Source organism: Magnolia sinica, chromosome 3 (assembly GCF_029962835.1).
Source record: "Magnolia sinica isolate HGM2019 chromosome 3, MsV1, whole genome shotgun sequence".
NCBI lineage: Eukaryota > Viridiplantae > Streptophyta > Magnoliopsida > Magnoliales > Magnoliaceae > Magnolia > Magnolia sinica.
The window spans coordinates 6,594,901-6,666,989 of NC_080575.1; the positions used below are offsets into that span (position 1 = coordinate 6,594,901).

Below are 72,089 nucleotides of genomic sequence, written 5' to 3' on the forward strand. Positions count from 1 at the left end.
TCGTGCACAAAACATCTCCTAGATTTTAACATTAGATAGCCTTATTAGGCTCGGATTATATTATATGGATGGATGATCGTTATACAAAATTCTCCATCCTATTGACGTGTCACCTGTTGAGTGGTCCATAGATAAATGTAGCACTACTCAATTAATCCAATGCTTCTAGATGGTTGGCCTGAAATCATGCTTCACGATCCTCTGGAAAATGGTTTGGTGATCAGACGATCAGGATCATTTGAACAATGTATGTTACGTGGTCATGGCCGGCCCATTAAATGGACAGTCTAACTTTACTAGGATGGCCGTTGAGTAAACGAGCTACACCTGGATTGAACTAATTGGCCCAGCTCATTTTTCACCCAACGTCCATCTCCACATATCACTACTAGGAAGAGAGACCAATGTGGCCATGAGGGGCCCACGAGACTTAACTGCTCTTTAATTACATACGTGCGCGAGGGGGAGAGTGCGTTTTTACATTAATCCATTTTCCATGTTTTATTAAATCTGCAACGTATATGCATTTGATGGAAAAGGCCCTTAGTGAGGTGTGGATGTTAGTGATAGGTATTATTATTACCTTTATTGTAGGCTCTGATTTAGTTTCTTTGGGATAGTGTATATATGGTTAGACTATATTTAAGATATCAGACCGTATTTTTAGACTATATTTAGATATCTAATCGTATATTTCATTTTTGGATTTTGCTATTCCTGGCATTGTATTATGTATAAAAGAGTAATTACTCTTAATAAAAATTCAGTCTTTGTCAAATGTTATTGATCACTTGTCACACAAGTGTGCTTACTGTAGCACGTGTATGAAATCTAAATCATATTTCAGAGTTGCCATCACAAATAAAGCCCCACCCAAACAACCTTTTTAAAAGTTTGTTCTTTGGCATACGGTGGAAGCAAATTGACTACTTCTAGGCATATTTTAGCTTTACAAGAAGTCTCACTTGCGCAACCATACCAGCTCTCAGTCTAAAAGTAACTTGCACATTTTGTGTTTTTGGGACTCCAATGTATAACACCTAGCACCTAGGAGAGTAGCTAGCATATAATCGTCACTACTCAAGTGAGAACTGGTAATAACTTTTTGAAAACTCATATAACGTGATATGAACCCAAAATCTGAACTGTTCATGTGATGTGGCATCTTATGAAACTTTAAAGCCAAACTTTTATCCTGATCCAAAACTTTGGTAGGCCACGACAAAAGGAAACAATTTCCTCCCTTGAATTTGAGTCTCTTTGCTATGACCCACTAGAGTTTTGAATCAGGGTGAAAGTTGAATCATAGGGGTTTCATGGGGTGCCGCATCACATGAACCATTCGGATTTTGGGCCCACGACATATGTGCAAAGGTGCACTGGTAAACATACCTCGTCATATAATTCTTGCCTTGTTGCACAATAATATCATTCCTAGATAGGTAGGTGATCTTATGGATGAAGTTGTATATATAAAGTGAGATGACAAATGCTTAAAGTAACGTTTCATAATAGAGTTTTAATCTTGTATGGAATATGATGACCTTCACACCACTGTTAAGAAAAGTCAGCCGACTTCAATTTGTCATTGAGTGGGCCTCCATCATGTCTGAAGTTGTTAGAGGGGTGAATTACTTTACCGTTCTCTTATAAAATGAATACATCAGGAATTTATCAGGGTCATCAATGAAAGGCTAACATGATATGTCGTCTAGCTTGAATTCACTTCCACTAAGTTGGTGTTCACCCAATACGCCTCTGTTGACATCAAACTTTTATATCACATACAAAGGATCTATTTATGACAAATTTAATAGGTCCTTTCAAAGCTTTAGTAGAATATCATGCTATGCTACAATATCTCAAGGTGGATAGTTTCCGGCATTGAATTTCATGCTTAGTTTGCATTATTCATGTTTTTATTATGTAGTTATAGTCTTGTAGTCATGCTTCATTTTTATCATGACTTTGAATTTTGGGTTTGAAATATGAGCCATTAAATACTCATTTTCATGGACAATCAGTCATTCCATGTTTCTTCCTATAGCTTGGTAGCATATAATTCAGTATATAGACAGTTCAAATCATCAATTTAAATTGCACTCAAGAGGTGCACAAAGGCCCGTGCCCCATCAAAAAATGTTTTTCACCAAGTAACTCCGACAATATACTCTCCAATTATGTATGATCCAATTGGATGTCTGACCATGATCTGATGTTACCACTTATACATTATACATGAGAGTATGCAACAATATTATGGCATGCAATTACATGTGTATCTTTTAGGGCTTGTTTTGATTTACGGTCACGATTGTTTTCCACTGTCTTAATTGTTAAATAAGTGCATTCAACCCGTTTGAATTGGAATTGAAATTCGACATCTGTCATTCCCTCGAGTGCATCAATGAAAAAATTAAAAAATTCAATGTGTCATTATACTCGATGAGAAAAGCTTTGAGCAGTGCAAAGCTCTCATTGCATTGTATTGGAAAAAGACTACAATTTTCGTTTTGTTTCTATAGTTAAAGTTCTGGTCATACTCTCGCACTGCTCCATTTCCTCAAGTCCTCCCTCATTTCCCTACTGTAAGATAGAAATCTTTGCATTCTAACCCTCATTATCGGCAATGAAACTTCTAATCCGGAGGAGGAACAATCAGTTCCCCATTTCCCATATCGTCATCTGTTAGCTCATCCACTGCAATCGTTGTCTATTGTCTTCACCTCCATCAATGTTTTGGCCTTGGGGATAAAGATCCATTTACCCAATAGAGAGATGCATGTAGAGTCCATCACTGCAAAAAAATCCCTGCGACATCATGAATAGGACATATCTTCCAGGGGAGATGATCGCAGCAATATATCGAAAGTATATCTTCCAGGCGGGTGGATCTTATGTTATTTAAGATAAGCCGCCTAAGCCTTAAGTAGGTAATCTTGATTTATACTTATTAAATTAAAGTGATTAAGTAATTACTTTAAATAAAAAAGTTACTTATAATTGATCATAAACCAAACCTACTCATCTCAAATAATTTACTTATCTACCGCTGTAAGTAGAAAATTTAACTTATTTGGTAGTATCCAAACGAGCTCCAAGAGGCGTTTGGATCATAAGGTACTTAAGATAAGCTACTTATGCCTCAAATTACTTATCTTAGTTTCTATTTATTAAGCAAAAGTGATTAAGTAACTTTTAAGTAAAAAAGTTACTTATAAAATTGATCTTAAACCAATCTTATCTCAAATAAGTTACTTATCCAAAAGTGAGTAGAAAAAGTAATTTTCTACTAAGGGGCTCAAGTGGTAGACCGGGTGAAAGATACCTCGTTTCAACACTAAGGTCTTGGTATCTATCCTTACTGGGGGTGGCTAACAGTGAAGTGTCAACTGACAGTGGGGTGCACTAACAAGCTAACCAAAAGCAAAAAGAGAGTAGAAAAAGTAATTTGTTTGATACTATCCAAATGGACCCTAAATTTAGTCGAAGCATATTCATGCACACATGACCTTATGAGACAAAAGATAAGAGGCTAACACTAGATATTAAAATGCATCTTAACTTTATAGATCTAGTCAATATATACATATGTGACTTTACATTGACTGTCCTACCTTCCAAATTGCCCAATCGGGAAGTTCCTATGGTGGAAGCTATGTGGGGGCCTATTCATGTGGTGTGACCCACTTAGATTTTGATCTGCTTGATTTTTGAACTCCTATCCTATTATAAACTTGAGAAATTGATGGACAGAGTGGATTTGTAAAGGGCATTTCTGTGGGCCTCACATAGCTTCCAACTACAGCAACTTCCAACAAAATAAGTATAAACAATAAACAAAGTTTTAATCAATAAAAAGACATAATTCACTGAGAAAAGAAAGGTATATTTTCTAACAATTTCGGTGGGGTGGGAGACAATTGGACATTTGCCCAAGCAGTTGGTATGCTTTCAAAATGCACTGATACCATTGCCAACGCCTGTCGGGAGAATAACGGACGCGGATTTCCTGCCAAAGCCTTTGGCAAGAAGCTCCTGCGCTGGGAACCCAGGTGGGGCCCACTGTGATGTTTCTGAGAAATCCACCCCGTCCATCCGTTTTGTGAGTTCATTTTAGGATAAAAGACCAAATATGAGAAGAATCCAAGACCCAAGTGGGCCGAAAAAGTGTGAATTGAACGTCCACAATTGAAATATTCGTGGGGCCACAGGAGTTTTGAATTATTCTAATATTTGTGTTTTCAAGTAATCCCAGTACGAATGACGTTATTAACAGTATGGATGGCATGTAAGTATCACTGTCGATCCTAGGGAGGTTTCAACGCTAGCAATTTTCATAATCACCTTTTCCTTTAGTACGGCCCACTTGAGTCTTGGATCCTGCTCACATTTGGTCTCACGTCCTAAGATGAGCTCACGAAATGGATGGACGGAGTGGATTTCTCAAAAACATGACGGTGGGCCCCACTTCCGTTCCGCGTCCGAGAATAACTGTTAAATTGCATTGTTAGGGGCATCAAACACGCTCCTTCTAGTCTGCGGACTACTTAGAGGCTAGAGGTGGGGCCCACTGAAAGAGTGGCCCACCATAGAGAAGAGAGAGGTTTAAAAATACTGCCTGATACCGATACGGGTGTATGAGCTCGATATGGGCCCTAACCGCAGCCATGTAGGTTACTGTTTCCTGTTGTGTGGCCCACTGAAATTTATATCTGCTTCATTTTTTGAGACCATGCGCTCAAATAATCTAGAAAAGCAGATGAACGGCATGGATGTATGATGCATATATGGAGTGGGCCCTACGGTCGGGTTTCCATCCACATCGCTGGTTGGGATCGCAGCCATACAACCCCGTATCGGTGGTGAATGAAGCAGATTTTTAGGAGCGCGCTTTCAGTGGATACCGGATCCACCGCGGTGGGTGGTATCCCTGACTGTGGGCCCCACCTTGAAGCATGTTACTTACACCCACGCCGTCCATTCGTTTTAACAGATAATTTTAGGACATGATTCCTAAAATGAAGCAGTACAAATCTAAAGTGGACCACACCAGTGGAAACAATGGTTATTAAATACCCACTATTAAAAACTTCTTGAGAGCCGCTCAAATGTTTATTTTCCATCCAACCTGTTGATAACATCACAAAGATCTGGATGAATGGGCCGTACAAATAACGGCTTTATCTAAAACTTTCGTTTCCCACAATAAGTTTTTAATGGTCACTCACCACTATTTCCTCTGGTATGGTCCACCTGAGATCAAGGTGGGTACATACATCAAAATGGATTAACGGCATGGATGTAAGGTACATACATCAAGGTGGGTCCCACAGTCAGGGATCAACCCACCTCGCTGGATCCAGGGATCCACCGAAGCCGCGCCTGATTTTTAGACCAGAGAGAGAGAGAGAGAGAGAGAGAGAGAGAGAGAGAGAGAGAGAGACTACTCATGAGAGTGGGAGATGATTCCTACACAAACTGCCAGGTGGGCCCCACGAATGCCTCATTGTAGAGCCCAAATGAAACATTGTGGTGGGCCTCTATATCAGCTTTTAACCATCAGAATCCCAACACCATTGGAACTTTGATGCTTTTGGCTGCATAGAAATTTCTAGCCAGTCAAAATAGCCATCATCACACAAGTGGGCCAGGACTAGGAATTCCACTCATGTGAACCACCCAACCCACTAACTGCTGACGCATGCTCGCTCACCTACGTCCACACATTCATGACCACGTTCTTGCACACGTAAGCATGATCACATGGGGCCCCACATTTTTTCTCGTTCAATCGTAGCCACATACTCCATTGGATCCCTTTTCCTAAACGTAGGGCTAGCCCGTCGGGTCGGGCTTGCCCTGTGGGTTGGACCCGGGCCTAAACTTTAAGCCCGTTCACAACTCGGGTCCTACTAAGGTGCGAGATTCCATAAATAAAGGACCTACAGTTTGGTAATCCCAACCGTTGATCTGATGGGCCCCAGTATGGATAGGGGATGTCTTAAAATTCATCCAGACCCAAAAGATGTATTACTTAGATCAACGGCATATAAATAGACGGGTAAGGAGCATATGAAAAAACCCTCTGTGTTCAAAGAAAACTACCCGGTACGGTGGGGTCACCATATCAACGGTTTGGAACTGACGTAGCATGGGCTGCACATGAAGGGAGTTGGAGAGGAATAGAAGCACATCATCATACAAATGGGCCCACATGAGGGCTTTTAGCATCACAAGCAATTTTTTACTCAGCACACGTGCAGCCAAGCAAATGCGGTAGGTGCATAAGGTGGACCCCACCACGATGGTGTGATCAATGACCATACACAAGAAATAAGGTGGGCCACCCCTATTCGACAAGATGGAAAGCTTAGACAACTTTTTCACATGCCTTTGTCTTTTTGTTGTCTTAGGGAAACATGAGAAGGGAGAAATGGGGTTTTCGCCGTTTCTTGATTGGCAAATCCAGACCACACAAAAACTATGTATTTTGCACGTGCATATCACGTGAGAGTGTGTTTATGGGCCGAGTATGGGCCCTCGCTGGCCTGGACTACAGTGTCTCAAGGCCCAAGCTTCTAAAATTGGTTGCGCCTGGAAATTAATTTTTACTTAGAGCTGTACATGAGTCGAGCCTGGCACAGCTCGACTCAGCTTTGGCCGTAGCTGACCCCAGCTTGAACTTGGCTCGGGTCGGTCCTCCAGCTTGACTGGCCAGTTTGACTTGGTTTGGTTAGCAGCTTGGGCCAATTCAAGCATGTGTGACATTTTCTCAAATACATAAAGTGCACCTTCAATTTCTCACGGTATGCAAAATGATAACATCAGTTTACATGTATTTCATCAAACACTTAATAGGCAACATCAAAATCAAAATATAAGTGTAATTTTATCACGTAAAGCTTTTTGTTATAGTGATTTGTTTCGTATCCATGCATCTCTCACCATCTGCCAATCCCAAGTAGAATGTATGCACCTGAAACAACACTTCGTTGAGTCATCTCATCAAACACTTGGTGAGCAACGTCAATATCAAAATAATCGAGTCACCGAATTGATTCAATCCAAGTAAAAGTTTGATCCGAGTTGATTTGAGCTCAGACAAGTTCTAACTCGGCTTGAAATTTATTTCAGCTCCAAAAATCAGCTTGAACTCAGTTTCGAACGGAGTCAAATTAAGCTTTTTTAAGTCGAGTTGAGTGAGTTAACTAAGCTAACTTGGTTCGTGTACAGCTCTAATCTGTAGCGGCCTGAAAATTCATCGAATACCATTTGCAAATGTGAATTTCTTAATCTATCGGTTGATCAAGTGGGCCCACCATCCATGAAGAAATATACATTTAGAAAAATGAAAAACAAAGGTGTATATGCAAGATGCGTGCGTTGCCTAACTGATGAATAGAACGGGTATATATAGGAAAGAACACATGAACATATCAAATGGGGATAAGTGGGCCACGCATTTAATGCCCAAGCCCACCCCAAAATCAATTGGACCATACATATCATAAGCAGACCCATGAGCTATGGAGCTTTTGAATGGCCCAGATTAGTCGGGCATGGACCACAATACAAAGGCCACATTCACAAATGGTAATAAGTCAAGATGGTCTGGGTTTGGGCCCACTTATTTAGGCCGTTGTCCAACCAATGGGCCCAAACTAGCACACCTGGTATTGCAAATCATCTACCAACCACGTGGCAGTAAAGCACTCCAATCCGGACCATCCTAGTCGTAGGCTACATTAAAAAATCACTTATATAGGATGATCCCAACCATCAACTGATGACCATCATATGTTCGGCCGGAAAGAAAATGGTCAGCAATGTAAAATTCAACGGCCCAAATCAGACAGTTATGATCCTCCACAGTGGGGCACATGATCAGAACCGTCCGGATCCATGTTCACGTGTCCCTAGGCCATTGGCACACCCAATCTAATGTTTACTTGGGATGCAACATGTCACGTCGTGACCACTTGCACGTGTGTAGGATATCCGAGCCGTGCAAAAGGTGGGCCATGCCATGATATCAGTTGGATCCTTTGATTACGTGGGTTTATTACGGATGAAAGTTGATCATTGATGAACTCGTTTCTGACCGTTGAATGCAATCTTAAAACTAATCCAATCAGCGGCTATGGTTACCCTGCCCATGTGGTTTTTAGTGTAGACCCTCCATGGTGGGCCCACCGTTGAATCCATATCTCGTACATGTGTGCCGCATATAGTCCATAATCACAATTCAGTAATGATCCAAACCTTTGATTTTTCGAGTTGAAAACGATCCATTGAAAATTATCTTTCCATTGTTCTAAATTCACCTACAAATAGTGATGGTAAGATTAATCCATTCAGTGTAACTTTCTTTCAGTAGCATCTAAAATATGGAATCCAAAACGTGGACGGTTCTGATAATTAGACAACGGAGAATGTAGGACGCAACGGGCAGCGACATACGTTTTTTTCTTAGTCGCGACGGAGGCAAAGTGATCTCCTTTTTAAATGCGGAGCCATTTAATACACTGGCTACGTTTCACTCTTGATACACGAGCAGTTAGAAAATTTTAAACATTAACATATTAACTCAAACTAAACCGAATAAGTTGTGATCCTACCGTCTCTAATTTGAGCCTTAAAAATAGGACGCGCTTTGGCTGGTAACTCGAACACCAGCCAGTTAGCCGGTGTCGGAGGTCTGTGGGCCCCACCATGATGTATATGTTTTATCCACGTGGTCCATACATTTTTCCATCGTATTTTAGGGATGAGCCAAAAAACGTAGCAGATTCAAATCTCGGGTGGATCACGCCACAGGAAAATAGTTTTGATTGAACGTCCACAGTTAAAAACTTCCTAGTGCCCACTGTAATTTTTATTCCCCATACAACTTGTTGATAAGGTCACGTAGACCTGGATGAAGGGAAAAACAAATATCGGTTTGATCCAAAACTTCCGTGGGCCCTAAGATATTTTCAACTGTGTGCCTTTGAACCCATTGTTTCCTGTGGTACGGTCATTTGAAATTTTGATCTACCTCATTTTTGTGTTCAAGCCCAGATACCATATGAAAAAAATGAATGGACGGCATGGATAAAAGACATACATCATGATGGGACCGACAGCCTTGCTATCAGCTAGCTGGCTGATGTCGGGGTCCCTACGCAAAACGCGCCCTTAAAAATAATTGGTTGAACAATGCTAACATCCTATTCGTGGACACACGTTTTCCCAAATAATGCCATGGGATATTTTTAATTTCAAACGTCCAATAAATGTCAATCAATTTAATACCTTGATAATTAAATAAGAGTATTTTTTCGGTTCATGCTGCATCAAAACTAGTATTCATAATTTGAACGGCTTATTCTTAATTCTTTGATACTCTAGTACAGTGTGACAGATAATACTCAGGCAATTAAAAATTACAGAAAATTGCAGAAGTGGGATACAAGTAACTCAAAACATACCGTCCAAATCACGTTAACCCGTCTATGTGGGACGCGACTTAGCTGTAATCGAGATCTAATGATGTAGGTGGGACCTTGACCGTGGACCCCACCTCCATGTATATCAGTTTTTCCATCTCATTTTAGTGCATGAGCCAAAAATAAATAGATATATATATATATATATATATATATATATATATAAAAGATGAAGTACACCACAAGAAATAGCAGTTGTTTAACTCCTACTGTTAACCTAAGGTCCAAAGTGCATCAAACCGTTAATAAGGTCACAAATATCTAGAGAAATGGAAAACACAAATATCTTTTGTAGCACCCAAAAAGTTTTTGTCAGCCAGTTTCTTATGGTGTGGTCCATCTAAGATTTAAATTTGCTTCATTTTTGGGACTATGCAATAAAATAATCAGGTACAATTAGATGCACAGTGCATTCATCGAGGTGAGCCCGATGGTCAGGTCCCACCCACATCGCTAGTTCAAATCGTCCAAGCCAAGTTGCATCGGTATATATGTATCATAAATAAAAAAAATTGCCCTTATTTATTTATCTAAATATTAGATTAGTGGACATTTATTGGACAATTAAAACAATGAAAATATTTAATATTTGTATTTAAAAATTAAAAAACAAGTGTCCACGAATTAGAGGGTGGAATTGTTCAGCCTGTCTGATTTTTTTACTGTGGCTTAGAAAGAGTGGCTTCCTCAATTTAGTCGGCTTAATTGAATTAATACAATACCATCTGTACCATTTCTAAGTGCCTGCGTATCAAGTGTCACATGCAGCTAGAGTATCAATAACTCCCCCATAAAAAGAGAAACTCTGGCACAGTGTAATGGATGATAAGCAGGCACTTAGCAATTGCATATTCAACCCATAATTATTCACAATAGACTGTCCAAATTAAAATGAAAACTCTAGATATATCAAGAAGAAAAAAATTACGATTACCTAATTATCCAACCGTTGTATTGATGTCGAAAAATGGACGGTTAAAATGGAAAAAAAAAAAACATCCATTGGTCATATTCCCACAAACAAGTGTCACTAATCAAAGGTTAGAATTGCTCGGAGACAGTAGGATGCAGAATCAACTCGGTCTTTTTTTACTTAATATATTCCATGCCACGTGTACAATTTCTGAGTGCCAGTGTATAAGCGTCATAACTAAACCGAGTGTCATATAACTCCTCATTTTTAAAATACTATCCGTCCATCGTTCCCGCGTAAAACGGGTCAAAGTCAAAGATTAAAAAACGACAAGAGAAATAAACCATCCATCTCTCTCTCAAACACACACAAACAACGACCATTTCAACTCTATCATGACAAATCCTCCAATATTCCCGCTCCAGCCTTTCCAATCTCATCTCCTTTCATTTCCTTCTTCTTCTTCTTCCTCTCCTTTTCTTCCTCTTCTTTCAAGAGAGAGAACAAATGGAGAATATTTCTTCCTCACAAAGCAAGCAGTTCCAACCCAACCGATCAACGGTTAGCATCGATGGCCAAATAAAAACAACACAGATTTACAGCTGTGATAATGAAGAGAAAGAAGAAGAAAAAGAAGGAAAGGCCAAAGGCAACTGTTTCATTTCAAATTACCATAAATTCTATGAAGAAATCGACCAGTTTCTACAAACCATCTCAACCATCAAAAACAACCAAAACCCAGATCAAACCCCACCTGAAATCCCTGATTCGGTTGGAATATTCGTGAAACTCTTCCAAGAAGAGATCGCTAAGTGCGACTGCAGTCAGGATCATGGAAAGTGGTGCGATGATTCTGATGAAGGATCGTCGGTTCTTGAAGCAGTCGGTAAAATCTCAAATCTGACACAGGCGCTTGGAAGCTTCTCATCAGATCCGAATTACGCAACGTTGCTCGCTCGCACTAATGAGGCTTTGCAACGTACAATGGCATTCTTCGAAGAGGAATTCCGGTGGCTTCTAGAAGATTCTCAGAAGACAGATCCTGATCGGCGTTCGTTCCACGAATCCGAAGTCGATGCAGATTCCGATTTTCCTGGATTTCCACCAGAAACCGTTTCTCAGCTCTCTATGATTGCAAAAGCGATGATCGAAGCAGGATTTGAAACTGAATGCTGTCAGGTTTTCAGCATCGCACGACGGAATTCTTTCGAGGAAAGACTCGTTAAGATCGGGTTTGGCAAAATCAGCGCTGAAGATATTCAGAAAATGCCGTGGGGATCGATGGAAGTTGAGATTGCCACGTGGATCCAGGCCTGCCGTGGCTGCATCAAGGTATTTTTCTCTGGTGAGCGGAGTTTCTGCGAGGCGGTCTTTGCTGACCACACATCCATCTCTGGCTATCTCTTCGGCAATCTTGCCCGTTGTATTGTAATCCAGCTTCTCAATTTCTCAGAAACAGTAGCAATGACAGAACGAACTGCAGAAAAGCTCTTCAAATTCTTCGACATGTATGAAGTTCTCCGCGATCTGGCCCCTGTGATGAACGACTTACCTGAGCTGAAATCTGAGATCTCATCCTCTCGTGGTCGGATCGCAGAAGCTGCGATCGCTATGTTCTCAGATCTTGAGAATTCAATCAAGAACGACCATGGAAGGACGCCTGTCCCAGCTGGTGCAGTTCACCCACTAACCCGTTACGTGATGAATTATCTAAAATACGCCTGTGAGTATAACGACACGGTAGGGCAATTATTCCAAGAAGGTCAAGAACCAGTAATATCCGAACAAAATACAGAATCCGATAATGATGAAAAATCAAATCACTCGCCGTTCTCCGTTCAACTCATGACGGTAATGGAGCTCTTAGACGCTAATCTGGTATCGAAATCGAAGTTATATAAAGATCCATCGCTTGGATATATATTTCTGATGAATAATGGTCAGTATATCATGAGAAAGATCAAAGGCTCGGCGGAGATTCATGATCTGTTGGGAGATAACTGGCGACGGAAACGGTCATCGGAATTCCGGCAATGCCATAAGAACTACCAGCGGGAGACGTGGAGCAAGATCTTGGGGTGTTTTAAGGAGGAAGGGTTGCAGCAAGGGAGGGGGAATGTAGTGAAATCGGCGGTGAAAGAGCGATTCAAGACCTTTAATGCAATGTTTGAAGAGATACATAAGACTCAGAGCTCATGGGTGGTGAGCGATGAGCAGATGCAGTCAGAGCTGCGGGTGTCGATAGGAGCGGTGGTGATTCCGGCATATCGCTCGTTCTTGGGACGATACCGGCAGTACCTGGAAGGTAATCGGCAATGGGAGAAGTATATAAAGTATGGGCCGGAGGATCTGGAGACGTTCATTGATGATCTTTTTGATGGGACACCGTCATCAATGGTGAGGAGGAGAACATGAGAGAGAGAGAGTAAATGAGTGAGAGAGAGAGAGAGAGATTGAAAATCTTTAACTGCACGTTTTTGGTGTGTGTTGTGGTATTATTATTTTTAGCATTTTATGGGAAAAAAGATGTAATTGTGTAATGTAATATAACAATGATTTTTTGCTAATATATATGTATGAAGGAACTAGGTTACAATGCAATTAATTGCATTTGAAGAAATCAGCAATTTTATTATTGATCTGGATGGTTCATTTGGTCTAGAACATTAATCATAGTTCAAGTAACAAAAATTGCATCCATCAGATATTCTAATCATTTGGAACAATAACTTGAAAAGTGGGTGGCCCAAATATCTTTTTTAAAGGAAAGAATGGCCTCGATTCGACAATGTTATCCGTCCAATATCTTTAGTAGGGTTGTACACGGGTTGAGTTATCTCAGTCAGCTCGCTCAATTCGGCTCAAAAAAGCTCCACTCGCCTCGACTCAAAGTTGGATTCGGACTGAGTTGAGCTCGTTTTTGGAGCTCGAAAAAATTTCTTCGAGCTGAGTTCAAGATTGCTTGACTTGACTTGGATCGAATCAGATTGATGAGTTGATTATTTTCATAAGGATATTGCTCGCCGAGTGTTTGATGAAATTACTTAATGAAGTGTTGGTGAGGAAAGAATGGATATGCTGACTGTTTGATTTTAATGTTGCTTGCTAGGTATTTGATTTTGATGTTGTTCGCTGAGTATTTAATTTTGTTTGATTTTGATGCTGCATGCCGAGTGTTAGATTTTGTTTGATTTTTGATGTTGTATGTTGGGTGTTTGATTAAATACTTGTAAATTATCATTACTGTTCTGCGTTCTATAAAAAGTTTAAGATGCAGTTCAAGTATTTGATAAAATGCCTCATGGGGTTGAACTGCTGACCGAAGCGAGTTGAGTTGGCCAAACAGGCTTGAGATCCGAGCCAAGCTGAGCCTAGCCAAGTTCAACTTGGGGTTGGAAGATGTGCCAAGCTCGACTGGATATTCGTTTACCCGTTTATCCGGACCCCAACTGAGCGGGTCTTAACCGTACCCGACCCATTTCCATGTGATTGGTCCTGCAGTAGATCTGTATTGTGAAACCATTCCATTTCCTTCCCCTAAGACCGTACACGTGGCTTTATGATCCATGAAACCAGACCATCCAACTGGGAATCCTTATATAATTGATAGCTATGGTACGAAAACCATCCTGATTCAATAATTCGAGCAACTTGATTGATACACTTTTATTTTTGAATCTCAACCGTTTAAATTCTTTCAGTGTTTCTGTCCACTTGAAGGCACAAATTGATAGATATTATTGTAAGTCGATTTTTTTTTTTTTACCTTTTTAAATTTATTTTTTTTTCTAATTTCAACGCCAATCAGATCATTCGGATGGACGGTGGAGGTTAACCAACAGTAAATAGATGGGCACGGCTTCAATGGATTCCTGACACCATCAAAGTTAGTGGATTTTTCACTGTGGGGCTCACCGTGATGCAGATGCATTACATTCATGTCATCAATAGGGAGCGGTCCTAGGATATTTAGGTCATTCAATATTTGTACCCGCTCATCAGGGCTATCAACAGGCCCGATTTAAATAGTATGGTTGTTCAAAATTCTACATTTCTAGGCCGAGGTCTTGCCCATTTCATTGCATGGTCCCAAAATGAGCTGGAAAAACTAATGGACGGTGTGGATTTACAATGCATACGTACGTCAAGGTGGGCCCCACAGTCAGGGCGCGGAACACCTAATCTGCTCGGGGAGTGGACAACAGCCATCTGATAAGTCGAGTGTAAATGAATGGTTAAGATCATCGGCCACATTGAATGGGTAAAACTCGCGGTACAACCTTACTTGACAGTGGCCCACCAGAAGAACGGTCCTGATTACCAGACAATTTTCGACGTGCATCGAGAGAAGAACAAGAAAATTAATTCGTGTCCTTGATTATCATCATGTGTCGATTTGGCGAGTCGCCATCAAACCGCACCAAGCCATTTGTATCACCTATCTGAGCCTGAGTCCGACGGGAGCGGATTATCTGTCACCTTGATGTATTTTTTGTATATCCACACCGTTCATCTGTTTTTTAATCTCATTTTAGTTTGAGATACCAAACCTGAAGAAAATCTAAATCTCATGTGGACCATACCACCAGAAACAGGGTTGAATGACCATTAAATACTTTTTGTGGGCCACAGAGTTTTAGATATAGCTGATCTTTGCATTTTTCCCCTTCATCCAGATTCTCTTTACATTATCAACAGGTTGGATGGAAAATAAACATTACGAAAACCTTAAGATGGGCCCTTTATAATTTTTAACGGTGAGGCACTCAATCACCAATGTTTCCTGTCGTGTGGTCCACATGAGATTTTGGATATACTTAATTTTTGGGATCCAGTCTTAAAATGGGCTGGAGAAATGGATGGACGGTGCGTACATCACATTATCAAAGTGGGCCCCACGGTAAGAGTAACACCTAATCCGCTCCCGAGTTGCAGTGAAGTGGCACATGTGCGAGATCAGGGCATGTGCCACGTGGGGCCTATGGGAACCATGAAGTCATATGCGACCTGATGCCTGCCTGACTGAAATGAATCACGCCCCAACTCTGCTGAGTCATGATCCGACTCAGGATTGAATGACTCAGTCCGAGTCACCGAGTTTTAATGGCCTGTTTCACAGCCTCTGCTTGTCCACTAATGTGATGACGACACGTGTACCTTTGATATAGGCAAATGGCGATTTTTATTTCTAACCGTCCACTGTCGGTCATACGGCTGTTCTAAATATGATGGCGTGATCGCTCTAGTCATGGGCGAGGGAATATTGGGCTTGGGCCCACTTAATGATAGGCCTGGATCTTACACACGTGCACCAAGTCGGGACATGTTAGAGTTGTTTGGCTTACATAGTCTCCGCCACAAAACTGCTTGCATGCTGTGACTCACTTTCCATGCACGTATTACACGTGAGGGCCAATCCAGACCATTGGATTTGGGCTGGAGATCTATTGCACCCTATCCGTACGTTTGGTGGTAATCAAATCGATGGCTAGAATTGTGCGATTAACGTGATTTCCTACTCTCTGCTGAGTGGGTCCTGTTGATTCAATAAGCCAGAGAACTTTAAAGAACTAACCTGTGGTTAGATCTTTAAAGTTCTCGGTAGCTTCGTGAACTTGGAACATCACCTAAATTTTTTAATTATGGTACGATTGAATTCTAATAATTATTTTTGTTGGACGGATAATATTAGAGAATTCGGTGTCAATGGTCCATGTTCGAGACAGAGACAGCTGTCATTACACCATTTGTGAATGAAGGTGCTTAAACGAAAATTCAACAGTGTCTGCTTTAAATGAAATTTCTATTTCAGGGAAGGACGTTGTACCTATAGTTTTTGAGATTCACAATCAATTGATATTTGTTTGTATTAGAATAATTTGATAGCAGACTCTGATGATAGAAAAACATTCCATCAGTCATCCCCACTTTCTTGAGTTGAGTGAGTAGATGGCTTCATATATTGTAGGCTAGATTAGAATGAAATTTGAAGAATGATACTAGATACAATTCTGTGGCCCTGCCTAATAATTATAAGGCCCACCATGATGCATGTGTTTTATCTATGTTATCCATCCATTTTCTCGTATCATTTTAGGGCATGAACCCAAAAATGAGATAAATGTAAGGCTTAGGTGGACCACACGAAGAAGTAGGGGTAATAATGATGTCCATTGTTGAAACCTTTCTAATGTTTACATTTACGTTTATTTGCCATCCAACTTGTTCATAAAGTCACATAAAATTAGATAATGTAAAACACAAAAATATATAAGCTTAATTGAAACTTTAATGGTAATGTTCAATCCCCATTGTGTATTCATCTTGAGTGATGGATGTTACCTCATTTTTTGGACTGATACTCTAAATTGATCAAGAAAAATGGAACGACAGAAGATAAATCATATACATAAAAATGGGCCCCATAGAAGCCCCGCCGCTAGGGAGTCTATCCGGGCAGCCATATGCCTAATGCTCTAGGCTTTATAGAGCCCAACATGATGCATGGGTTTTATCAACATGGTTCATCCATTTTTCCATATCATTTTAAGGTATTAGCTAAAAATAAAGTAATTCCAGGGCTCCAGTAGACCACACAACACCATGAGAGGGTATGAGATAAATATGAGGTGTTTATTTACAATCCAACGTATTTATAAGGTTATATAGACATGAATGAAGGCAAAACACAAACATCAATGTGATTGAAACTTCGGCAGCTCTGAAGAAGTTTTTAACAGCCCATACTATCCCTCGATGTGGTCCACTTGGGCCTTTGATCTGCCTCATTTTTGAGTTCATATCATTTCAAAATGATCGAGGAAATGGATGGGGTTCATCCAACCAAATGATATGACAAAATGGATGGACGGCATTGATGAAAACCATATATATCACGGTGGGTCCAACAGAGCCCCTCCATCGTGGAGGGGCAGGATGCAATCCACTTCCCTAACTGGCCCGCCCCCAGCTGGGGAAATGATGCGACACCCACATCCAAAAAATCTTATCGCTTGCCTCGTTTGGATGGTAAAGTGATAGAAAGTGGGCCCCACTTCATCCAATCAGTGTCAATGCAGGTGGGACCCACAATACGGCTATCGTTGATCTTCATTGGACCGTTCACCCGTGGCGAATATCGCCCGTAGGGATTGGTATTAAAGGACTAAACGACAACGCAACCCTTTTTACTTCCATAGGGAATTGATAACTTAGAATCGGGAGAACCGAAGTTTGGTAGAGCCATCTCTCCACTGTATACGTTTCGTGCCAGATGCCAATCTGGACCGTCCAATTGGTGGGACTCATCTTTTGTACTTTACGCCAGTGAACAACGGAAACGGCTTGGATGATAAACCCAACACCAGGCGGCTAGGTGGTGTTGGGCGTTGTGGGGCCACCTTAACGTATGTGTTTTATATCCACGCCGTCTATCCGTTTTGCTAGCTCATTTAAAAATATGTCTCCAAAAATAAAGCATATTTGAAGCTCAAGTGGACCACACCGTAGGAAACACTGGGGATGGTGACACCCACAGCTGAAACCTTCGTAGGTTACATCGTTAATGTTTATTTAACATCCAAACTTATGGATAAGGTGACACAGACCTAGATGAAGGGGGAAATCAAATATTAGCTTGATTTAAAACTTTTCCGGTCCCAAAAAGTTTTGAATGGTGGGATTTAAGTCACCATGGCTTCCTATGGCTCTAATCCACTAGATCCATTGGTCTGCTTCATTTTCAGGCTTATGCCCTAAAATGAGTTGGTGAAAGGATGGACAGTGTCGATACAACACATACATCACCATATATTGTAGGTGACGGTGTTGGTACCGGTATATAGAAGATATTGATTTACTTTTTCTTGACGACCGCAAGATGGCTCCACTGCATTGCTTTAGATCATAGCATGGCCCCAAATGCACCAGATATAGTTAGAGCTGCACCCGAGTTGAGTTAGATCGGTCAACTCACCCAACTTGACTTGGAAAAGCTCAACTCACCTTGGCTCAAAATTGAATTTTGACTGAGTTAAGTTAGTCTTTGGAGTTCGAAAAATTTCGAGCTAAGTTTGAGCTTGCCCAAGCTCTATTCAACTTGGGTCCTTACTCTTGCTCCGGTGGTAGACTCTCAGGAGTTTCAACTCCCGGTCAAGGGTTTGAGTACCCATAGGTAATGAAATTCCCCTAGCATGAGTGTGTGGGGTGTGTGTGCGTGTGCAATAAAAAAAAAAAAAAAAGAAGCTCTTCTCAACTCGAATAGACTAAGATTGAATTGACTCAATGACTTCGTTATTTTGATATATATTGATGCTACTTGCTAAGTATTTGATTAAATGACTTATCGAAGTATTATTTTAAGTGCATACATTCTTCGTAGGATCAGTTAGTGACAAGGAAGGAACGGATACAAAACAAATTACTACAAAAAATAAAAAATTTACATTATAAAACTATCCTCATATATTGATTTTGATGTTGTTAGCCGAGTATTTATTGAAATACCCATAAACTGCAGTTGCTGTTTTACATTATATGAAAAATTAAAAATGTTCTCTATTAGTTTAAGAAATATAGTACTTACTCGAACTTAGTTTGAATTGAGGTGAACTACTGATTGAATCACGCCAAGCTGGCTACTCTGACTCAAGGATCGAGCTAAGCTGCACTGAGTTCAAAATGAAGTTAGCCACCAGGGGAGCCGAGTTAAGCCTTGCCAGGCTCGACAGGGCTTGACTCATATCAATGGATAAAGACGTATTTTAACAAACCGCTTCTGAAAACAGAATAACTTAAATACTCAGGCATTGACAGATTATGTGCAGGCACTTAGAAGTGGTTTGAAATTGCGTGCATTAAACCCAATCCATTCAAAGTTATCCTGTCTAAATTATCGGTTAGTCGAGATGTATCAGGAACCAAATTTACGCTTGTCGGTTAATCCACGACCGGGAGTGGTAGGCATTTAGACGGCTGAAAATAAAAGATATTTAATATCCTATTTAAACAAATTAAAGATATTTAATATCCTAGAATCAGTGGTTAGGATTGTACAAAGAATCTGATCTTGGGGACCTAGCTAAAGTGGGTTCCAAGACGTAGTCGGTTTAATTTGAGTGCCTGTGTATCAAGAGTCATTCTCTGCCAGAGTATCAAGTAACTCCCTGTATCATAATGCCAGAAGTGAAGTCTCGGAAGCCTCACACGCGTATATAGCTCTCCCGATCCACGCGCCGGACTCACACAGTTCAAAAGATCGGATCGGTCTATCAGGTGGACCAACTGTATAAAGACCACTCTTATGATCTGGACGCTAAAATCATAAAATGAAAGACTGATGTTGAAGAAAATGGACGGGAAAGAAGCTCTTTTCATAGCCGTTCATTTTCTGTAACCGACAGATCATATAACAAATAAAACAGCCTCAGTTATAAATTAGAGTATCTAAAGAACGTTACCAACCTAATGGATGGCTACGATCATACAAATATGAGAATATAAAACGTGTAGGTGAGTAGATCGCACACGACAGTGGCCCAACAAACCAATCTGCTCTCGTCAGAAAACATCGTGCCTTTAGATCTTGGAATTTGGAAACTCTGTTTCATGCATGTGCGTGGGAATTATAAAGTCCTCGTCCATCAGAACGTGAGCAGTGACCTAACCACCATTTGTATAAAGGGCAAATGATTCTGTCATCTAGACCGGTGATCCTATGGTATATTACTCAGATGGACGATCAATAAAAAGAATAGGATATTTAAGGTTTTATATCTTCGATAAATGGCCAGAATATTGACGGTTGAAGAAAATAAGGCAACGGTTCATATTAATGATCGAGTATTTAATGGGTGGGATCTGTAAATCTGAACTGTTTTTGGGTTATCCCTCATCTGCACTGGGTCCCATAATAGATGGTCTGGATCTATCAACGCTGGGCCCCACTTGTACAAAATGGGCACATCGTCACTTTCCCATGCATCAACACTATATATCCTCATTCGAATTTTGTCGGCGGCACGTTGTCTTTCCATGGCCTGTGCCACGTGGCACATGCTTACCCTCCAGCTGTCAAACGATTGGACAGCCACGGTATTGGCTCAGAGCCGTGCATTGGCTAGAGGCGATTGTGGCTATCTTCCCATATCCTACTCTCCACATGGTTAGCGACGTAACGTAGATAAAGTGCGCAAGATCAGGAGCGGATTCCGTTCGGTCGGGAAAATATCGAGTTCGGTCAGGCAGTGTCTGTGGGACCCACCTTGATGTGTACGATGTAAATCCACGCCGTCTATCCGTTTTCTTTCCTATCATTGTAGGGATGGGACTAAATGTGAAACAGATACAAATATAAAATGGACCACACCACAGAAAACAATGGTGATTAACCATTAAAAACTTCTCGTGGGTCAAAAAGTTTCAGGTCAAGCTGATATTTGTAATTTTCCTTTGTCAAGGTTTGTGTGAACTTATCAACAGGTTGGATGGAAAGTAAGGATTATATTGGGACTTAGAAAGTTTTTAATGGTGGGCGTTCAATCATAACTGTTTCCTGCAGTGTGGCCCACTTGAGATTTTTATCTGGTTCATTTTTTGTTCCATTGCCTAAAATGATCTGTGAAAGCAGATGGACCGTGTGGATATATAACACATACATCAAGTTGGGTCCCACAGTCACAGCCTGAACAAACTCAATATTACCCCCACATGATCGAATCCGCTCCGGCGCTCCCCCAAGATCTAGGTGGACCCCACCTCGTCGTTGTCCAAATATCATACTGATCCAGTCGTCTGTTGAATTTGCACGGCTGTCCATTTTTCTAAGCTCCACTTTTTATTTACACATGCGACCCACCTAATGAACAGAGATCAGCTTTTCTTTCTGTCACGTACGTCATACGCACAAGATGCGACGTGGATTGCCTCGCAGCGATTCGCTATTGGACGATGCACTGTGGGCTCCATTATAATATGTGTTTTATCCACGCTGTCCGTTCATTTTTTTCAGTTCATTTAAAGGCATGAGTCAAAGAATGAAGCCTATCAAAAGTTCATGTGGACCACACCACAGGAAGAAATTTACACACGTGTACCACTTGTGCACATGCGAGAGTAGAATACTATTGCTTACACTAGAAAATATAAAACGTTAATATTTTAATCATTTTCATCCCGCAGTCCCTTATAAGCCTACACGTGTGTGTAACCAGCTCGTGTACATGCCACCACGTATGCCAGCATGGCAATACGAGATCCAATCCATCCGTCAAGGCATGTCCCATTTTACTGTCTGCAGGCTACGGTTAAAGAAACAAAAGTGCCTTGAAAATAAGTGTCACTGAGGCGGGATGTGGAAGATACACGTGTCAAAGATCCGGGCCATTCATTAAGTAAGATATACTGTCATATACAAAAATAATATCGATCGTTGATCACGCAGGTCCAATTTGCACAATAAAAATGGCCAATAAATATAAAGTCCAATGGTCCAAAATTCAAGGTCCATCCATGTATCATGGTCTCTGATCGCTTCCTCAGAACCTGAGTCGGAGCTGAATCGGCTCAACGCACGTGAGTCGAGGGTGCATGACTTACAGGGGCCCACACTATCCAACCGGATCAGATAGCACTATTTCCAATTTGACTCGGTAGAGTCACGTAATACTTAAAAAGTCTTAAAATCATGCCACGTGGATCTTGTACAAAATTGAGCGGGAACGGATTGGCTACTCCCCCTGCCACCAGCCCCGTGGGTGGTGGTCGGTGCTCTGTGGGCCCCACCATAATGTATCTGATTCATCCATTTTTACAGATCACTTTAGGCCTTGATACCAAAAATTATAGGAAGATAAAACTCAGGTGGACCACAGCACAGGAAAATAATAGTGATTGGATATCCACCATTAAAATCATCCTCAGGACTAATGTACTGTTTATTTGACATTCAATCTGTTGATTAGGTCATACAGACCCAGATGAAGGTAAAAAATAAAGATAAGCTTGATCCAAAACTTTTATGGCCCCAAAATTTTTTTAATGGTTGCAGTTCATTCAACACTGTTTCTTGTAATGTGGTCCACTTGAGACTGGGATATACCTCAGTTTTGGTCTCATACCATAAAATGATCTGGAAAAATAAATGCACAGCATAGATTAAACACATACATCATGGCGGGGCCCACAGAGCACTGACCACCAGACATTGGCTGGTGGCAGGGAAGTAGCCAATCCGTTTCCAAATTGAGCAGGCCTAGTCATCGACTGATTCTTAGAAACATGTCATGCATAGTTCAAAAGCATGCTGAATAGTGAAGTTCATGTTGAAGAGGTGAAATGAGGTAGCAAGATCTGATTAGCCCATTATTTATATGGGGCCAAAGCCTTTTTAAAGCTTTTTAGCCTAGTCCTGTCTAACGCTAGTTACGCTACGGACCACCTGGTGTCATTTCAGATTTCACCCTGCTAGAGCCCAGAGGCAGTGTGGTGTACTGGAAGCGGATTGCATGCTGTACCACACACCACCGACCTTAGTAGTGTATTGATGTCATCAAGCCATGTGGGCCCCACCGTGATGTTTATGTTTTATTTATATTGTCTATCTATTTTGTGAGATTATTTTATGCATTGCCCACCATGATGTTAATGTTACATTTATATTCTCTATCCATTTTGTGAGATTATTTTAAGCATTGCCCAAAAATAGGCCAATTAAAGCTCAAGTGGACCACATCACATAAAGCAGGAGATTGACACCCACTGTTGAAACATTTGAAGGGCATATTATGGTGTTTATTTACCATCCAATCTATTTATAAGGTGTATTTATCAACTAACCTGAGTGTTTGGCCCGTGGAATTGTATGGCATTGAATTGTATTACATGGGATTAACATCATTATTGCCCAATGATTGTATGCCTAGAAATACCATATGTTATTGTAGCAGTCCAATCGCACGATTGGGATAGTTTTTTTGCTAGTGGAGAACACCGGATTAAATAGAATCACGTTTGGTGGACCATGAAATTGTAATCAACGGACCAAATTCACAATGGACGCAGGTCAGTTGTACACATATATAGCCAGAATGTCACGAGTAAATGCTGTATATGGATGGACGGATGGATAAACACATGCATCAATGTGGGGCCCACATGTGAACTGGATTCTAAAATCCACGGAAATCCTACATGGGACCAAATGCATTTCCATGGAACTAAATGCAATTCCATCCCACCTAATCCCACCCCATCCTCTCATAATGATGGATGGAATTGCACGGACCGATGCAATTCTATCCCACCTAATCCTATCTAATATTGCGCGGCAAACGCCCCCTAAGGTCATACGAACCTCCATGAAGAGAGAACACAAATATCAACTTGATCCAAAGCATCAGGTGTCCCTAATATGCTAATGATAGGCGCTCAACCCCCAATGCTTTCTACGGTGTGGTCCACAGCTTTGGATGTAACACCCTGGAAATCGGAGGTCGCGCATCCGCTCGACTCCCGAGTTCCCGAGAGTCACTATTTACAGATATTCATTAATGTGCATTTAATCTGTTTGAGTTGCGCAGCCTGAAGTCCCTTGAACATGAAACATGAACGCAAAAGTCTGCTGAAATGAAGAGGTCTCACATAAACATATACAAGTCCAAAAAATATAAATGGGTCGCGCCTGGCGTTGCCCAACCAAATCAACAAAAAAATATGATGTCCAAAAGAAAGAGGCTGAGCCCATAACCCAGCCATCCAATACCGCTCCTCAAGCGGGCGGCGATCTCTCCATCAGCTGAAAGTATGACAGCTCCAACTCCTCGTCCAGGCTCGCCTCGCTAGGCTCCTCCAGTCCTGAGTCACCTGCATCTATGAAAGGGTCTGGTTGGTGTTTTAAAACACCGTCCCAGAGTGGGAGTGAGTGATCAACTCAGTGGGTGCTATTAGCCATAAGTTGTAACAAGCATTAATTGCAATAGGAATTTAATGAAAAGCAATCAATCATAAGCATTTGTTTAATCTTGTTAATGCGCATGCATGCAGGATGATATGATGGATGCCCTCGCCCCAACACTCCCTCGTGCGACGCCATCTAACGATCGCCAATGCCAACACTCCCTCAGTGCGACCTCGACTGCCGAGTCGTCAATCTAACTAATGCGATGCGATGCGTCATGTTAGTCAAGTTATTAGTTAGGTTCATTCATCTAGCAGATTGTGGAATCTGGTACACCCCATCTGTTAATGCCCTAAACTGGGGGCTAGGCCTAGACCCTCCAATGCGTGAGGCCGAGGCCCCGCGGTCCGTGATCCCGTCGGGTTCCTCATCCCCGACTTCAAGCACATGAGGAGTGCCAAGAGAAAAGGGATCGCTCGCGGTCACTACGGGGAGGCGCGGTACCCCAGCATAAGCCGACAGCTCGGACACAGTGTCCCATTCCACCATGCCCAGCTCACGAGGCTGTGGACCGATTTCAAGTGGGTTGTTGTTGGGCTGCAATGGTTGTGAGGTGTCCGAGTTTCCATACAAGTGCGAGCAAACAGGGTTAACAATCGTGGTTAGCCAGACAGTAGGCTAGACCGCACGAGTCTAGGCGAGCGCATGGCGGAACGACATCAGGTGCAAGCAACCCACGTAGTCTAACTACAGTCGCCCACACACACACTTGCCCAAATCCGTGGGTTTAGCCTCAAGGCGTTCCTACCAACGAGACCGCCTTAGCTTTCCTCGTTTCCATGGCCAACCGCAGGATTTTAATGGGGGTCCAACATATCAACGGACAGGGGTATCAGCAGGCAAGATCGTAATCATGTTCACTCACCTCAATCATATAAATTATACTCGTCAAATAAGCAAGTTCTCACAATTCATTAGTAATAATGCAAGTGTAGTGGGTGTTGGTGAGGAAGTTGCTCACTTCCTACATTTCATAGAAACATCAACATGGGAATTGACAAGGCACATCATGTGAGCAATCCACAAATCATCCAACAAGCGATAATCAAGATTTAACAAGTTATGTGAGGAGAATCAAATAAAACATACAATTCCATACACTTAAGATAGGCATAATTTTCTAGGTTTTCTCTACACTCTCTAATTGCATCAACCAAACAATCAAAATCATTAAACTCATATTGAAATTAGTGCTAGGCCACCTAGGAGTAATAGTCCGCACCTATGGCTCGATGGAGACTCGAAAAACGCCCTAGGAAAGAGGGCTTTCGGGTGGAACGATCGGAATCCCTAAATCAAGCTATTGCATGTTAGATTTTTCAACCCAATTCCACATTACTACTTGAACTTCAAGAAGGATGGGTGAAAAACTCACCTAGGCAACCCACGGTCGGTTGTTAGGGCCAAGGAAAAGAGTTTTCGCCTTGCAAGTGTGGCAAAGAGTAGAAAGGGTTGGCTTTCTTGGGGCCCACCTTGATCTAGGGTCCACCTTGATCTCCACCTTCTCTCTCTCTTCCTCTTTACTCTCCTTTACTCTCTTTCTCTCTTGGTAGTTGTAGCAAATGGGAGAGGGAGTTATGAGGGATAGGGTTTATTCCCTAAACTTGGGCCCTTTGGCCTTAAGTTCCCTCATATTCCCAAAATAGCTTACAAGGTCTCCCTTTTTGAGTCGGAGTGGCCCCGGCACTCCTTTGGCCACCAAATTTGGTGGGTAGGTGCCTCATGGCCCGTCTAGGGCCCGCGTAAAATTTGGGAATAAACGGATAGGCGAAAATGGGATTTGAGTCAAAGGCTTTGATCTTTAAACGGCCCTGTGGGGTCCATTTTAGTGATTTGAGTAATTCTGGTGGCCCTCAGGCTATAAAATTTCTAGGATGGGTGATCCATGGCCCGATGAAGGGCCACGCAAAATTTGGAGACGATCGGACTAGGGGTTTGACTGCACGGGTCCGATTTGTGATCGACAGTAAACCGGCCCACGATCGGGTCCCAGAGTTGGTGGACAGGCGCAGGAAAATCCATTAGGCCTCCACGGTAAATACGGAAGAGATCCAATGGTCGGATAACCTGGAATCTTGGTTCCAATTGCAAGCGCCAGATTGGTCCTGGCATGGTTGCGGTGCATTAAGTCAGTGTCAGATCTCACTTCTGAGCGTCTGCAGGGTCCGCGGTCCGCGAGGGACCACAAGCCCAGTGAGCCCTATGATCCCCTAAATTTCTAGATTTTTCTGACCTTCCGGCGTCGCGGTACAGCCCGGACGGACTGTAGCTCATTATAAATGGTCATCCAGCTTGGCGGCCCGCACTTGGTCTTGCCATGGCCTGTCCGGTACAGGAAAATGGGCTAATCCTATATTAATTAGCTCATGGCATCCCTGCCACGAATGTTTCAAACGTTCGGTCCTGCGGAAAAATCCTACGTGGACGCCTCAAGACGCTGTACCGATTGGGCGGGATGTTACATTGGACCTACCTTGATTTTAGGTCTATGCCCTGAAATGGTCTCGCCAAATGGATGGACGACATGAATATGGTGGGCCTACAGAACTTGGTGACATCAACGCACCATGAAATCAGCTTTGGGTGTAGTTGACTTAATTAGTCGGCCACCCTTGATGAACGGCGTAGATTCTTGACATGTGTGCCAGCTGCATGCCTGGATGACCCTTCGCACGATGGGGATATCTTAATCGAGGCCCTTTAATTAATAATGCTAAATGACTTCTATTTAATAATATATTTTGGACGGCGAGACCTGTAATTAGCATCTAATCATCAAGTACTTTGCTAATAATAGAGAGTAAGGAATTAAAGGGCTTGTCACATGACCAAAGCATATTCTCTTTGCTTTTGCCACTTTCTACGCAAGAAAGTCTGCATTAAAAAAATAGGACAAGTGATGAAATCGAATAATGAAATGTCAAGCTTTTAAAAAATAATATTAGTAATAAGGGAACATGATCTATCTAAGAATATGGTGTGTTTAATCTACTATTTTTTAGTTACTAGTTCTTCAGCGGGCCCGTGGATGGCGGGCCATGGCTGGTAAGTAATTTCCATGTGGGATGTAGGTGGGACACCCTCCATCATTTTCGGTCCAGTGGATAAGGAGTTTGGAGCTGCTTAAGATTGAAATTTTGTTGAATATCCAAATTACTAACATCGTGGAAAATGGAACAAAAATAAATAGGTTTCTGGTTTTCTATGGACGTGGATTGGGTACTACCCCATGAGGACATAGCAAGAGATGGATGATCTTGATAGGGGCTATGTGGAGCCCACCATGATATGTGTTTCATCCATATGCTGTCCAACCAATTTTATAAAACTTTTTAGAGCATGAACCTAAAAAGGAGGAAGATGATGCTCAAGTAGATCACATGAAGCAGTGGTTACAGTAATGCCATGTTTACTTTGTAATCTAAATGGAAGAATAAATGGATTGTATATGCTCCAATAATGAAGATTTCAAAACTTTAATCTTTAATGTGTATGTGTGGTAAGATATTTTTGATACTGCACCTTAGAAAAACATTTCAACGAGATTACGATTTTCTCTGTATGTGAGCGGGGTGACTAAAATCAGTATTTATATTGAAGATGACTAAAGAAACTTACCCCATTATGAAACTTCTCTCTTTAGGATCTTCACACCGTACTTTTTTATATTTGGTTTAATAACCATATACAGGGATTACAGTCCAAGCATCCCACCTAAACTATCTCCACAACACAACTGTAGTGAAGCCCATTGAATCGCCCAAATCTAAATAATCCAACCGTCAAATCTAAGTCGGTGATGATGTGTAGCCCACCTAATGAAGTCTTACATACTTGTCATCCAACCTACTAGAGTCACGTAGACCCCGGTAAAGGGAAAATATAAACATCAACTCGATCTAAAACTTACGTGGTCCCCAATAAGTTTTCAATGGTAGTTGTTGAATCTCCACTATTTGTGGTGGGTCACCTCAAGCTTTGGATTTACCTCTTTTTTTTAAATCATTAACTAAAATAATATGTCAAAATAGATGAATGGTATGTATAAAACACATACATCATGGTCCCACCAAGACCATCCATTTCTAGCCAAGTCCATCCATCTCTTGCTAGGTCCTGGTGGGACCACGTCCTTTTTGTCTGTCTTTCCACACCGCAATTACAATTTTAATTATTTTAAAGAGGTTTGCTGTAACATGTTCTAATGTATCATTTTAGGATATGTTAGGACTGCTGACATTGGGTTCGGTGTCATGTTTCAATTATTTATAAGAAGGTGATCACCATAGATAGGAGATGAATATAATAATAATAATAATAATCTAGAATATGAATATTTCACTTCTTTAGATATTTTGTATGTATAGAACCTACATTATCTAAGTTCATGGTCTTTCAATATCTGAAGATCCCAAACGCAGACGCCGGCAAGTACGGCTGGATTGAGTTCGGTTTGGACCTAATCAAGTTCAGTCAGGTCTAGACCGTGGGCCCCACTTTGATGTATGTACTGTATATCCACACTGTCCATCAAGTAAGGCTGGATTGAAGCAGATCCTACATACCAAGTAAACCACCACAGGAAATAATGGTGATTGATCATTTAAAACTTCATGTGGACCACATAAGTTTTGGATCAAGCTGATGTTTGTATTTTCCCTTCATCTATGTCTGTGTGACATTATCAACAGGTTGGATGGCAAATAAACAGTACGGTGGACCCTAGAAAGTTTTTAATGGTAAGCATTCAAACACCACTGTTTCTTATGGTGTGGTCTACTTGAGATTTGGATCTGCTTCAGTTTTGGGCAGTCGTCCTAAAATGATGAGGAAAAACGAATGGACAGCATTGATATACAACACATATAATACATCTAGGTGGGCTGATATTGACTCGGATGATTGAAACAGGATCCCAAGTGCATTCTCTACAATTCCTTGGGATGTATTGTAGCAATCCTTACATAGCAAATTAAAAGAACCTTAATACTCTGGCTTTGTGATGATGTCTGACATACAGACACTTAAAAAACTACTTACAAATTGCATGTGTTGAACACTGATAAATTAAATTAAACTGTCCAAATTATTATTTTTAGATTATATAACTATGAATAATTATTATTTTTTATTTTTTTACTATTGGACTTGTGAATATTTATTGGATGGTTAAAAAAAATCCAATGGTTCTATTTTAACAAACAAGTGTCCAAATGAAAGGTTAGGGTTGTTCAACCAAGCTCTCTGACTGAGTGATGAACTTGAGTTAATGTGTGCTATGTATTCAGTATCTGAGTGGCTGAGTATCAAGTGTCATCCACTGCCGGAGTACCATGCAACTTCCTCACAGACTAGTATCATCAGACAGAACGAGGAGGAGAACATGAGAGATATAAAGAGGGCGTGCCAGTTATACTTTACTCGTTTGTATGCCTCAAATCTGAACCGTCCAATTAGAGGGACCCACTCTAAATGGACTATTGCCTAAAAATCACCTTGAAATTACAATTTTAACCTGCTAATGGTGAGCATCTAATAGACGGTGAAAACGGCAAGTAGAAAAATGCCCCAAATTCTAATCAAAGGTTGGGATGATCCAATCAATCTGATTTTGGGATGCCCAAATCTTACAAATGGCCCCACCATTTTGGCACTTTTTATCTGCTTTCATGGACTATGACGCAATGGTCCAACTGGTTGCATGTGGGCATTCTTACAAGTACTATTCAATAATTCATGAATTATTGTCGAAAATAAATAACAACAAATTCATAAATCTCGGAAAAGTAGGAGAATATCGTATCATTGCAAATGGCAGTTGAATGACATCGAAAGCTTACGTTGCTTGATATGTAGGCACTAAGAAACGGAAATGGATTGGCTACTCCCCCTGCCACCAGCTCTGTTGTTGATGGTCAGTCCTCTGTGGGCCCCACAATGATGTATGTGTTTCATCCATTCAGTTCATCCATTTTCAGAGATCATTTTATGGCTTCATACCAAAAATGAGAGAGATATAAATCTCAGGTGGACCACACCACATGAAAACAATAGTGATTAGATATCCACCATTAAAATCCGCCTAAGGCACGCTATACTGTTTATTTGACATCCAATTTATTGATTAGGTCATACAGGCCAGATGAAGAGAAAAACCAAGTTTAGCTTCATCCAAAACTTTTCTGGCCCGAAAATGTTTTTAATGATCGACCCTCATTCAACACTGTTTCCGGTAATGTGGTCCACTTTAGATTTGGATATACCTCATTTTTTGAATTATTTTGTAAAATGATCCGTAAAAATATATGAATGGCATGGATGAAACAGATACATCATGGTAGGGCCCACATAGCACTGAGTAGCCCATCCGTTTTCTTAAGAAACGGAAACGATTGGCTACTCCCCTGCCACCAGCCAATGGCTGATGTTCGGTGCTATGTGGGCCCCACCATGATGTATGTGTTTCATCCATGATGTTCATCTATTTTTTTAGGTCATTTTAGGGTATGAGGCCAAAATCTAGGTATATACCAATTTTAAGTGGACCACATCACAGGAAATAGTGTTAAATGAACATCGACCATTAAAAGGTTTGTGGAGGCTATAAAAGTTTTGGATTACGCTTATTTTTTGTTTTTTCCCTTCATCTACGTCTTTATGACCTAATCAACACATTGGATATCAAATAAACAGTACTGTGGGCCTTACGAGGATTTTAATGGTGGATATCTAATTACTATTGTTTTCCTGTGGTGTGGTCCATATGAGATATATATCCCTCTCATTTTTGGAATCAAGCCATAAAATGATCTATAAAAATGGATGAACAGCATGGATGAAACACATACATCCTGGTGGGGCCCACAGAGTACCGACGAGCAGCCACCGGGCTAGTGGCAGGGGGAAGTAGCAAATCCGTTTCCCTAAGAAACTGTACACGTGGCATACAGTACTGACACAAGTTAAACTGACTAAATGGTGGAGCCCACAATCACTGGGTCCCTGTCCCATAACCGGATAGGTCGAACAACCCTAATCTCTGATTGTTAAAATGGGACCGTTGGATTATTCTTCATTTTTTGTGAACCATCCAAATATTAATATCCACAAATCCAAATAATCAAATAAACTCAATTTTTTTTTGTCCATGATCAATCTAATTCATGTTAGCTTATTCTGGTGAAAATTTATGTGGGTCCTTGGTGGGTTGAAAATTACCTTAAAATACCATGATCAGATGATTAAAATCATCTAAATAATTCCTCTGGACCCACCTACTAACCAAGCCAAGGTGGGTGGGACTCCTGACTGTGAGGTTCACAGTTATGTATGTTCCTTAAATCTACACTGTCCAACTATTTTTCAAAGCTTATTTTAGGGCATCATCCTAAATATGAAGCAGATCCAAATCTTACGTGGACCATATCATAGGAAACAGTAGTGATTGAATCCCCACCATTAAAAACTTCATAGGGGCTGCTGGAATGTTTATTTTCCGTCCAACCTGTTGATAAGGTCACAAAGATCTGCATGAAGAGACACACAAATATCAGGTTAATCCAAAACTTTTGTGGCGCACGAGAAGTTTTTAATGGTAGATTACCACTGTTTCCTGTATTATGGTCCACCCGAGTTATGGATCTGCTTCATTTTTTTGGATCAAGCACTTAAATGAGCTTTCAACACGTATGGACGGCGTGGATGCAGTCACGTACATCCCATTAGTCTCCACGGTCCGTGGATCCGGGGTCTCACCTAATCTCACCTACGATGGCCCGTTGACCCAAAATTCTTACACATGGTCGAACGGTTGGGATCATCCATTCACACTATTCTTCGGATACAACCTACGCATGATGCGACTTGTCATTTGGATGGTCCAGATTGATGGGCATGTGCCCCATTTAGACAGTAAAATAAAAAAACCAACAGACCGCGTCTCACGTGCCTCAATTAGACTGTAAACTCGTGTGCGATTGCACCGTTTCTTAAACAGTTGTAACTTCTCTATCGTGATGGTGGTGTACATGAACATTAATCTAGACCGTCCGATTCGTAATTTTTCCTATCAATGGAACATGCACCAAAATCTGCACTGACCAGATCACCTTAACGATTCTAGTTTTCCTGTTGAATTTGTAAATTGGTCGTTTTCTATTCAATCGTCCATTTGATGGACACTGCAATAGGTGGTCAGGATCATCCAATCTGCATAAAGTTTCTCATCTGATCCACCCACAATGGAGCAAAAAAATTGGAGGGTCTGGATTAGAGTACGTGTCCCCACACGTATGATCGATCATGCGCCATATAAAATAGTGAGAAATGCAAAAGCTACTCAAGCCACTTGAAGAATCGTACTCGCGAGCTCGGGAGCAAGAATGGCATGCATGCGTCAGATCTAGACCAGTTCATCTAGTGGGGGACAATGTTAAACGTACTCGAGCTTAAAATCAAGCCGCTCCTCATATCAACCGTATCACATTTGTAGGTTGCACGTGGACCGTTAATGATAATTTTTTATTCAATTGACTATTATTTATACATGTGTCCCATCTTATCTGATGAGTGGACCATCTCCAGGTAGCATGATCAATGGATCATACTTTCTGGTAGGAAAGGATAGAGAAAACCTTCTTTTATTTCAAAATCCCATCTATATGTAACTCTGAGTAAACAGTATGATAACTTTAGTTAACTGAGTTTCATAGGGTTTGTAATGAGCCAAATCTGATCCGTCCATTAACATCGCCCCTCAATATTAGTCATTTGGACAGAAATTCAACTTGATCCATGATTTAGGTGGGCCACACAACATGAACTATTGGGACAGGATAAACAAAAGTTTGTGTTCCATCATATCCGTTCAAAGGTGACTCTCAAAGGAATATAAATTCTTAACCTCCACATTCGATTTTAGGCACATGCTCCTTAGTCCAAAAATTCATCAGCTTCATTTTCTTGCGTGGACCACGCATGCTTGAAAGAAACGAATAATTAATAATTTGATAATGGTTTATAGAACTTGGGCGTAAATTTTGAGGTGTCGCCCATGCCAATTTGTGATCCAGGCCATCCATTCGGTAGTGGTAGTTAGAGGTACCAAATACAAAATAATAATAATAATAATAATAATAATAAATTAAGATATGACTGGTAAGTGATCCACATGTGTATGTTAAGCTAGACGATTGAACATTTTTTCTAACCATCTATATTTTTATTCTATAATCATCATTATCCGAAATCAGATTGCATACCGAGACCATCCCCTTTTCCATCTAATATAATGGGTTGAGCCCACAATTGAACCATATTCAAAGATCAAGTAGATCATACCACAAGAAACAGTGGAGATGATGATTTCTACTATTGAAACCTTGCTAGGCCCCATGGTGATGTTTACATGTCAGCTAACCTATTTATAAAATCACAGGACATGGATGAAAGAAAAAATAAATATAAGCTTGATCCAAAACTTCTATACTCCCAAGAAATTTTCAATTGTAGAAGTTCAAGTCAACTGCTTCCTATAATGCAGTTCATTTGAACATTGTATGTGCTTTATTTTCGGCATACATCTTAAATTTATATAGGAAAATAGATAGACGGAGCGGATAAAATACATAAATCTTAATGGACCTTGCAGAGCTTCCGCTTCCCAATTATCCATCTCAAAGTCAGGATTATTTCATAATCATGTACATAATATGTATTTCTTGAATTTTGGACCAGCTATACGAGAAATAGAGAAAGCCACACGAAATTTACAGAGTGGATGTCACATGAATAGTACTAACTGTGTAGAGCTTGGGTGCAGATTGGATACTGACAAGGTCAGTAGCCAAATGGCTACTGAAGTGGCGTCAGCAAGCTATGTGGACCCCACCATTATGCATGTGTCATATCCATACTGTACAACCATTTTTAAAGATCGTTTTATGGCATTACAAAGAGAATGAGATAAGATCTAAATTTTAAGTGGACCCATCACAGATAACTATGGGAGCCGTTACACCCACCGTTGAAACATTTATAGAGCCCACGGTGATGTATTTTTGATATCCATCCTATTCATAAGTTAACATAGAGATAGATTTAGGTGAAAACAAAAATATCAGCTTCATCGGAAACTATCACGGCCCCTAAGAAGTTTTGAACGGTGGATATCACTGTCCCCACTATTTCCATGGTGGGGTCCACTTGAAATTTAGATCTATTTCATTCTCTCTGAAATACCATAAAACGATCTCTAAAAATGGTTGGACGGTATGGATACAACACATGCATCATGGTGAGGTCCACATAGCTTGGTGACGTCACTTCAGTAGCAATTTGGGTACTGACCTTATCAGTATCCCATCTGCGCCCGTAGAGCTTTTGCAACAAGAGATAGAATCTTTTGAACATGTAAGTTGTATCGATGGATATAATAATAAATCTTATCTTAAACTGGGGCCCACATTATATCATAAACATTTTTAAGATTTAAAGTTGTAATTAAAAGGATTTCTCAAAAAAATTATATTTAGCCAAACGTATGTGATTTGGAAATGGACGTCAATTTGTTTGAAAAAAGTGACGATGACAAACAAACGTGAAAAACATGTTTCCTTTCCCTGCACTTTCCACCCATCAGTAAAATAGGAGGTTTGGTACGGTGCATCTTGATGTATTGTTTTTTTAGCAATTTGAATGAGGTCTAAACGATCCAAACCGTTTATATCATTGACCTTACAATGGATGGCCAGATGGGAGATTCCCAAAACAATTCAATGTTTGAAGATACCATTAATGGCCAATGAAACAACCGTTAAAAGAGACGGTCCATAATTGAAAAGAATTTAATGATCAAAGGCTTAGTTTGTTCGAATCTGCATCTACTGGGAGGCTCACCATATAAACGGTTCCGATCATTGGAACATAACCCCAGATTCAAAGCTAGTATTCTGCATGTATCGGACAGCAATACGTGGCCGTACGAGAAACGATCCAGCGCGCTGAATGTATGGGACATTCCGTGCATCATCTTCACCTATCTGGACCCTTCATCAGGTCCGTTCCACTCTTCGAAGGGTGGATTGGAAATATTACACTGATCGGATGATCCAATCCGTCAATCCAATTGAAATCGTTAATCCATGATAGGCTTATTCATGGATATTTAGGACATCCGATTTCTGAGATATTCGTACGGTAGAAGAAGAAGAGTGGAATAGTCCTAATGGACGGTCCGGATAAGTACGTTGGATGCCAAGAAGTTCAAAAACAACTACGCGCATCAGAAAGTTTGCATGCACGGTCTATCCTCTCGATCGCAGTAAATTTCCTTAAATAAAACAAGATATTGTTTTGGAAAACGGGTACCTTGATTAGTTAATCGCTAGGCGATTCGCGCGAGTAGATGTTGAAAAATCAATTCGTACACTGCCTGCCAATGTGTCGCACGTGCGAGAGATCATTTCCACTCTTTAAGACGGCTCCAACCGTGACCCCACCTTGTCAAGAAGTTTCTTGCCGGAACTGTATCTAGTGGGCCACGTATGGTTGAGAAATATCGACGGTCAGAGAAAAATATTGCAGCGTATGGCCCACGTGTGAGGCGTTCTCGTGTCATATCGGTACAAGCCAAGAGATATCCACGGTGGGCCAAAACGTAACCTGTATCTAGTGGGCCACACATGCACGAAAAATATCAACGGTCACAAAAAAATAGGAACAAGTATGGCCCACCTGTTGAGGGTTCACGTGTCATCTCGGTTTGGGCGAAGAGATCTCCACAAGGGACCCAAACATCACCTGTATCTATCGGGCCACACATGCACAAGAAAAATCTATGGTCGGAAAGAAAAGGACCGCGTATGGCCCACGAGGTGACTGAATGTTGACTTGCCATCCGTGATCGGATTAGGTGCTGCCCGGGACTCACCCAAGACGGTGCGTCCATCACTGTGAGGCCCACCTTGATGTATGTATTCTATATCCACGCCGTCCATCCGTTTCTTCATATCATTTTCGTGTATGGGCCCAAAAATGAAGTAGATGCGAATCTCAGGAAGACCATAACATAGGAAACAGAAGTTATTGACCATTAAAAATTTGGTATGGGGCACAATAATTCTGGATCAAGCTGATATTTGTTATTTCCCTCCATCTAGGTTTATTTGAAGTTACTGTTTGAATGGAAAATAAACATTACGGTGGGCCTTAGAAAGTTTTTAATGGTGGATCGTTCAATCACCACTGTTTCCTGTTAGTCCACTGAGATACGTATCTGCTTTATATTTGGAGATATTATCTAAAATATCTTTTAAAAAAGTATGAACGGTATGGATATATAATACATACATCAAGGTGGGCCCCACTGTAAGGGTCGCACCGTCTTGGGTCCGGCTGGAGCCGCAGCTAATCCGCTCCCTGCCATCTCGGTTTTGGGCCAAGAGATCTCCATGGTAGAACCACACGTAAGCTGATGATCATAGGTGCGGCTTTGGTGGATCCCCGGATACACCAAGGTGGGTGGATCTCTGACTTAGGGGCCTACTGTAATGTATGTAGCTTACATCCACTCCGTCCATCGGCTTTAACAGGTCATTTTAGGAAATTATATAAAAAATTGAAGTAGATCCAAACCTCAGGTGGACCATACTACAGGAAACAGTGGTGATTGAATATCCATCATTAAAAACCTCTTGAACGAAACCAAAACGCTTATTTACCATCCAAACTGTTGATAAGGTAAAAAGAAAATGGATAAATGGACTACACAAATATCAGCTTAATTCAAAACTTTTGTAGTCCATAAGAAGTTTTTAATGATCATTCACCATTATTTATTGTGGTATTGTCTAATTGAATTTTGTATCTGCTTCAATGTTTTAGGATATTACCATTAAAGAAGATTTTAAAACGGATGGACGGCATGGATGTAAGTAAAATACATCACGATGGGCCCCACAGTCAAGGCTACACCCAATCTACTAAATCCCCAGATTCACCAAACCCGTGCCCGATGAACATCCCATCACTCGCCTTCAAGTTTGACACGTTTGCCTGAAAGAGAGCGGATTGCGTACTTATTAACTCACTATGCTTAGCGTACTGAGTAAACTATGTGGGGTCCACCATCATGTATTTATATTATCCACACCGTCCATCCGTTTTTCCATATCATTTTAGAGCACGCTTCTAAAATTGAAGTATATCTAAATCTCAAATGGACTATATCAGAGGAAACAGTGTGAATTGAATTCTTACCGTTGAAAACTTCTTGGGGGACCACATAAGTTTTAGATCAAGCTTATATTTGTATTTTACATTAATCCATGTCTCCTTGGCCTTATGAACAGGTTGGATGACAAATAAACATCAATTTGGGCCCTAGGAAGGTTTCAACGGTGGATGTCACTATCCCCACTCTTCCTGTGGCGTGGCTCACTTTTATCTTTGTAATATTTAAATTTTTGAATAACAACCTAAAATAAGCTGTTAAAACGGATTAACGGCGTGGATAATACACATAAATCATGTGTGGGCCCCAGAGAGTTTACCTAGTTTCCAATCAGCTCTATCGCCGAGAAGAACCTCCTCAGAACCCTCCTCGCGCGAATCGACTCAGCAAATTGGATTAGATTCTTCTTATAGAGAGGGAGGCGCGTGTCCAGAAGCTGAATACACAGCCGGCTTTGTTCTACACGCATTCCATCTAAAAAACGGAACGAAGGAAAAACGCTTCCTTTTATTTCCTTCTTTCCTTCTTCGATTCGATTCGATTCCTCTCTCTCTCTTCTTCAATCAGATCTGAAATTGTACAAGGAAATTCCTCAAAAGAAAAAGATTTAAATTTATTTATTTTCCTGGAATCAATCTCGTCCCTACCCTCGAGAAAAACAAAATAGAAATGGGAGACTGAATGGTGTTTGATTTCTGGTTTTCTTTGTAATCGGAAGTTGGATTGATTGATTAAATGGGCTGCTTTCCATGTTTCGATTCGAAGGAGGAAGAGGAATTCAATCGAGGGAATCTGCGAGATGATGTTGGTGGGAAGGATGGAAAGCCAACTGTTGAATCTCATATCTCCAGATTATCTTCAGGTCTGTTTTCTTTGGATTGTTTGATCTTATTTTTTTGCTTCTTGGATCTGTTTCGATGTGTTCACTGTTTGGCCCGTTGCAATTTTTTATTTTGAAGTGGTGGGTGTGGAGAATTTTCGGATTTCTTGCGTAATTCTATTGAATTTTGATTCGATTCGTTGTATGGTTTTGAATTGGTAAATTACACGAACCTTGGGAGCTGAGTATGTGCAGGTGGGACCCATGATACTGTGATCCTCGATGTTTATCTGATGGGTCCTACTGTAGATGGACCATGCCCCTGTCATGTTCCCAATAGGACATCACTAACTGTTTGATCGTTTGTTCGTACAACTGCGGCCCATGATACTGTCATCCAGACCGTTGATCTGATGGGTCCTGCTGTCTGTGAACGATGGCCTGGTAACCTCATCAATGGTCAATCCTAACAATTTGGTCCGTGGCGTTTAAAAAGTGCAACAATGGTGATGTTTTAATCTGGTATGATTCTGGGGCAAACTGCTGGGGCCTGTCAGATCCACGGTCTGGATTGTCCGACCATGAGCCTGCCTGTACAGCTCATGACCTGGGGACACTGGCACGTACGAAGTCCAAGGATCATGGAAGTTAGTTTTCTTCAGGTTTATCTGAAATCTGAATGTTGTTTTGTGAATTTTGCATTCATTTTGGTTGCTCTTATTGGATTGATTGGCAATATGATCTGATCTTGGAAAATGGAGCGTTGTTTTCATTGATCCAATGGGGCACGCTGTGGATGGGTGTTGGACCAAAAGTATCTTCCGTTGGACAATCCCAGCCATCCATTGGTAGACCTTGGCATGTACATATGGCTTGTTGGCTATATTTTCCTTTTGACCATCACTTTTTGGCTTATCACCAATTACTAGGATGTTCTGATGGATGAGTTACCTGTAGCATCCCCAATCCACTGTGGGTCCTATGAGACGGACAGTATGGATCACTAAAACATGGGCCCACCTGTATGGATTAATGCCCTATTTGTTAAGTGCTGTAATTTGAGACTGGATGTTTCTTCTATAAAGTATATGTATTTGTTTACTTTTGAGGACCAGAGCTTAAATTGGCGAATGGATATTTTTAGAAATGATCGAATTTTGATTTTGATTGTTTGGAATTTTCATTGGAGCATCATCCCCCCCCCCCCCCCCCTTCTCTTTCTTTTATTTAATTTTTGAGTTTGTGATCTTGGTGTGCTAGTATGGTTTTCAAGTGGGTAGTACTGAGATTCACTGACATTGGAAAATGAAGCTTAGCTAGTTTTCATGACTTATATTTAAATTACGGTAACATATCTCTATGTTCGGTTTCCTCAGTAAATTACAGCTTAGTCCAGGTATACTGCAAACGGATCTGATAGCGTTGGGTTTTAATTTTCACCAAGTAGGTACTTTCTTGGGAGTTCCTTGTTTTGGTTCCAAATGAAAGAATATGGAATTTTATTTTTTTAATGTCTTCAAATTCTTGTGTTTTGAATTTGTATTTTAAAATTTTAAATCCAGACGATAACATATGTAAGTGATTCATATTGACACTTGATCTGATCTTGGAAAGTGGAGTGTAGGGAGTTTCATGATTCACATGGAAATTCCTGTAAAATGGATTCAATGTTGTCAGGCATCTTCATTTTCAAAGACTAGTGCTTAAAAGGGTTAAATGGTATATTGTGAAATAACACAGTTTTGATTTCCCGATAAGTGGCAATTTTCATCTGTTTGCGAATATAAACAGATACAGAATGGAGTTTGCTATTTTGATTTTCGATCTTCAGGTTCCTTTTTCTGAATTCAGGATCATATATCTTGGTTTGGCTTTTTGATGGATTTCCAGGAGCTGACAGACTTAGAACAAGAAGCAATGGAGTGTCGAAAAAGGAATCATTTGGTCCAAAGCCTGGGCCTGATGTTAATATTGGAGCGCAAACGTTCACCTTTAGAGAGCTTGCAGCTGCAACAAAAAACTTCAGACCTGAGTGTCTTCTAGGGGAAGGTGGATTTGGACGTGTTTATAAGGGTCGCTTGGAGAGTACGGGGCAGGTAAAATCTCCATCTATTTTCAGGTTTTTTCTTCTTCAATTGCTTGTGATTGAACCAACCTGACTTTTGGACAACCCGAACGTAATTGACCCAACCTGAGTCTGGGTTGTGTTGTCAAGGTCCTTGGGTTGGGTTCAGGTTGGAAAACACCAGCCTGATTTGAAATCGGGTTGGGTTCGGGTGGAGAAAATTTGGGTCAGGTTAGCTCAGGTTGGGAACAATCATTCGTATTTGGGTCAGGTTGGGTTGAGTCTAGAGGAATTTGGGTTGGGCACCTTGGTTTTGTATTCAGGTTAGGTCGGGTTGTGGGTTGGGTCCTCTTGAGGTGGCTTCAGTTAACTCTCAACTCCATCTAATCTGCCCCCGAGTTGCATGCATATTTGTGATTGTAGTTTGAACTCTTCGGTCTGAGTTGAAGATGAGAGATTCTTCTGTGCGGTTTGGGAATGCCTGAATCATATCCTTAAGAAATGAACTTAAACATCAATGCAAAATACAATGTAGATTTCTGGAAAACTTTTGCATTTTACTAATGCGAATATGTGCTTTTTGAGCAGGTTGTTGCTGTAAAACAATTGGATAGAGATGGGCTCCAAGGAAACAGGGAATTTTTGGTGGAGGTTCTCATGCTCAGCCTTTTGCATCACCCTAATCTCGTCAATCTGATCGGATACTGTGCTGATGGAGACCAGCGTCTTCTTGTCTATGAGTACATGCCATTGGGATCATTGGAAGACCATCTTCATGGTAAGATGGCTGCCACTGCGCACTTTGATATGGTTTGTATGATTCCTCCCACATTGAGAATTGGGCTGCACTTGGATGCACGAGTGAATTAAATTGTTGATGTTGGATTTAACAAGAGAAAATGGCCAAATAGCACCATTGTTTACTCAAATGACAGTGACATTCCTTTCATGTAATTGCATTGAGGTAGTATACAATGCTCGGACAGTTGTACCATTCGAGTTGTCAATTTGTACAAATGAGGTGTATGGTTCAGTGGTCCATGATGTTGGTATGATTGGCCTCATTGTAGATGGCCCATGCACCAAATAGCCCCCTGGTAGGAAGAATCAAGCTTGGCGGTAGTATCATTCAGGTTGTCAGTTTGTACAAAAGAGGTGTATGGTTCAGCGGTCCACTATGTTGGTACATTGAGCCTTGTTGTAGATGACCTTTGCCCCAAATAGCCCCCATGGTTGGAAGAATCAAGCTATGGAGTGATTTGGTACTGTTCCTGTCATTTATGAACTGTGTATTTGTTGGCCAATTATTGAAGAATGTGAGGTTTTTTTTTTAATTTTTCTGGGAGTAGGGCTGTCAATGGGGCAGCTCAGGCAAGGAAAAATCAAAATTTATAATAGGCCCAGGCCAAACAGTTCAAAATCCAGACCAGGCCAGTTGACAGCCCTATCTGGGAGAAATTTCGGTACGTGGGGCATCCAGTGAGGCCCACAATAAACAACGGTTTGGATAACTGAGCCATGGACCCCAAAACTGAAAATTTAAAAGCTGAACAAACTCTCAGCCCAAGAATGGCATAGTATCTCAATTGCAATACGAATTCCAAAACCTGAATATTGATGATAAGGAACGTAATTACAATTTGGTTATTTCCATTTTACTATACTAATAATTGCAATTATTTTTAATTTTTTTCACTGATAAAAAAATAATAATTGCAATTTGTTGCATACCCCATCCATACACATACTAGATATTATGATTGGCCCATCTTTGATGGAAGGTTATTGTTATTGGCTCTAGAATTGCACACTTCATTGTTTATAGTAGTTCATGATTCATGTCATGTAAATATTGTTTGTTCTAGTTTGATACTGGAGGTGTTTTTGGCGAAATGATCTACTTCGCTAGCTCAGCATCAGTGATTGGAGAATGAAAAGAAGATTGTTCATGTGTTTGGAGAATATAATGGTGAACCATTTTTGTGGTTGGTGATCATTGTTAGATGCTATGTGAGTTACATAGTTTCATGCTTCATCCAAAGGTAGTACCAGCTAATGCAGATAAATAAACAATTTTCATCTCTATTCTTCCAGTGGTAGGAGTATTTGAGTTAGCTGGGTTAGAGTTCTAGTCTTTTCTGGATGAGATTGTAGAAAAGAAACTGAAGCTGTTGGGTTTGATTTGTGACTCCATTGGGTGGTCGGTTCTCTGTGTACTTTGTAACATAGAGAAGGCATGTAGGATCAATGATCAAGGAAGGTTATATGAAACCTCAAGCGAAATAGAACCAGAAAATTCCAAACCTTTTCCTTTTCTGTTGTCCAAATAAACTAACGTCCCAAATACAAATGATCAAGCAGCCCTCTGTCTTCATTCCTACTAAAAATTCCCTGATTTGGATGTTCAAACAGCCATGAGACAACTAAGAACTAACTTCTCCCTACTTGGGATGTCTACTCCCTTTAACGGACCCAAAACTGTTCTTTGATTTTGAAAACTGACTCCTACCAAAATCAAACCCGGGTGCTTCCAAAATTCAGACAAATTACCGTAAGTTTTAAATTTATTGAGCAACTGAGCGCCTTCATTTTCTTATCCCAATACTCATGTCAGGTCTGTTCAACCCCTTTCTTTGAGGACCACTTTTGCCATTCTGTTTAGCTCAACAGCAGGCCCACCTGATCAGTTTGGCTGCAGCAGTGTGTTTGGTTTTGAAGTTTGTACAAGTGCCCATCATCGTTGTCTTCTTCTGGCTATATGTGATCAGCTTGGCAAATCCTTTGAAAAATCCCTTATTCATAGAAATACCATTTGTTTGGGAAATTTTAATGTGGGTGCAACGTAGCAGATGCATGGATAAAGGAAGAAGATCAATGTCTTCTTCTCAATAGTAGCCCTTGAATTCATAAGGAAAGAGAGAATCTCTAAAACGAAGAATAAAAATTGATATTATTGAATGAAATGCTCTCTACAACATACCTGATGGCCTTATATAAGCCAATGAGGCCCTAGACTCCTAATCTGAATCAAGCTAGGAGACTTTCCCAAAATAGTAAAAATTACTAATAATAGTAAAATATGTCTAATCCTACCTGAACTCGTAAATTACTCTTAGATGAGTAAAACAGAGACGTTGGACTGGACATGGACTCTTAAACCCCTAAAAATAAAGAAAATGAAACTTATTGGAGAGATAGTACGTTTTATCTTCAAACTTAAATTTGACACCTGAAGCGATTGAATTTTGCGAAGCCGTTTGAAGGCCAATAAACAATTGACCAGGAAGTAGAGCTCATCGATAGCTTTCCACAACATATGATACATGCGAAACAGATAACTGGTTGCAAAGTTGTAGCAGTCGGGATCAACAGTGCAGATTTAATCCCTTTTTTCCCTTAGATTGTTTGATTTCCTTCAATCCTAACCGTCCATGAGATTGTTTTTGATTTTTTCATACATCAGGATATATTGGCACAATTTAGTACTTCTTAACACATGTGCGTTAGCCCATTACGTATGTTGGTAGACTACTCTCAGTATGCATGCTACTTTAGATACAAAATTGCATGGACAAGCACATTAATGCATTTAAATAATTCATCATAGTTGTTGTTCATTTTTAAAAAAAAATTAACACACTTCAATCAAATATAGTTGCTTTTAACGTTTTTAACTTGACCATGAGTGATGAAACGGTCTATGTAGATCTTCCTCCTGACAAAGAGCCGTTGGACTGGAATACGAGGATAAAGATTGCGGCCGGTGCAGCCAAAGGGTTGGAATACCTGCATGATGAAGCAAACCCTCCTGTTATTTATAGAGACTTCAAATCATCGAACATATTATTGAATGAGGGGTTCCAACCTAAGCTATCTGATTTTGGGCTTGCAAAGCTGGGTCCTGTTGGAGATAAGTCACATGTCTCCACCAGGGTCATGGGGACTTATGGTTATTGCGCTCCTGAGTATGCTATGACCGGACAATTAACTGTGAAATCCGATGTGTACAGTTTTGGGGTAGTCTTCTTGGAGCTGATTACTGGACGGAGGGCTATCGATAGCAGCAAAGCTCAAGGAGAGCAAAATCTCATTTCATGGGTAAACCCTTCTAATCTATTTGTGATATTGTGACTGAAAATTTTCTCTTTTATTATCTTGTTCTAATTTTCCAGTGCTTTTTTGGAATTCAGAACAACCAATCTAGAGATGCAATGAGAATGAGATTTCTTATCCTGCCCAAGATCCAGGCATTCATCTGGTGGACTCCATGATGTGCCGTTGTGCAAAAACCAGGAAACATGTGGCTCACCTGATGCCCTGAGCAGCTTCATACTTGGGCCACGGCACATTCACAGTGGGGCTTGCCCAATGAATGGCTTCAATCTCACACGAACATGCCATGTTGGCACATCAAGTGGGGTTTGAAATCATACTGAGTAGACCATAGCCGGGCTTCACTAAGCTATCATAGTTTTTGACATAACTATTATATGCTGATTTATTATATTCCATCTTGTTTTCAGTCTCAAATTTTATGTCAGCTTAGACCAAATTAGAGCATTATATCATAGTTTAGCAGAGTATGGTGAATTATGCACATGCACCGACTCGCTCACTGCATATACCTTCCTGTCAAAACAGTCCAGATTATTGGCTGGAACATAGTGGGGGACAACCCAAAACAGAAAAAAAAAAAAAAACAGAAAAAAGAAAAAAGAAAAGAAAAGAAAGGAAGCGAGGAAGGAAGGAAGAAAAAAGACACCATTGATTGGATGATCGTAGTCGCAACAAAGGCTGTCAAATGGATGGTTAGGAAAATAGCGGTCAACTGTCCAAATTCACAGTTAGGAAAATAGTGGTCATTGGTCAACCATCCAATTTCTACCAGCAAATGTCCATTTTTTGAACAGTTTTTGGATACCCCCCGGTGCTTGGGGTGCATGTGTACTGTTCACCTTAATCTTCTTGAGTATCCTGTAATTCCTCATCACATCACAAAGTGAGCAGGTTTGGCTCCCAAAGGAGTGATGTAGTTCTACTGGAAAAGTTCAAAAAATCTCTTGATTTCTGGAATACTCAAATCCAGAAAGTAACCACCCTGGAATATGCTTGGAATGTGTACTGACCGCATTACTGATGTACCCACCACTCTTGCAGATGAGATTGCCTAAGGCTTTCGATGTTTTTGATTCCGTGGCTGATTTTCAGATCGTCTCTTTTACAGAGTCCATTTGGATGGTCATTGGACTGAACTACAATATTTCAATTATTTATGGAGGAGATGACCAGGATGGAGATCGGATCATTTAATTCCTTTATATTGAATAAACTGCTTACTGCAATTCCATGAGTTTCAAGTTAGACTTGAAATGCTATTTGGCAGCAAGTCCCTCATCATGAATGGAATTGGGATAGCCCCTCTTAAGTTATTTTCAATTTATTGAATTGAACATTCGCAATTCAATTCAGTGAGGGCATCTAAACGCTGCAGTGTTAGCTGGGTGGCCTCCGTTGATCTACCATCCATCCAGAAAAAAAGTCTCCTACACGGGTACACTTGCATGTTGCTTGAACTAGCTTCAAAATTCAACCATTTGAATTCGTAATGGTTGTTTAGTTAGGATGTAACTCCAATCACCCTTTGAGATCCTCCGTATTCCAATAGACATCTGAACAGTAAGGCATTTGGGTGAGCACTTTGTTTTAGAAACCACATCTTGATTAGGTGCTCTTCCCTGAATGGGGAATGTTAGAGGGAGATATACGTATGTTCATTTCAATGCTCCCTCAGAACACCATACCCTTTTGTAAAAATTCTCTTAGTAAAATAAGTTTAGGGAGTAAATCATTTTTCTTTTGTAAAAACTCCTTTAATAAAAATAGGTTATTGCTCCCTTACACAACCTTTTTGCACAGATCTCCTCCCTTATATAGAGAAAATACCCAATTGTACCATTAGGAATACCAAAACAAATGCCGTCAGGATCCAGAAGGCTGGATTTGCAGAGACTTGGAATATTTATCAGCACAACTCCAGGAATTCCTCTTTGATGACATTTTGCCTTGAGTTCTTTTTGCCTCTGTCATGATTCAGTATGCAGTGTGTCCCTACTCACTTGGGCCCACATGCTAAGATGGTCAGATGGTTTAAACTGTATTTGTTCTCATGGCTAACAGAAATAAGTTATTGTCCCATAATCATGGTTCGGTGATTATGCTAATCTTTGATTTTTAGAGTTGAATGTGAGTCATTTAAAATTTTCTTTTTCATTGTTTATCTACAGATAATGATGGTCAAAATCATCAGTTCAATTTTTATTTTATTTTTCCTGGTGGTAGCCCTTGTAGCATAGAGTTCACACCAGTACGGTTCGGATCACAAGACCATGCAGCATGCGGGCTGTAGTGGGCGGTGGCAGGGCAAAGGGAGGTCCTCACACGGGAACAATCTTATATTCATGTACTACATTTTCCATGTACAATAAGCTTGGGAAATCGTAGGGCAACCAAAAGGCCGGATTTGGGTTGGGTCCTATAGTACCTGTACCTGGGATAACTGGGTTCGAGTCTTGCCAGTCCAGGTTCAGTTCCTGGAGACTCAGACCTGGATCCAGTTAGGTTTGGGTACTCCTCAGGTCTTTGGATCTAGGTTTTGAGTTGGGATTAGGATAAGTAATGCAGGGGCACTTTCACATCGGGCTCGAGTGGAATAGCTTGTGGGATGCGGGGACACACTCGGGGTGGGTGGCCTATGTCAGGCAGGTAGCTCGTGTGAGGCGGTACCCATGTGATTTGGGGCCCACGAGGGGGTTCGGCCGAGGTCCTAATCCATGAGATGTGAGGCCTGGGATATGAGATAAGGGGATTGATTCGCCATGCTCTAACAATTCGAGCTTTTAGAGCAAGTGGTTAATTGTCTTGCATCAAATTGGTATCAAAGCGGGAGGTCCCGGGTTCGAGACTCCTCACCGGGGGTGATTAATGCAGGGGCATTTTCACACCGGGCTCGAGTGAGGTAGCCCATGGGATGTGAGGACATATTTAGGGTGGGCGGCCCGTGTGAGGCGGGTGGCTCGTGTGAGGTGGTACCTATGTGATTTAGGGCCCACGAGGGGGGTTCGGCCGAGGTCCTAACCCATAACATGTGGAGCCTGGGCTATGAGATAAGGGGATTGATTCGCCATGCTCTAACAGTTCTAGCTTTTAGAGCAAGTCATTAATTGTCCTGCATCAATAAGTACAAGAATTTACATGGTTTAGCCACCCAATGGATGGATTAGATCACATGCACACTTACCACTTTGACACGTGCAGGGTGTGTAGACCCAACCCAAACTAAACCCGACCTGAACCAGCCGTGATCAGGTCCATGAAATGGATTACCTGAACCTGACTAGACCCGAATTTTAACCAGTTCCTAAAGGTGAAACCCAAACCCAACACAATTTCTTAATGGGTCCAAAAGATGGGATCCCGATCCATTAAAATCAGGTCAGGTCCATTGGGTACCGATGGGTTTGGGTACCCATTGACAGCCTGAGGTAATCAGCTCAGATTAAGTCAGTGTAAATCAAATTCGGTTGTGTATTCATACCCCATGGAATTGATTGTTTGCAAGCAACAGAAATCACCCAAATCTTACCAAAGAGGTGTTTTGCCGATTTCAGAGTCATTCACATTCCTTGCTAGAACACACCAGCTGTTGGTTAGATCTCATTAGAGTACCTTTGTTGTTTGTTAGTGTACAGTATTCATACACCAACTATTGTGTATAAAGATGATCTGGCAATCAAACGATGGATCTTTGATGATGACAATGTCCATGTCATCCATTCTGTAGTATGCAAGAGTATGTAACGGTAATACTCCAGGGCATGAGTGTTTAGCACATGTAGCACAAGCATGGTCACACTCTTTCAAGTGTTTTCTGCTAAACACCATTGAGATTGTCATGATTTAACATTCCGAGCATGCAACTGTGATAAAGGCACATGTGATGTGCAAAAAATAATATCAATGGCTGACAATCTTGTCTGTTGGGACTTGGAAAAATGGTGTTAGCATCCGGGTTGACACCCGAGTAGTCAGTCGATGGGGGGCTTATGATGTAATATGGATTATTGCCGATGCTTTGATAGAGTCCTGGAGAAGACTTTGAGACTTGGAGGTGCGTCTGTTTGGTGGGACATGAAATGCATGTGATGACACTCTTTGTTGTCCCGTAAAGAGTGTCGTGGATGACACTTTGTTTAGGATAGGAGGTCCTTTCCTGAGAAGGGCAGGAAAGTAGAGCACAGAGACAGCTCATGCCAAGTCTCTCTCTGAGAGAACCAAGTGCTGCATTGGGTTTAGAGTCCGTGGGTGGCTTTGTCCTGGAAAAGGAGGAAGGGCTGGGACACAAGGAAGAGATCTGCAATGATTGGCATCATGAGCTCAATTTGAAGGACAAGGTGATTGGTTTTGCTTGTTGTAATTTTGCAAGCCGTGCACTCAGTGCATGAAGTAGAAAGGGGAATTGTAGGTGGCTCTTTAACTCGGGGAATGCAATGAAATCCTGTCACAGCCATGGTATGGGATCTCCAATCATCCCTTTGTGAGAATGATCAAGACAGTGGATCCTGAGGGGTCCCCTTATACCATATGGGGAAGGAGTTGGCTGCCAACAAGGATTGACAATTCACCCAAGTTCATTCGGACTTGGTCAAGTCCAATACCATTTGGCACCACAAGTCAGCATTGTAACTTGGCCTGACTCAGTCGAGTCACAACTTTTAACTCAGGACCGAGCAAGTAAAACCGAATAGCGATGTCTTAAAACCATGGTTGCAGAGGTGCAATATACACCACAGATTCCAGCCTGTAGTAGAGATCTCTTGATCCTCTAGGATGGGAGAGAGAGTGAGAAGAAGTCTTCTCGAAGGGAAGAAAGCTCTCTGTCTGGTGGAGGGCTGAGATGGTATGTACCTGTGGATTAAAGTCTCCCAGCAGGAAAGGGAAGGAAGAAAATGATGGTCTTCAAAAGGAAGCCTCTGCATCAGATAGTCAAGCAAAGGATGACCAAAGATCCCCTCTCTGAATCCATCATAGATGGAGCTCCAGTGATTGCACCATGACGCCAAATCCTATGTGAATGGTGACCCTATTGAGATGGTGAGTCTGAATTGGTTGTGGGGATGGTATTCAGAAATGGTCAATAAAGGCATGTAACGGTAATGGTGGGACCTGTTATGCAATACATGGTTGTGATGCCCAATCCAGAAAAAAAAAAGAAAAGAAAAAGGCATGTAATGGCCATAACAGGCCGATTCAGGGCCGTAACAGACCGATGTGGGATGATACATTTTTTACTCGAAAATAAATAAATCCGGCATGCCTATTATTTCATTAGGGAGAATACCTTGGATGTGGATGGACCAAGGTTGGGTTGTCATGGACAGACTACTTCCTCATTCTAGATGGTAGAGAAGGTAATATTACAAGTGGATGATTTTACCATGGGCATGTTTGGTTGCACCAAATTTCATGAAAATTTGAGCAATCAAACGCACCCTTAATGAATTATTGCAATTCGATTGGATAGCCCATACAAACACCGCCACAATTTTTTTATTTGATCTACGCACTTTTGCTACTTGGATGGATTCATGCAAATAGTCCTGAGTTCTAAAAATTACTGAATGTCATGCATATTTTGTCTTTGCAGGCCCGACCCATGTTCAACGATAGACGGAAGTTCCCGAAATTGGCAGACCCATGTCTACAAGGCCAATATCCAATGCGCGGGCTCTACCAGGCCCTTGCCGTAGCGTCCATGTGCATTCAAGAGCAGGCGGCTGCTCGTCCTCTCATTGGAGATGTGGTGACTGCTCTTTCCTACTTGGCATCCCACTCATACAACTACCCTACAGCTTCTGACGGGAGGAGAGGCAGCAGCAGTGGTGCGGAGAGACAAGAGGAAAGAACTGGAAGAGTGGCGAGAAATGAACAAGGGGGAGGCTCCGGACAAAAGTTGGACTTAGATGGTTCTGAGAAAGACGACTCTCCAAGAGAGACAGCTCGGATCTTGAACCGGGGTATGGACCGAGAGCAAGCGGTTGCAGAGGCCAAGATATGGGGAGAGAATTGGAGGGAAAAGAGGCGAGCAAACGTGCAAGACAATTTCGATGGTGCAAACGGGGGCTAGGCCTTAGATTCGTTGCTTTCTTTCGTGTAATGAGATCTGAACCAATCGTCAGAGAGGTGGGCCACATGATGGTAACGCATTGTCTTCCTTTCTTCTCTTTTACATGAAGGAAAAACCAGATAGCTGAGAGTGTACATTGACGTGGAGAATAAAAATGAAGCATCTTTAGCCCCTTTACTGTTATTGAATTGGATGCAATCTTGAATTGAATTGCAATTGATCAGATTGGTTGAATTGAATTGCAATTGATCAGTTTGGTAAAGAAGGACAGGCGCCATTTTAATTCATAATGACAACCAAACTCCTTATTACAATTCAATGCATTTTGAAGTTGGACTTGAAATAATCATAATGGTCTATGCTTGCTCTGATGAATTGAGTTGTATTGCAATTCATTTGAATTAGAACATCCAAACACTCTCTTTAAATTCTCACTCGGCCCAGGTTATGTAGAAAGGCAAAGGACACATGAGATATTTTACAATGCTCCAGGGAAATGTGGGTCTGGGCTGAATCCACTGCAAAGCTTTGAAGGTTAGCTTAACCTACAACTGATTGCATGGGGTCCACATGATGTGTGCATAACATCTGATCCGTCCAACATTTGCAACCCTTAAAGTGTTCTTTTTTTAGTCTAAAAATCTGCCGAGCGAAAACTCATCGAACGGTTGAAAAGAAACATCAACCATTAAAGCCTGGTGAATTGCGTATGGGGCCCACCATCTCCATTCAGAAGATGCGAACCACCGGGATGAATGGTCATTCATTCCAGGTCGCTGATTTTAGAGGTTTTAAGAATGATTTTAGTGGCGTACATGATGGATGGATTGGATGTTTTGCACGAATCATGGTGGGTCCCACACATTGGGTTGTTGGTTAAACTCATACTAAGAAGCTCTGTAATGCGTTGGTACGACGAGCTCCTATATTGGATAAAAAATCATAGATCTTCAAAAGTCCACATTCAACAAAAACAGGGATTTTTGGTACGTGGGCTACCCACAATGAGGGCCACACGTGTACAATCTCATAGCCCAAACTACCGTTCATGCATCATCGTCTATGGCTGTCCATAGGTCAGTTTTTGGTGGACCCGAATGATCTATTTGGGCCCTCTTCCAGGTTGGCAACATGTATTAATGAGAATTCTCAACCAAGATCAATGACACTTACCAATTAAAAGATCAGGAAATGAGCAAAAAGATCAATTTCCATAAATAGTATTCTCATAACTTCAATACATGAACAAAGAGCTTTGCTAACATAATGATGCAACACCAAACCATTTAAATCACACATGGGAGACCTATTGTAAATCCAAACCATTCATTCGCTCATATAAATTATAGTTAAAAGATAGTCAATTCAATAGAATGAAAATAGACAAGTCAATATTGACCACAAACAAAGAAAATTAAATAGCAAGCCCACTTCAGTTGGGATATGGCTCGAATGGAGCTATGTTTCAGCCTGTGCCAGGACAGGGGCTATGGCCACCTCTCCCTGTCTCTCCCTATGTTAAGTCCCATAACCACCATATCACAGCTACCATGAACGAGATACATATTATGGAAATGCCTACAACAATGTGTGGGCGTGTAGTTTTAATGATTATTAAAATGCTTCTAATAATGGAAAACACAGTGGCACCTACAATGATAGAACGTACGGCTGCATTCATAACTGCATAGATAAAAAAATTAGATTATTTTTTAAAAATGAAATAAAAAAGTGAAATAAAATATATTTTCAATGGCTAAGATCTAGTACTATCAATATGGCCCACCAGAAAAGGGTCTGAGATTGAGAAATGGGCCCCATATCATCACGGTGGGTTCCCTAGCCGGGACCCAATCCGTTTCCTGGCCCTGGGCCACACCTAATCCTTCTCTCAATTCTAATACTAAAATTTGACAGAGAAGCTTTATATGAAATTTGCCTTTAACAGAAACAATCATCCTAATTGATAAATGCACTCCCCTTTCTGTACTCCCTGTTACAAAAGGCAAAAGTTAAAAAGAAACCTGCATCTATCAAGTTCAGGTAAGAAAAATCTCTTTGAGGCCAATAGAGATGTTCGTGTGACATCCACTCCGTTCATCATTTGCTACCGATCATGTTATGAGGTGAATCCAAAAAATCAGACCAATCATAAACTCAAGTGGGTCACACCACGATGATCGCAAGGTGGGGTCTACCCTTACATTTATATGCCATACAACCAGTTGGCAAGTTTACCGCTACCCGCAGGGAGGAAAAGCACCAATATCATACTGATCATATTTTTCTTTTTGAAAATACAGAGATGATTAATGTTGCCAGCAAGGTCAGTGTTACATTCACCATTGCTTCAGGTGTAGATAATTTTTTGATAGCTAAGAAATATAAATGGGAAGGATTAGTTTCCTTTTTTATTGCAGCAATTATGACAATTTTCTGGTTGGTATTCGATTCCTATGCAAAAAAATTACCCTGTTGGTGGCAATATTCCAGACCATCTTGATAATCCGGCGCCGCCTGGTGCACCGGCCGGTGTCAATTTGACGCCGGCTGGTGGCCATCGGCTGGTGGCCATCATTTAATTACCTTTTCCAATACCACCCATTCCAAATATTTAAATTCTCAATAATCCTGCATTAAAGAAATAGAGATATTATTAACCCTTAAAATAAGCATGATGTGAATGCATGAATCATTATGAGTTGGGCACATTGCTGGCCAAAATGTATGTACCTCTTTTTTTCTTCTTCTTCCGTTGCCCCATACTGTCTGTTGCTTTTCTTTTTCTTTGACTGTAGTGGCTTCTTGGTTTTCTGTATTTTCCCCCTTCTTCTTTTTTGTGCCGATTTTAAGTCCTCTCTTTTCCCTTCTCTCTTCTTTCCACTCCAAACAATCTGCAAGCATAGGTGTTTGTGAGAAAGTTGTAAAAAGAGTTATTATTATTATTGTTTTTTAATACTTGGATGTGTATGACACTTGATGCACTTGAGGCGTTTGTGCTTTTTTTTCTTACAGTGGGCCCACCTCAATGTTTATGTTCATGCCATCCACCAGTTCATTTTAGGGCATGGCCAAAAAACTAAGTAGATCCAAATTTCAAGCGGGTTGATGGTATGATCCCAAACCGAGCCAATCCGAGATGACTCAACCCTACCTTAGTGATGTTGAAAATAAAGTTAGGAATTGTGGGTAATGCTCTGCTGCCAATCTGGACATATGCATCTGCTTTCAGCTGCTGGAAACGAACCTCAACCTTTGGGAACTTCAAATCTACTCTGTAGTACTCATAAACAAAGAAACAGAGTCAACAAGCAGGTTCAAGAAATTCTACATTGTTTACCAACTACATTTGACATAAAAGCTTTATATGACATTTGCCTTTAACAGAAACGATCATCCTAATTGATAAATGCACTCCCCTTTCTGTACTCCCTATTACAAAAGGCAATAGTTAAAAAGAAACCTGCATCTGTCAAGTTCAGGTAAGAAAAATCTCTTTGGGGGCGATAGAGATGTTCGTGTAACATCCACTCCGTTCATCATTTGCTACGGATGATGTTAGGAGGTGAATCCAAAAAATCAGATCAATCATAGACTCAAGTGGGGTCACACCATGATGATCGCAAGGTGGGGTCCACCGTGACGTTTATATGCCATACAACCAGTTGGCAAAGTGACCGTTACCCGGAGGAAGGGAAAGCACCAATATCAGACTAATTCAGAACTTCGATGGGCCCTAGAATGTTTCAATGGTCGGCGTTCATATGCTCTCGTTTTTCTCATGGTGTGTCCCATTTGAAATTTGGATCTGATTGGTCTCATGCCCTAACATGAGCCGTTGCAACTGATGGACGGAGGGAATGTCATGCAAGCCTTATGGTGGACCCACGTGGCTTTCTGCGGCACAGGCTCTTCCAACAATGTGCTGTAGGAAATTGGAGTCCCGTTAAGCGAACACGCATGTATAAGAGAGTCACATACACGCCATCCGATGTGGAAAGGTAGCACACATGCGTATGATCCAAGCTGTTCACCAGGTGGGCCCCAAGGTGCAGATGCACCTATCAAATAGTCTGACTTGTCACTCATTAAACAGCCACGATGCTACCAAGAAAAGGATAGCTCAGAAAAGGTAGGCTGAATTTCCTTTGCCATCCATTGGTTCCGTAAAATACAGCCCGTTCGATGAATAGACAGAGTCAACTATCTGTGAAGGACATCTGCATGGTGGGATGTATCTGATGGACGGATTGGATCTTGCACAAACGTGTGGGCTTATGAACAAGCTCGATGGCAAATAAACATCATGGTACGCATCCTAATTTCCTATATCGTTTGATTTTCGGATGTGCGGTAAAACGCATAAGCTTGTGTGGCACACAACTTATGTAATAGCCATTCAGTACATAAGCTTCCATTTTCCAAAAAATAAAATAAAAATATATTATTATTATTATACCTTCGGTGATGTTTGACATGTTTGATGAAATGTTTGCTGAATCAACGAGGAATTTTTGAAATCCCACACGATTTAAGGGAGAAAGAGGTAAGAAGAGACGTGGGAGCGTGGGAGAGAGTTGGAGTGGTGAGAGAAATGAGGGGAGAAAGAGGCAAGAAGAGACGAGGGAGTGTGGAGAGAGCTGGAGTGGTGAGAGAATGAGGGGAGAGTGAGGGGTTTATATAGCAAAAAAGAGGGAAGGTGGAGACAAGTAGACAAGTGAAGGATGTGGAGACAAGTAAGGGTAAGTGAAACTTAATCATTTGATACTCTGGCAGAGCTTGATGCTTGTTACACATGCACTTAAAGATTATACAAATATCAAATACTAATTCAAATTAGAACAACTCAATTGTGGAAGTAGTCAGTCCTAAAATGGTTTAATCGTTAAATCCTAACCTCTCATTCATGGACACTATTGGATATTTTTATTTTTAACCATTTAATAAATGTCCATCAATCTACTAATTACATAATAAGATAAGTGGTATTTATTTTTTATTTTTTTTATTTTTTTATCATGATAAAATTTAAAATGATACTCATATTTTAAACAGTTCAGTTTTTGTTGACTACTTGAGTTATGGATCTCTTTAGATTTTAGGATTTAGGCCTAAAAAGATATTTGATGGATGGGTTAAATAGCACTCTCATAATCTGATGGCCAGACCTAATCTACTCCCACGTATACTTTTGGTTTGTATGAAACTCAAATCAGACCGTCCAAATCATGAGGCCCACAGTAGATAGGTTACAGTGGATGTGTCCTGGTGCATGGACGAACAAACAATCCTAACCATCTGATCAGTGATTACTTAATGGAAATTCCTTTCTTTCAAATGGGGGATTCACATTTCCAAGTAGTTATTATCATTTTTTTTTTTCAACCTTCTATTTGCCTCAACCATGGATTTTCAAGCACTAAACAGCAGTGCTCACATCTTGCCAACATGACACACATGTGAAATTTGGGCCTAGAGCCGTTCATCAGGAGGGACCCGTGATGAAATGCACTAGCCCAGAAGTGAGGCTGGTCTACATGTCAGCTAGGGGTAAGGATATGCATAAATGGATAGTTAACAAGGATAGATGTGTGCTCCACATGATAAGTAGACCAGTTAGAGTTTTGGGCCAGGGCCCACTCACCACTAGACCTGTTTGATGAACCGCTCAGATCTTGCACACTTCTGTCATGTTAGCACGGGTAGAGCACACATAAGAGAGTTCCTTTGTGGGAATTGATCAGATTTTATGAAATTCTCCCTTCATATCTCTCTTTTCTTTTGAATGATACAGAATGTGTTTGTTGAAGTTGAATTAGATGTTGAAATCAATGATTCAAAAGCAGTTATGCTTGGGCCTGCGGGAAAATAACAGCCAGTGGCTGTTATTGAGAAAATATTACCAGTTGGATTACTGTTCCCATTATAACAACTGTTATGGCACCTTTTAAGAACTTGGTTCTAGGAACAAAAGCATCTTATTAGAGCAGTACCCGTTCATAGCTGAAGTAGTCATTTGATTTTCTTCAATTAATCTACCAAGAACAGAAAATTCCAATCCAAAGGACGAATTTTTATTACTTAAGCTTGCTAGACATTGTATTTGGAAAAAATAGATTTTTTTTTTTTTCTTCCCTAAATTGAAATGGCGTTCAAGAATATGAAAAGATAAAAACGTAGGGTACCCATATCATTTCTTTAATCTATCATATCTCCAGAGATTCCTATCTCATTCCATTCCAGTGGCTCGACCAATAACCAACTGCAAAAACTAAAAAATCCATGGTTTCCCAATGGAACCCTATTTCGACCAAGTTGTGGAACCGGAAAAGAGAAGCGATTTTTCACACAGCTTGCTCATAATTCTTTAATCTATCAGAAGTCTAGTCTTTTTCAGGAAAACTCTTCTCTCTCTCTCTCTCTCTCGAATTTGGATTTGAGAGATTTCAAGGATTGTATTTGTTAATGGTTGATGTAGAATGGGTGGATGGCAAAGATGGACTGGAAAAGGCCGTGGAAATAATACGGATTGTCACAACCTTAAATCAGTCACATCTCGCAAACATGAATAAATCCAAATCTCACGTGGACCACAGGAAACGGTGGTGATAGCGTGGTAAAACTTGTTATGGGACACATAAGCTTTGGATTAAATTAATTGAAATTTGTGTGTTCTCTTCATATTTGTCTTTAGGTCTCTTTGACATGATCAAACATGTTGGATGGCAAATAAACATTCCAGTCCTTAAGAAGTTTTTAGTGGTGGGTATTCAATCACCACTGTTTCTTAGTGTGGTCCATGTAAGATTTCAATCAACTTCATTTTTGGGATCATACACTAAAATGATCTCTCAAAGCAGATGGATGGCGTGGATATGAGGCACATATCTCACAGTGGCCCCACTGTCAAGATCCACCAAAGCCGCACCCCATTTTTGTGCTGACGCTTCACATGTCTGGGACATCTGATCCGTGCCAAAGATGGGCCATACACAAACCCGACAACATTTGTTGGTTTTATTAGGAATAATGGATAAAATTTAGAAATCTGTCTTTCCCACTTTTATTTTAAAACAGGTCTTATTACGAGATATGGATAAAAAGCAAAAAAGTTGAGAGGAGGGAGAAAAGCAGAGGAAACAGAAACCATGAGTAAAAAGGAGGAGACATTCTCCACAAGACGCCTGGAAACGTGTCACCACCATCTTGGGCGAGTTTGATTGCCTGGCGTGGTGCGTTGATGTTTTGGGCGCAGAGAGAGAGAGAGAGAGAGAGAGAGAGATGATGATGCATGTCAGCTAATGACAAGGGATCGAATGCAGATGGATTGAGATAAGCATTAAAACGGATGCCAACACGATAAGATTTACCTGTTTAGTGGTTGTGTAGCAGATTAAAAAAACATATTAAAAGCTAAATCGAATATTATAACATTAAAACTGCTTGGAAATACAAAGCGCGGAAATTTTCAATGTTGTTGCCCAGAAATAAAAGGCTATCTCTTTGAATCATCAACCAAGAAAGAAAGCAAAGGAAAAACCAGTTGTCGGGCATATTTCAGTACTTTAGCTTAATGAATAAACTGAAATGGTAATGGGCCTAGGCCACATCTCTCTGCTCAATTAACTGCCATATCAGAGCTATCAAGAATAGGATGGCTATAATTAAAATGCCTACAGCCATGCCTACCGCTCGAATGATGTATATAATGCTTGCCATAATGGAAACCAGACAGAAATAGATTATTTTTAAAAAATGAAATAATTTTTTTTTTCAACGGATAAGATCTAGTAATATACCTGTGGAGATGTCGGTCATTGTGTTCTTCCCAATCCTCCCTCTTTCCACTCTCTCTCTCCTTCTGTCTCTCTTCTTCTCTCTCTCTCCCTGTGGGGTGTGGCAGTCGACCTGGCGAGTCGAGTGGCCGACTCGGGCTTGGCTTTGACGGATTCGCAGCACCTCCACTCTCCCTACGCCTCTCTCCTCTCCTACTGATATCTCTCTCTCTCTCTCTCTCTCTCTCTCTCTCTCTCTCTCTCTCTCTCTCTCTCTCTCTCTCTCTCCCTACGCCTCTCTCTCCTCTCCTACTGATCTCTGCACTCTTTTCGCTCTCCCTCTCTTTCTATCCTTCTTTCTCTCTGGTGTAGACAGGCCTTTATATAGGCCTAGGGCTGGCTTTCGATAATCCCTTATCCGTCACTACGGACGGCTAGGATGAGTGGCCGCATTTCTTGCTTTTCTTTCTGCTTTCTGTTCTGAATGGGGACAATCCATCAGTGGGATGGATTTTCCATCATCAGGAATGGGGTCATCTGATACCATGAAAGAAGGTTTTTTCCACTGTAAATATCCTGACTCAAAAAATCAGGCCACTCCAACCATCAGGTGGGCCACACATAAATCAAATGGGTACCTTTGGAAAAGCTCGCTTTTTGTTTCCTTTGTTGTTAACCTCCTCTTTTCACTGTGTTCTCTCCGCTCATCAGAGCCGTAGTCTTGTAAGGAAAGAGGTTCTTTGCTGTAAGCATAGAAAGGAAAAAAGCAGAGTAAATAAAGAGAAGGAAAGAAAAAAACAAGCCCAAGAGAAGAATACACTACCCTCTCTCTCTCTCCGGGGTGTGGCAGTCGACCTGGCGAGTCGAGTGGCTGACTCGGGCTTGGCCTTGCCGGATTCGAAGTCTGCCCCGACCTCCACTCTCCCTACGCCTCTCTCTCCTCTCCTACTGATCTCTCTCTCTCTCTCTCTCTCTCTCTCTCTCTCTCTCTCTCTCTCTCTCTCTCTCCGGATTCTCGGTGGGAATCCCGGGGAAACAGGGCCCCTTTTATAGGGTAGGGCTCGCTCAGGACCGCCCTATCTGTTTCAGCGAACGGCTAGGATAGGTGGCCAAATCTCTTGCTTTCCTCCGCTTTCTGCTTTGCATGGGAGAAATCCATGGGTGGAATGGATCTCTCATCATCATGGCCCACCGGACGAGTGGTCCTGATCATAAGATGGGGCCCATTCCATCGTGGTGGGTCCTTGGGTTAGACGGAGAAGAAGACGCTGCCACTAATGGCGATTTCTCGTTGACAGGTTAAGATGGCAATCCAAGCCATCTGGATGGACCAGATGGTGTCTCTGATCATTGCGGGGCCCACTTATCCTATCAGCATTCGTGATCCTCCTCACATCTCACGAGTTTTTCAGCCTATACCAACATACCGCGTGAAAGGAGTTGTTTTCGGGAGGCTACCGTAGCTCAGACGTCCAGGATGGCATCCCGAAGTCTCGGCAACGGTCCGGATCGCGCCAGCTTGCGTTACTCAAAGAGGAAGGGATTCCTTCTCCTTTTGTTGTGCAGAGGAATGTCCCTCCTTTAGTGGCACCGAACGGAGCGGTGGGATACACCCAAATGGAGGGCGGAGATTGGAAAATACCATTGCTTGCGGATTGCCAAGCTGGCAGCGAAATGGATTTCCGTTTTTGGAAGTTGCCGAACACAGGCGATTTGCACCAGGGATCGTGTGATGCACACGTATTCTAAAGTGCAGGAAGGGCCAGGGTTTTGACGGGTTTTTGTATTTGACACGATGAATGGCTCAGATCTCTGGTACCGGCTGGAGTACCGGGCCAAATCCAGATCAAACGCCCGATGCCTGCTCTCATGCAAGCTGCTTGAGCTCATCTCTGTGTGCTCATATGAGATCTGAAACCTAGAAATATAATGGGAATTTGGTAATGATTGTCCTAAAAACACGATGAACGGTTCGGATTTACGATATAAGTAGTGGAGGTGGGCCACAAACGGAACAGATGGACGGTTGTTCGTCCGCTCAAAAACGCGTTGAGCGCGGGAAAAAGGAATTTTCCTCCTTTCGGGAATCCTGGTCAAACTCGTTCTGACGGAGTTCGGTGTACCGCGGTATGCATGGGTTGTGCACACGTGCATTTGTGTGGGGCCTCAAATTGATGTTTTATCAAAATCCACTCCGTCCATGATTCTCTGTGGATCCAACTGGGTCATCTGACCAGAGATGAGGAAAATACAAAGCTTAGATGGGTCGTACTAAGCAAAAAGTGATCAATGTTGGTTTTCCATCGATCCGACGGTCATATTAATTCTTCGTCAAATCATTGGTGATTCTTATGATTTCTAGCCCTTCCTGTACTGAAATCCTTAGTGAATTTGGTGATCTAAGGCCCCAATTATAACATCGAGGGACAGATTGTTAAACTGAGTACGGTGACCCGATAAAGAGTAGCTCTAGTACTTGAAAGGGCCATCCAGCGAACATACTGACCATTAGTCCTTAATCCCGAATGATCCAATTGTTGGATTTGTCAATTGAGGAGATCACAACTCCAAAATTAGATCCATGTCTAGCTGTGTGATGGTCCATCTTTAAAACTAACGGGTGGATCACTTGATTTAAGGGTTGTGATTTGGTTTGAACGATTGGATTGAAACTAAAATGAACTTAAATATTCACTTAAATTAAGTTTTATATTTATGTTAAATTATATAGGTTATATGGTAACACCCGTATTAAAAAGTACTGGTGTTACATGAAACGCACTAGCCCGAGTGAGGCTGGTCTACCTGTCAGCCGGGGTATGGAGATGCATAAATGGATAGTTAACACTTAACAGGGATGGATGTGTACTCCACATGATAAGTAGATCAGCTAGAGTTTTGGGTCAGGGACCACTCTCCACTAGACCTGTTTGATAAACCACCCAGATCTTGCACGTTTCTGTCATGTTAGCATGGGTGGAGCACACATAAGAGTTCCTTTGTGGGAATTGATCAGATTTCATGACATTTTCCCTACAAACATCTCTCCTTTCTTCTGAATGATACGTATTGTTTTTGTTGAAGGTGAATTAGATGTTGAAATCAATGATTCAAAAGCAGTTATGCTTGCGCCCGAGTGAAAATTACAGCTATGTTCTTTTTTTATTTTTTATATATTATTCCTCGGTAAAATATAATTGTAACAGTTGTTAGAAACCTGTCTTTCCCACCTATAACAGCTATCGTTTTATGTAATGCATAATATTTTTTTCAAGGTGCCATAACAGTTGTTAGAAATCTGTCTTTCCCACTTTTATTTAAAAACTGCATACTTGATTTTTTATGTTTTATTACGAGATATGGATAAAAAGCAGAAAAGTCGAGAGAATGGAGAAAAGCAAAGGAAACAGAAACCAGGAGTAAAAAGGAGGAGATGTTCAAGAAAGCCACTCTCCTCTTCTTCCCAAGCCCTCATACAAAGATGCTCTACTTGAGTTTCACGTGTCCAAGAGATGACATGGCCCATCGGAACATAGAGATGCGCTCTTCAACCCCCATGTGATGGTCTAGCACAACTCAACTTTCACCTAGCCACACCTGGAAATGTGTCACCACCATCTTGGGTGAGTTGGATTGCCTAGTGTGGCGGATTAGGTGGTGTTGCCGGCCCTAGTGACGGTGTGTAGATGTTTTGGGCGCTGTAGGGCCAATGTGATGTATGTATTGTATATATATACAAGCAGTTTATTTATTTTTTAAGCTCATTGTATTGCATTAACGCAAAAATGAAGCACAACTGAAGCATTTAGAAAATTTGCTTGGACCATAGTAACATTTATTTGTCATCCAAATTAATTGATATAGTCACTTAGGCATGGATGAAAGGAAAATAAAATTATCAACTTAATCCAAAGCTTTTGTGGCTCCAATAAGTTTTTAATATTGGTAGGCATTCAATTGCCAATGTTTCCCATAATGTGGTCCACTTGAGTTTTGAATCTTTTTCATTTTTCAATTATACCCTCAAATGAGGGATAAAATGGATGGATGGTGTGAATATGAAACACATATATCATGATGGGTCCCACACTGGCCAAATACATCAACACCACTGATGCATCCCTTAGGGATGTACTTTAGAATAACTTTCAAACATATACTTTGCATGGGCCAAATCTTTAAAAGCAGACATCTCCCCAATACATCCCCATCACAAAGACTCTCCTACCCCTTTGGTTTGTTCGTTTTTACTCGATTTTACTTCTTGGGGTCAAGAATAAAAAATTTCGGTGGTTTGTTGGTTTTTACTCGATTTTACTTCTTGGGGCCAAGAATAAAAAATTTCGGTCTGTGTAGGCACACCGCACACCGTGGTGGCGTGCCCATGATCATGATGAAGTGAAATTCCAAATATCAGCCTATTTTATAATTAATGTGATTCATATAAGCCTATTTCTTGTTATTTATTTATTTATTTATAACAGTAAATAAAGAAAATCTTGATATATGGAGTAATCTTACATAAAACCCGAAAAATCAAAACAAGTTAAAAATAGAAAAAAATCAATTTAAAAATCAAGAAAATGCAATTTAATAGACAGAAAATACTTTCCCTCTATAAATACTCCGTCTCATCCCTCATTTTTTTAATTTTTTTTAAATTTTTTTAATTTTTATAAACACACGCACACACACCACCACACACTCACGCCGTAGTGGAATTTCACCACCTATGGGTACTCGAACCCTTAACCAGGTGTTGAAACTCGTGAGAGTCTACTACCGGAGTAAGAGTTAGGACCCAACCGTCTCATCCCTCATAACTCGGGACAAAGAGAGAGAAACTCTTCTAAAAAAAGGTAGTTACACGCAAGCTTTTCTTTGCTTCATTATTTTTTCCGTCTATTATAAAGATTGTTTTTATTAGTTAAATCTCCAACTTTCATTAGCATATCCATCCACGTACTTTGGTATGAGCTGCTAGCCAATATGTGGCAATGTGGCTTTGTCCTAGAAACATTTGGCCCACATGATCAGCAAGTCTGCTTAAAGCTTAGGTCCTAGAACACATGGTGTGGCCCACTTAATGAATGGCCAATATATAGTAGACAGTTGCAGGATGACCACAGGTAGGCTATGGGCGTGTGAACGTAAAGCAAGTGCAAGCTCAGCATCGCTCAAATGAGCAAAACGATGAGGATAGTAATGTGAACATCACAAATGAGAGCATGGAAGATGAGCAACACACCCAAACTATTCATCAGGTGGGCCCCACCATGAACATAAAATATGGCTAAAAGATACGCCAACATTCTCAGATAGATCAGGATTGTACAAGTCCCATTTATGAATTGCCATTGAGAGAGAGAGAGAGAGAGAGAGATGATGATGATGATGATGATGATGCATGTCATCTAATGACAAGGGAACGAATGCAGATCGATTGAAATAATTAGCATTAAAACGGATGCCAACATGATAAGATTTACCTGTTTAGTGGTTGTGTAGCAGATTAAAAAAAACATATTAAAAGCTAAATCGAATATTATAACATTAAAACCGTTTGGAAATACAAAGCGTGGAGTGTACTTTCAATGGACAAATTTTCAATGTTGTTGCCCAGAAATAGAAGGCTATCTCTTTGAATCATCAACCAAGAAAGAAAGTAAAGGGAAAACCACTTGTCGAGCATAGTTCAGTACTTGAGTTGAATGCATAAACTGAAATCGTAATGGCCTAGGCCACCTGTCTCTGCTCCATTAAGCTCCATATCAGAGCTATCACCAATAGGATGACTATAAATGAAATGCCTACACCCATGCCTAACGCTCGAATGATGATTATAATGCTTCGAATGATAATTATAATTCTTACCACAAGGGCAACCACCAGAGTGACAATCATACTCATATATATCTCTCTCCTCCCTACAACACTAGGCCCACTTTCTCTCCCGTTAATCCTCTCTTGACCCCTTGGCTGCAATCCCGAGAAAAATGGGGCCTTTATATAGGCCTAGGTCTGGCTTTCAATAATCCATTATCCGTCACCACGGACGGCTATGATGAGTGGCCACATTTCTTGCTTTTCTTTCTGCTTTCTGTTCTGAATCGGGATGGATTTTCCATCATCATGGCCAACCGGATGAGTGTATCTGATCTGAAAGTGATGCCCACTTCATCACAGTGGGTTTTCCAGTTCGATGGAGAAGATGACGCCATCTCCCAAGCCGAATTTTTACCCCGGCCCTATCATGGTGATCTGCACCGTTTGGACGGACCAGATGGGACCTCAGATCATTTCGAGGCCCACTTATCACGTCCGAAACAGTGGTTCTCTCAACATCTCATGAAACATTCAGCCGCAGCTACCATAACGTGTGAAGAGTGATATTTTCGGGAGGCTGATGGCCTTAAGCGAGGCTGCCCTATCTCGAGCGGTCGAGATGGGCTAGATAGGCTCGATTGAGGGCTCCGATTTTGCCAGCGGCTGATTCCCAAAGAGGAAAGACTCCCACCGTCTTTTATTCGTCAGCAGGCTGTTCCCATTCTTTCGGCGCTGAATGTGGGGCGGAGATCATCGCTGGAGGGACGGCTGAGATTGAAAGGAGGCGAACAGCCTACGTGGCAGCGAGAAATCCAAACGGAAGTGAGTAGCACGCGCCTCACTGTTGGGCCCACATTTTGTGCATGCGCATGTGCATGGAAACGTGTGGACGGCGTGATCACGGTCGAATTCATTGTCGGATCCTGATGAACGGTACGGATCCCTGTAGTGGAGCACGATGGGGGCCCACAGATCAACACAGTGGGTGTTGCCCGTTAAAATTTTAGTCGGGCGGGATCCTTTGGTGTTTTGTCAGGTCAAACAAGGTTGACCGAGCTGGTGGGTTCGGTGCACCACACCCTGGCGTACACACACCACAAGTGTGGGGCCCACTGTGTGTTTTAAAATGTTTTAAAGTCCACACCATTCATACAATTCTAAGGGTCCAGCTGGTAAATTAGACCAAGGATCAAGTAGACCCTCAACTCAGGTGGGCCATACTTAATGATCCCATGTCCAATTTGTAATTTTGCCAATCCAATGGTCAGATTTGTTCTAAGTTTGATCATCACCGATCAAAAGTGTTTTAAAGGCCCAAAGACTAGCCATACTGTGATTAGTAGTGGGATTTAAGGCCCAGATCATGAGTTCTTGTAAATTTTCAGTTGCATTTACTCCCAACTAAATCTTGAAGTTGATAAGCAATGGACTTGGTGATTTGAGCCTCACAAATGACATTTTTCTAAGATCTACACCATCTAAGAGGTCTTATGGGTTTAAATGGTTGACATGCCAAGAGATGAGGCAGATCTAACTCTTAGATGGGTGATACTTTCTGAACTTATGGTTAACCTGTGAACTATGGAGGTCTGACAGCCATATCATTTCACAATCGGTGATCCAGGGCTCTGACCAGACATCATGGACTACTAGATGGTCAAATTTGTCTATCAAGGTGATTAAAGTCATAAATATGGTTTGTGATGATGATGTGGGCTCGTCTCGAACATCAACGAATGTATGTCTTAATATATGAATGGGAACTATTTTCAACGGTTGGGTCGTAAACTATAATGAATGTGGACGTTTACTTTTAGTTAGGTTAAATCTCATACCCGATTTGGTTATGTGGTAACACCCGAGCACTAAGAGGGCAGGGTGTTACATATATAAATCATTTAGAAACAGGGCGGGATTTGTTTCCTATTCTGATTGTGATTCTTCCAAAGTCTGTATATTTGGGTGTAATTGGGATTGGGAGGTAATTCCAAGGGTTTCTAATTCGTATAGAGGATTTCAAGTGTGTGGCAAGTGTTGATTTGAGGTTGTTCGAATTGGGTAACCTATTTCCTTTGTAATTTTTGTTTTTATAGTGATATATGTCACTTTGTGCCGTGGTTTTTGTTTTTACTGAAACGATTTTTCCATGTTAAATTCGAAGTGTTTGCATTGTGCTTTCTTAGAGTGATTGGACTACCCTACTTATTCATCTTTGTGTGCTTTCGTGGTCCCCCAACATTTAATTACTATTGTTTTATGTGGTGTGTGGCCCACTTCAGCTTTGGATCTCCTCTTCGGGGGGGGGGGCATACTTAATGGTGGGTGCACATAACTTTGCCACATTAACACACCACCCATATTAGTGTTGTTTATTCATTTTTTTAGATCATGTTAGGTGTCGAGCCCAAAGCATATATAAAGCTCAAGTGGACCACACCATATGAAACAGTGGGAATAACGGATCTATTGTCAAAACCTTCCTAAGGCTTATACCGATGTTTATTCAACCTATTCATAAGATCACAAAGACATGGATGAATGGAAAACACAAATGTGATGGACCCAAAAATTTTGTAGGCCCAATAAATTTTCAATGGTAGACATTCAATTCACACTGTTTCCTGTGGTGTGGTTTACTTAAACTTTAGATACGCTTTATTTTTGGACTCAAGCACTAAAATTGTAGCGCCCTGGATTTCGGGGGCCGAATAAATACTCGACTCCCGATATCTCGGGTGCTACTTATGCTTTGTGGAAGTCAGATTTTATAATTCATTTTATCTAGCATTTGAGCAATTCATAGAATTAAAAAAGACTATGTGATGTACCCTGGAATAAACATAAATTTAATGGAAGTAAATCAACTATCAATAAAAACATGTCCACCTAGAGTATAGGACTATCGTTGAGCAAAATATACAGTCCAAAATTTACAAATGTGTCAACTCTAATATCTCATTGACGACCCGCGGGCGTCATTCATCAGCCCACTAAGCAACTAGATATACGAGGATTCCTCCTTTGAGTCCATGGATGCCTCGCCCAACGCATCGGACTTCAGGGTACCTGCATGTATGATGGGTCTGGTTGGTGTTTTAAAACACTGTCTCAGAGTAGGAGTGAGTGATCAACTCAGTGGTTCCATTAACTCTAAGTTACATATGTTACCAGATCCACAGGCAATATTTGACCCTTAACACATTCGTTTACGCATTACACAAATCATTGATTGACACAAGTTAACATGCATTCATCCATTCATAATAGAAATCACTAAAAGTAGTTCGTCGAATTCTTAGCGCTGCTCTTAGGATTTGAGTTCGTAGATCGACTTGTTGGTGCCCTTCACTAGTGTGGTTAGCTCTTAAGGGCACATGCAATCGACCTTCAAGGCACAAATCTTTTGACTTGTTAGTTACCTTTGATTGTCGTCGGGGCAATTTCAGCAGTGCGACGTGGTCGAGGCTACACCACGGGCTAACGGGGATGGGGTGAATGCTCCAATTTACCCCTTCCTACACCTTCTCCCCTTATCCTCCTCCTCCTCATCTCTCTCTCCCCTCTTTTTGCAAGTGAAAATTCACATGGGAGTGAGAGAGAAATTTCTGGGCTTTATAATCTCAGATTTTGTGTCGAAATGGCCCTGGGGGCCTATTTTCCTTTATACTTACCCATAGTGGGTTAGTTTTGGCCCATGGGGCCCCCAAAGCTAGCTCATCTACACCAAGGGGCAAGTGCCCCATCATAAGATTCATGATTGGTCAAAATCGGGTGGAGGTCGGATGCTTCAATAAACCGTGGGGACCCCACTTATGATAGACGGTCGTCGGTGATCGATTAGGCCCACAACTATATGGATATGAGAAGAGAAATATCCTTAACCCATGCGTCGAGTTTGGTTACAATCTATCGGTTGAAAAACCGCAACTTCACGAAAGAGCGAAAAATCTATTTCAGTTAAGTTTTAGATTTTAGCGTGAGGGATTCGCACGTTGCAAGCACTTGGTTTTCGACCCAAGTTGAGCCTTTCTAGGCACTTCCTTGGTTTGCCACCCATGATGGGCATCAAGCCCAGTGAGATGAATACTATTCTATAATTTCGAAACTAGTGACCCACTAACAAGTGGTCTAGAGCTCGTTTGGATAATCAATGCATTTTTAGACTGAATTAGATATCAAGATTGCTTGTGCGTAATGATTAGGATTTGGATCAACTATGTTCATAGTGTGGCTTATTCACAATTAGCGAAAATGGTGATTCGGTCATAATCACTTTAAACTGTTGGTTCATAGGCTAAATGGATAATTGAGTCAATTTGGTTTGTTAATTAAGATCTGACCTCTACTTGTCTCGGCTTTGGGTAGATCTTTAATTTAGTTGTAGTCGTCTTGATTAGTCAGTGATAGGTCGACAAGATTTGGGCCATATGTGAATTAATCACGAGGCTAAATTCAATGCTTGAGTGATCAGACGGATTCGTTTGCTTTATACGTTTGATTAATCGAATTTGTGCGATTCTTTATTAGTACCACCCCACATATAGGCTAACATCGAGTGTTAATGGTTAGTAAGTGACAATATAAGTTAATTATATTGAAAATTTTTAATTTTTTTAATGTAAAATAGCGAAAATTGAGAATGTTACAAAAATCATCTAGTAAAATAGATGTACGAAATAGATAAAATAAATAAATTACGATGAGGTCTTACTGAGTTTACTCAGTACAAAATCTGCAAAGTAAAACCTAGGCCCACCCCATGTTGATTATGTAAGCGCTTGAGCCATGACATGCAGTAAAAATGCCCTTCAAATCCTAAAAGGACCAGGCTGGACTGATCTGACAGCTTAAAAAAAGACCTAGGCTAGCCTAGTTAGCTAGGCCAATTATTAATGGGCTTAAAGTCTAGGACCGGTTCTGGGCTTAGACCCAACATTATAACCTAACCCTGGCCCAAAGAGGTTGAAGTGGATTGCCTGTGCCCCCTATAGTCGGAAGCTGTATGTGGCCCACAGAGATGCCGGGACAAATCCACTCCGTCCATCAATTTGCAAGACCATAATAAGACAGGAATATAAAAATCAGACAAATATAAAACTCACGTGGGCTACACAAAACAAGAACATGGGAACAGAAACGTTCAATGTTGAAACTCTCCTAGAGCTGACCGTGATGTTTATATGCCATCTAAACTGTTGATAGTGTTATTTCCACTCAAATAAACTGTAGGTATAAATATCATCTTGATACAAAACATCTGTCACCTCCACAAAGTTCTGATGGTAGGCGTACAATCCCCACTATTTCATGTGGTATGGCCCACATTAGTTTTGGATCTGCCTAATTTTGAAAACTCCTATGCTATTATGGTTTGGGAAAAATAGGACCGTTGTTTTTAAATCATCTTTGTAATCATGGTGAGGATATTTTTTCCCAGTGGGCCATCCACAGCGAGAGGTTCCGGTGTACATGAGGATAATAGAGCTGTGGGGCAAAAGAGGCGAGCCCTTAATCTAGCCAGGCTGGGCTGAAGCATGTCCTTGCCTGGCCCACGATCTCCAAGCATAGCCCAACCCTTGAATATATGGCTGTAAATGGATGGACTCTTGTCGGGTACGGTACTATATGTATCCGACCCGTTTAGAAGTAGGATAATCGGGTAAAAACCATACTGGAACCCGATTTTCTCATGTCAAATATGGACAATCTGATAAATGGATATCTATTGCCAGTTATCTTTCCACCGGAGCATTGCATAATTCCTCTATCTGATTTTCAATGGTGGAATTTGAATCCTAGTTGTCGGTTTGGTGGCCACTATTTGGATGGTTAAGATCTGTCAGTGTGATTCCAGGACTCCATCCAAAACGGTGCTAAGAATTTCCATGGTCTAGATTGTTTATCTTATTAGTCTCATCCTTGATCATAGATATCCTGTAAATCACCAAAATTGGAAGATCTAAGCCTTTGATTTGGTGGCCAACTAATTGACGGTGAGAATGATTCCATCGTTTGTCCATTTTCAAATGGATTTAAATTTTTTAAAATTAAAAAAAAAAAAGGAAAAATAAGAAAAGAAAAAGAGACGAGCCTCAAATCGTAATTCTAAACACGGAGAAAGGAGTTGGTAGTGGTTCCTCCTTCTAGTAAGTTCCTGTGAGCCGAAGCCACGTGGATATTCTTGTCAGTCCGAAACGCCGATTGCATACCGAGTAAACTCTGTGGGCCCACTATGATGTATGCGTCTTATCCACTCTGTTCATTCATTTTGTCAGCTCATTTTTAGGGCATGAGAACACAATTGAGGCATATCCAAAAGCTCAGGTGGACCATATCACAGGAAACGGTGAGGATGATGACGTCCACCGTTGAAACCTTCCTAGGCCCACAGTGATTTTTTTATATTCATCCAACCGGTTCATAAGGTCACATAGACATGGATGAAGGGAAAACACAAATATCAGCTTGATTCAATATTTTTGTGGCCCTGAGAAGTTTTCAATGGTAGGCATTAAATTCCCACCTTTTCCTATGGTGTGATCGACTTGAGCTTTGGATACCTCAACTGTGGTCCCATCCACTAAAATGATATGGTAAAACAGATGGGCGGCATGGATAAGACACATGAATCAATGTGGGCCCACGGTTGTGGGTATTACCCCGGTAACACCTAATCCACTCCCCATCATGTGTTGTATATCAACTCCGTCCATCCGTTTTTCCAGCTCATATTAGGGCATGAGCCTAAAAATTAATCAGATCAAAGTTTCAGATGGACCACACCACAGGAAAGAGTGGTGATTGAATGCCCACAATTAAAAAATTCCCAGGTTCCATCGTAACCAGATCCTTAATATTTATTTTCCATCCAACCCGTTGATAAAGGTCAAACAGACCTGGATGAAGGAAAAATAAAAATATAAGCTTATCCAGAACTATCGTGGCCTAAAAAAAAGTTTTTAATGGTCATTCAACACGTTTTCCATTGGTGTGGTCAACCAGAAACTTAGATGTATTTAATTTTTGAGATAACATGCTAAAATGAGCTTAAAAAACGGATGGACAGCGTGGATATGAAACAAATTAATCAAGGTGGGCCCCACACGGTAAGCGTAATTCCTATTCTGCTCCCGTAGATGGGCTTGGCTTAGGCCCATTAAATAAAACCTAGTGCCGGGCCATGACATGTCGAAACAAATAGGCTTGCTTGCACCTGACCATGATGATTATGCATGGTCCGGCCACCCACTTCTGTGAAAGATCTGGGCTGTACAATAAGTGGGTCCCACCATGCATGGTATTTCAGAGAAATGGACTTCAAATCATAAATGTAAAACGTGCTTTTAAGCAAAGCCCTGTCCTAACCTGCTTGTTAACGGGCTTGAATTGTACAACGACCTGGCCTTTGGGCTTCCACGGCAATAAGCGGGCCCTGCCAGAAAGTAAACGGTTCAGCCTGGCCCATTGAAAGCCCTACCTAGCATCCAAGCCACACATTAAAAGAAAATAATCAATCCATCGCCGTTCATCAGCGGACCCGTTGGATTTTCGGGCAGGGCCAATATTAGCCTATTTCTAGAAGCCTTTAACCCAACTAATTGACCGGTCTGGTTTAACTCATTATTCTTCTTGCTATTGGTGGTAAGGTCATTGATTTAAACCCATGAATTTGGATCTGATGTTTTCAATGGCCCTTAGTAGTCGTGACTCATCAGTCTACCGTTTCTGATCTACAAATGGGGCCATCCTAGCAGATGGGTCTTTCTTGTCTTATGAAGAAGATGACAGGTCCATCGATGGTGAATTTCCATCAACCGGTTTATCTGGCGAT

General features: G+C 41.1%; 2 protein-coding genes across 3 annotated transcripts; both read left to right on the forward strand.

The window, feature by feature from the left end:
* Nucleotides 1–10,911: 10,911 nt before the first annotated feature.
* On the forward strand, nucleotides 10,912–12,839 carry LOC131238773 (exocyst complex component EXO70B1-like). The gene has a single exon (XM_058236379.1). The coding sequence runs from the start codon at nucleotides 10,912–10,914 to the stop codon at nucleotides 12,817–12,819; it is 1,908 nt and encodes a 635-aa protein (XP_058092362.1). The 3' UTR covers nucleotides 12,820–12,839.
* Nucleotides 12,840–38,025: 25,186 nt separating this feature from the next.
* On the forward strand, nucleotides 38,026–50,830 carry LOC131239403 (serine/threonine-protein kinase PBS1-like). 2 transcript variants are annotated; one of them, XM_058237093.1, is made up of 5 exons: nucleotides 38,026–38,451; nucleotides 40,261–40,505; nucleotides 41,063–41,252; nucleotides 44,181–44,572; nucleotides 50,178–50,830. In XM_058237093.1, the coding sequence occupies exons 1-5, from the start codon at nucleotides 38,325–38,327 to the stop codon at nucleotides 50,655–50,657; spliced, it is 1,434 nt and encodes a 477-aa protein (XP_058093076.1). In that variant the 5' UTR covers nucleotides 38,026–38,324; the 3' UTR covers nucleotides 50,658–50,830. The 2 variants fall into 2 exon arrangements, with proteins under 2 accessions (XP_058093076.1, XP_058093078.1); XM_058237095.1 differs by having other exon boundaries at nucleotides 38,028–38,451; nucleotides 40,300–40,505.
* Nucleotides 50,831–72,089: the final 21,259 nt, after the last annotated feature.

Bases quoted from the DNA above. Each gene is read 5' to 3' on its own strand.
- LOC131239403 (XM_058237093.1), top strand. From the start codon at position 38,325: ATGGGCTGCTTTCCATGTTTCGATTCGAAGGAGGAAGAGGAATTCAAT. The intron at 38,452-40,260 runs GTCTGTTTTCTT...TTCTGAATTCAG, and splicing joins TATCTCCAGATTATCTTCAG to GATCATATATCTTGGTTTGG. The intron at 41,253-44,180 runs GTAAGATGGCTG...CGGTCTATGTAG, and splicing joins ATTGGAAGACCATCTTCATG to ATCTTCCTCCTGACAAAGAG.
- LOC131238773 (XM_058236379.1), top strand. From the start codon at position 10,912: ATGGAGAATATTTCTTCCTCACAAAGCAAGCAGTTCCAACCCAACCGA.